The sequence below is a fragment of the Lynx canadensis genome, chromosome C1 (assembly GCF_007474595.2).
Source record: "Lynx canadensis isolate LIC74 chromosome C1, mLynCan4.pri.v2, whole genome shotgun sequence".
NCBI classification, from domain to species: domain Eukaryota; kingdom Metazoa; phylum Chordata; class Mammalia; order Carnivora; family Felidae; genus Lynx; species Lynx canadensis.
Genome location: NC_044310.1, coordinates 30,863,231 through 30,933,978, shown reverse-complemented (window position 1 = coordinate 30,933,978; position 70,748 = coordinate 30,863,231). Strand labels below are relative to the sequence as shown.

General features: G+C 45.5%; 2 protein-coding genes and 1 pseudogene across 2 annotated transcripts; 1 reads left to right on the top strand and 2 right to left on the bottom strand.

The window, feature by feature from the left end:
• The first annotated feature begins 8,828 nt into the window (after positions 1-8,828).
• COL9A2 (collagen type IX alpha 2 chain) lies at positions 8,829-24,165 on the top strand. Its single transcript, XM_030327569.2, has 32 exons — positions 8,829-8,900; positions 10,100-10,174; positions 11,411-11,446; positions 11,533-11,595; positions 12,623-12,676; positions 12,789-12,824; positions 12,927-12,950; positions 13,272-13,325; positions 13,676-13,729; positions 13,836-13,883; positions 14,069-14,125; positions 14,208-14,261; positions 14,565-14,618; positions 14,965-15,018; positions 15,116-15,169; positions 15,289-15,342; positions 16,933-16,986; positions 17,401-17,454; positions 17,688-17,741; positions 18,708-18,752; positions 19,111-19,164; positions 19,771-19,824; positions 20,094-20,147; positions 20,237-20,308; positions 20,567-20,602; positions 20,705-20,749; positions 20,851-20,883; positions 21,099-21,245; positions 21,479-21,533; positions 21,857-22,045; positions 22,849-22,926; positions 23,379-24,165. Exons 1-32 carry the CDS (start codon positions 8,829-8,831, stop codon positions 23,576-23,578), a joined length of 2,067 nt encoding a protein of 688 aa, XP_030183429.1. The 3' UTR covers positions 23,579-24,165.
• A 5,090-nt stretch (positions 24,166-29,255) lies between these two features.
• On the bottom strand, positions 29,256-70,260 carry ZMPSTE24 (zinc metallopeptidase STE24). Its single transcript, XM_030327570.1, has 10 exons — positions 69,929-70,260; positions 67,131-67,277; positions 60,349-60,435; positions 58,593-58,709; positions 57,628-57,780; positions 55,960-56,101; positions 49,492-49,676; positions 38,017-38,121; positions 34,991-35,134; positions 29,256-31,023 (listed from the first exon to the last, which is right to left on the bottom strand). The coding sequence occupies exons 1-10, from the start codon at positions 70,049-70,051 to the stop codon at positions 30,799-30,801; spliced, it is 1,428 nt and encodes a 475-aa protein (XP_030183430.1). The 5' UTR covers positions 70,052-70,260; the 3' UTR covers positions 29,256-30,798.
• LOC115522007 lies at positions 54,126-55,951 on the bottom strand (annotated as a pseudogene).
• Positions 70,261-70,748: the final 488 nt, after the last annotated feature.

The window sequence follows — 70,748 nt, the reverse complement described above, 5'->3', positions numbered from 1 at the left end:
TGTTCAACATAGTATTGCAAGTTCTGGCCAGTGCAATAAGGTGAGAAATGAGAATGAAAGCCATATGGATAGGAAAGAAAATATAAAACTGTCTCTATTTGCAGATGGCTGTTCACATGGAAAAATGTTTAAATCTACCCCCAAACAAAACCTGCTAGAATTGAGTTCAACAAGGTATTGGGATATAAATATACAAAGATCAATTGTATTTACATATGATAGCAGTGAACGCGTGGAGGAGAAATTTAAAATACAATAAGAGGGTGCCTGGGTGGCTCAGTTGGTTAGGCATCAGACTTCATCTCAGGTCATGGTCCCGCAGTTTGTGGGTTCAAGCCCTGCATCAGGCTCCCCACTGATGGTGGGGAGCCTCCTTGGGATTCTCTCTCTCTCTCTGCTCCACCCCCACTTGCATGTGTGCTCTCTCTCTCTCTCTCTCACTCAAAATAAATAATAAACTTTAAAAATAAAATAAAATACCGTTCACAATCACTTAGAAATTATATATTTATAACATATAACTAACAAAACTACTACCAAAACCCATCCAGTACATGTTTGCTGAAAATTACAATGTGCTTGAATTATACTGCAAATTTCCTGGTTTTGTTATTGTTCTATAGCTACGTAAGACACTATGATTGAGATAAATTGGATACAGGGAACATGGGACTTTTCTATACTATTTTTGAAGCTCCTTGTGAATTTATGATTATTTCAAAATTAAAAAAAGATTTTAAAATCTTTTTTAAAAAACTCACAACTGTAATTGAGGCTTAGCTGGGCAATTCTTCTGTTCCATGTGGAGTTTCCTCAGGCCCTCAGTGGCATTTAGCAGGTGATCAGGCAGGTCTGGAAGGTTCAAAATGCCTGGTGCTTTGGTGTGGACAGCTGGAAGGCTGGGCTCGGCTGGGCATCTCTCTCCGTGTAGTCTCCCCAGCAGGATGGTCAGACTTCCTGCACGGTGGCTCAGGGATCCCAGGGTTGATTGGTTTTAATATTTCAGAGCTGAGGCACTCTGAATGAAGCCAACGCCCCAGGTATGGCCTTGAGAATATGGCTGAAGTGGAGTTGAGGAGATGATCACTAGAAATGAGGTGGTTAAGGCAATGGGATCTGGGATGTTGAAAGGGTCATCCAAGAAGATGGTGAGGCGCCCCAGATGGCGGGACCCTGAGAGGAGGGGAAGATGTGACCCAGGGGCCCAAATCATTAGTGAGTGAGGGAAAGGACCCAGAGAAAAGAGGAGGGGTGATAGAACCAGTTGGCACCTGAGGGAGTAGAGTCTTCTACAAGCACATTTCTGGAGGAGCACTCAAAGAAATAATGTAGATGCTGATCCCACATTCTGACCCTGAGGGATGTGACGCCTCCATCTGTGACAGCTGCAGGACAGCAGGTTGTCAGGGAGCATCATGTGGAGGTCCAGGCTTGGAGGTGGACAATGTGCCCTGAGAAATTGAGAACAGTCAGATAATCTGCTAATCATCGGACCAACGTTCCAGAAGACACAGTGGAAAGGTTGGGATGGGAGATTGGCTGAGGACTTGATGTGGGGTTGGCGGAGGGGAAACGGAGAACCAAGGAGGTAAGTATTTCGGAAGATGCCTGAAGAAACAAAGTGGGTTTGGTCAGGTGTAAGAGAATTTAGTCATTTACTCCAAATTGAGTCCTGAGAACCTGCCCCTGAGAGAGAAGGGCATGGTTAGGGAAGGTCCTGAGGAAAACTTCAGTCCATGGATCCAACTTGGGGGTGATTCAGTGATCAGTCACTTTCTCCAAAAATCTGTGGACACCTGCCGCTTGATAACAGAGGATGAATCAGACTCAGTCTCTGATCAAATATAAAATATCTCTATGATGAAAACAATATTTTATTGAAAAAAGGAAAAGAGGGGCGCCTGAGTGGCTCAGTCGGTTGAGCGTCCGACTTCAGCTCAGGTCACGATCTCACGGTCCGTGAGTTCGAGCCCCGCGTCAGGCTCTGGGCTGATGGCTCAGAGCCTGGAGCCTGCTTCCGATTCTGTGTCTCCCTCTCTCTCTGCCCCTCCCCCATTCATGCTCTGTCTCTCTCTGTCTCAAAAATAAATAAACATTAAAAAAAAATTTTTTAAAAATAAAAAAAAAATAAAAATAAATAAAAAAAATTAAAAAATAATAAAAAAGTAAAAAAAAATAAAAAAAATAAAAATAAATAAAAATAAAAAAATAAAAAAAATAAATAAAAATTAAAAAAATAAATAAAAAAAATAAAAAAAATAAAAAAAATTAAAAAAAAAATAAAAAAAAAAAAAAGAAAAAAGGAAAAGAAATCTTGAGCTCCTTCAGATGAAAAGGCACTCTTTGGGAGAGATGAGGTTGATGTGGGGGCTGGGGTGTCAATGCTCCCTCTGGTCCAGGACCTGGGATTCTTGGGCTCCTATTTTCAGGTTTGTTCATGCAGAGTAAATTACTATGGTAGGTGGGAAGACAAAAACAGAGTTTCTTTTTTTTTCCCCTCATCTTTGAGATGATCTTAAACTTTTCTTCTTTAATCTAATAATGTGGTAAATTAAATTAGTAGAGTTTCTATTTAAAAAAATTTTTTGAGCAAGAAAGAGCATGAGGGGGGAGGGGCAGAAACAGAGGGAGACACAGAATCGGAAACAGGTTCGTGGCTCCAAGTTGTCAGCATGCAGCCCAATGCCAGGCTCGAACCCACAGACCAGGAGATCACGACCTGAGCCGAAGTCGGATACCCAAACGACTGAGCCACCCAGGTGCCCTGAGATTTTCTTTTCTTTTCTTTTCTTTTTTTTTTAATTACACTTATTTATTTTTGAGAGACAGAGTGAGACAGAGCATGACCAGGAGGAGCAGAGAGAGAGGGAGACACAGAATCTGAAGCAGGCTCCAGGTTCCCAGCTGTCAGCACAGAGCCCGACACGGGGCTCGAACCCACCAACTGTGAGATCATGACCTGAGCCGAAGTCTGACACTTAACCGACTGAGCCACCCAGGCGTCCCATAGATTTTCCATTTTTTTAAAAAAAAGTTTATTTATTTTGAGAGAGAGAGAGTGTGAGTGAGCAAGGGGGGGAGGGGCAGAGAGAGAGGGAGAGAGAGACCCCCAAGTGGGCTCCATGCTGACTTCGTGGACAGCATCTACTACATTAGTCACCCTGTTTCCACTTTTTTTTTTAATTTTCTTTTTTTTTATATATTTATTTTTAGAGAGAGACAGAGCACAAGCAGGGGAGAGGCAGAGAGAGAGGGAGACACAGAATCCGAAGCAGGCTCCAGGCTCCTAGCTGTCAGCACACATCCCAATGCAGGACTCAAACTCACAAACTGTGAGATCATGACCCGAGCTGAAATCAAGAGTTGGATGCTTAGCTGACTGAGCCACCCAGGCACTTCAAGATTTTCTAACTTTAAATAATCCTTATTTTCCTGCTATGAAACCAACTTGGTCATGATGTATCATTCAATAGTTCACTATATTCAATCTGCTAATACTTTAAACAGGATTTTTCCATCTGTGTTCATAAGACAGATCGGCTGCTAATATTCCTTTCTCGTACTGCCCATCACTGGTTTGAAACTCAAAGTTATTATTAACCCCATAAAATGAGTTTCAGTGTTCTTTGTTTTTCTATCCTTTAAAAGCTTGTAGGAGATTCAAATGAGATATTCCATTAAATGTTTGATAGAGCTTGCCTTATTGATCTGTAAGACCTCTTTGTGTGTTATCCATATTAGTTCTTTGTCTGTTAATATATATTATAAATATTTTTCTGCCTTTCAACTTTCTCCATACATTTTTATTGTAAAGACATGTTAAAGTGTTATGAAGTCAAACTTAGGCATCTTTCCATGGTTTTGTGTATTGCTCAGGAAAGTTTTCCCCACCACAAAATTATTTTTATTTAAAAAAAATTTTTTACCACAAAATTATTTTTAAAAGAAACACTTTCCAGGGGCACCTGGGTGGCTCAGTCTGTTAAGCATCTGGCTCTTGGTTTCAGCTCAGGTCATGATCTCATAGTTTGTGGGTTCAAGCCCCGCATCGGGCTCCGTGCTGACAGTGAGGAGCCTGCTTGGGATTCTCTCTCTCTCGCTCTCTCTCTCTCTCTCCTTCCCTCTCTCTCTGCCCCTTCCTTGCTTGCTTGCTCTCTCTCTCTTAAAATAAACTAAAAAAAAATTTTTGTAGGGACGCCTGGGTGGCTCAGTCCGTTAAGCACCTGACTCTTGATTTTGGCTCAGGACATGGTCTCACGGTCGTGAGTTCGAGCCCCGAATCAGGCTTTGCACTCACAGCATGGACCCTGCTTCTGATCCTCTGTCTCTCTCTTTCTGCCCCTACCCCACTCATGCTCTCTCTTTCCCTCTCTCTCAAAAATAAATAAATGTTAAAAAAGGTTTTTTTTAATTTTTTTAAAGAAACATTTTCCATTTTCCTTTAGGTTTTAATAGTTTGTTGTTATTATTATATTTAGGTCCTCAATTAATTAGTCCAGGAATATATTTTTGTATACTAATATAGAAATCTAACTTGAATTTTTCTCTAAATATGTATCCAGTTGCCTCAATATGTATTGACTAGGCTACTCTTTCCTCAATGACTTTAAATTTAACCTTTATCATAAACTAAATATAAAGACCTTTCCCATAAATTAAACAGATGTGATAAATGTGTGTGTGTGTGTGTGTGTGTGTGTGTGTGTGTGTGTCTTTTGTCTTTCTCTTTTCAAAAAAATCTATTCTTGGGCTAATAGAACACTATTTGAACAACTCCCTTACAGTATGTTTTGATCTGTGGTGGGGAAAGACCTTTCTCATTTGCTTTTTCAAATTTTCTTGGCTATTTTCATGTAATTTCTCTAGTGGAATATCTTTAGAATCAGTTTGTCAACTTTCATGAAACCTACATTCCAATTTTGCCTGAGATTGCATGGAATTCATAAATCAATTTTTAAGATTTATTTTATTTTATTTTTAGAAGTTAGTACTTTTTTTAAAAGTTTATTTATTGGGGCGCCTGGGTGGCTCAGTTGGTTAAGCATCCGACTTCGGCTCAGGTCATGATCTCGCGGTCCGTGAGCTCGAGCCCCGCGTCGGGCTCTGTGCTGACAGTTCAGAGCCTGGAGCCTGTTTCAGATTCTGTGTCTCCCTCTCTCTGACCCTCCCCTGTTCATGCTCTGTCTCTCTCTGTCTCAAAAATAAATAAACGTTAAAAAAAATTTTTTTTTAACGTTTATTTATTTATTTATCTTGAGAAAGAGAGAGAGAGAGAACCAGTAGGGGCGAGGCAGAGAGAGAGGTAGTCGGAGGATCTGAAGCAGGCTCTGTGCTGACAGCAGAAAGCCCAATGTGGGGCTCGAACTCACAAACTGTGAGATCATGACCTGAGCCAAAGTCGGACACTTAACTGACTGAGCCACCCAGGTGCCCCTAAGATTTTATTTTTAAAATAAAAATGTAAAAATCTCTACACCCAACATGGGGCTTGAACTCACAACCCCAAGATCAAGAGTCATGTGCTCCACTGACTGAGCCAGCCAGGTACCCCTAAATTAATTTGACATCTTTGCAACAATGAGTCTTCCTATCCAGGAATGTGGATATACAACTCTCCACTTATTCAGAGTTTCCCTGCTCCTTAAGATTTGTATGTGACTGGCCTGAACCTCTAGTCCATGTCTTGTGGAACAATTTCTCTTGCTCAGCGCCTGCTTTGAGCTTCAGTTTCCACTGAATTGGTTCAGGTTATAAGCCCAACTATGGTAGGTTGCATTTTCCAAAGATGGCCGCACCCGTATAGGTTCCACACCCCCCACACACATACGCTCCATGCTCTTCTTAAAATGTTACATTGACATTCGTTCATCAGGAGGTGGAGTCTCTGTTCCCTCCCCTGAAAATGGGAAAACCTTTGAAATTGCCTGGACCAAGAGACTGCACTGACATTGATGCTGTATGACTTCTGAGGCTAGATCCTGAGAGGCAATTCTGCTTCGGTCTGGTGTTTTCCCTCTCTCTTTGAGCTGCTATGTTTGAAGTTCGGCTACCTTGAAGCTGCTGTGCTGGAGAGACCCTGTGGAAAGCCCGCAAATAGATAAAGGAGAGAGCTTCCTGAGAAATTCCAGCTGTTCCCGCCCCAGCTCTCGGAGGCTTCCTAGTACAGACACCAGAGGCATTGAGTAAAGAAGCGTTCTAGACGAGCCGAGCCCAGGCACATCTGACTGTAACCTCATGACAGACCCGGAGTCAGAGCCAACCAACAGAGCCACTCCTGAATTCCTGATCCAAGAAATTGTTGCTTTAAACCATCACATTTTTAGGTGACTTGCTATACAGCAAAAGACAGCTAATACACTAGTATGTGCTATCCAGATGTGAAGCGCATCCCCTTTCTGTAATTTCCACCCACAAAAGAAAACTTACACGAGGCCCATGTGTATTTAGCTCACAAAGAGATGAAGAAATGAGCAACGTAAAAACCAACAGCTTTGGGGGCGCCTGGCTGGCTCAGTCAGAAGAACATGTGACTCTCGATCTCAGGGTCATGAGTTCGAGCCTCACGTTGGGTGTAGAGATTACTTAAATAGCAAAAAACCATGGTGGCTCATCGGTTGAGCATCTGACTCTTGATTTCATCTCAAGTTATGATCTCACAGTTCGTGGGATCTACGATGACAGTGTGGAGCCTTCCTGGGATTCTCTCTCTCCTTCTCTCTCTCTCTCTCTCTCTCTCTGCCCCTCCCCTTCTTGCTTTCTTTCAAAAATAAATAAACAAATATTAAGAATATCAACAACAGGGGCACCTGGGTGGCTTAGTCGGTTAAGTGTCCGACTTCGGCTCAGGTCATGATCTCGCAGTCTGTGGGTTCGAGCCCCGCGTCTGGCTCCGTACTGACGGCTCAGAGCCTGGAGCCTGTTTCAGATTCTGTGTCTCCCTCTCTCTCTGCCCCTCCCTTGTTCACACTCTGTCTCTGTCTCAAAAATAAATAAACATTAAAAAAATTTAAAAAATATATCCACAACAGGGACAACTGGGTGGCTCAGTCACTTGAGGGTCCTACTTCAGCTCAGGTCATGATCTTGAGGTTTGTGAGTTCCAAAGAGCCTTGCATGGGGCTTGCATCCTGTGTCCCCCCCCCCCCCGCCCCCACCCCACCGCTCCCTCACTCGTCTTCTCTTCAAAAAAAAATTTTTTTTTTTAATTAAACAACAACAACTTTGGCCATCCCATTTCTGAGATGTCTGTTACAAATATTACCCTCCTACCCTGGGCAATGCCATTATCCTTCCCTCACTTCCTCCTCCTCTCTTCTTACCTCCTCTAAACTCCAAATTCCTTCCCACTCTGTTAGGCAGATCAATTAAATTCTCTCAAGCCTTCTCTCCCAAACTAAGCTCCAGGAACACGTCTCAAAGCTCAGGGCCCTTTGCCCACGTGCCCCATGAGGTTGGACTTTCCTAAGTTCCAGAGAGTTGACTATTTTAGCTGATCTCGTGGTCCTCTCCCTCATACTGGGTACAGGATGGTAAAGAAAGTGTCCTCCATAAATCACAATAAAAGCGAAAATGTATCAAGCACCTAGTATGTGTGTCTGCTAGGTTAAGTGCTTCATATACATCATCTCATCCAATCTTCACAAAAACCCTGTAAGACAGGGACTATCATCATCCCCTTTTACAGATGAGGCAACTGAGACATCATATAGTGTCAGGTGTCTGTGGTCATGGCTAGTGACAGTCTGATTCCAAATCACCCTACCAATATTACTTAAGTGAATGGAAAGGAAGCTAAGACTGGAAGAGAGGTGATGCTGGGTAGGTAGGCTTTGGAAACTAGTAAATAAGGTGGTGGCTGTTTCCATGAAGGTGGAGGAGATCACCCCGAATGAGAAAGAAGGCCCAGAGCTAGAGACTGTGGTGCTTAAAGATAAAGCTGCAGTGAAGAAAAGGCAATAGAAGAAGGCAATAGAAGGAGGAGGGCTGGACGGTGGAAGCTTCAAGGAGAGAATGGCCAAGGGCAGCTCCAGGAGCCAACAGCCTCCTGGGCGGTGGGGGGTGGGGGGAGCGGAGAGAGGGTTACTAAAGAGGGGCTGGGCCCCACTGGTGACCTCCAAGAGACGTATCTCCCTGCTGGGGCGGAAGCAGGGAGATGAGAGGGAAATGAAGGAGTTTGGAGGTGATGCACAGTCAACTCCATTATAGAGTTGGGGGGGGGGGAGGGAAGCAAGAAGGAAAAGGTGGACAGGGGTATTCACGGGATGGCTGATCCAGGAAGGGCTTTGGTAGGTTCTCATAGAGAAGAGGCCTGACTGTGTGTGAAGTTGAACAAAGTGGTGCCTATGTTACAGACAGGGTCTGCAGAACCTAAAAACTCGCTCTGGGCCCGGGCCCTGGAGGAGAGAGGAAGGACCCAGGCCAGGGCTCGCAGGCAGAAGTGGCTGACCACCCGGCCAGCGATGGGGCGCGGGCTGCGGGTCCGGGGGAAGGTGCCGGGCCTTGAAGGTCAGGCTGGAGGGGGACCTCCGACGGCCTCCGGGAGAAATGGGACGACGGTCTCAGTCCTGCACCCCGGCCGCTCCTCGGAGGGCAGAGGGTGGGCACTGGCTGCCGGACGGAGCGGGGCGGAGCTGGGCACAGGGCGCCGGCCTCCCTCCCCCGGCCCTCTCAGGTGACAGACCCCGCGGGTCCCCGCCCCGCCCCGCCGCATATCCAGGCGGCCCGGCCCGGCCCGGCCGAGAGCAGCCAGCGCCGCCGTGCCCGGAGCCTCTGCGGGCCGGTGCGAGCGTGGACCCGGGCACCCGTCCTCCGCGACCCCGCCGCCCGCCATGGCCGCCGCGGCCGCCCCCCGCAGCCTCCTGGTGCTCCTCCAGGTGCTCGTGCTCGCCCTGGCGCAGATCGTAAGTCCCGCGGCCGCCGCCACGCCGGGGCCAGGGTGCGGAGTGGGGGGGTCCGGGGTGCGGGACCCAGGAGGCTAGTGAAGGGCTCGGCCTGTCTGCCCGCTACCCTGGCGCACCCCCCTGACGCCCCCCTCGGGTTCGTACGGCCCCGTGGCGCGCGTCCCCTCGGTGGGTGCGCTCGGGGGCGCGTCCAGGCGCGGCGAAGGGAGGCGGACGAGCCGGGGAGCCAGAGGGACCCTGCCGGGGGACGCTCGGCCCAGCCTGGGACCGGCAGCGTGGCCAGGAGCTGGCGCCCGGTCCTGGCAGCCCCGAGAGCCCAGGTGGCGGGGGAGACAATGGTGCCCATTCACAGGGCTCCGGAGCCTCCGCCCCGCCTCCTCCCCGGGGGCCCCGGCTCCAGCCAGACGCCGCTCGGGCCGGCCGCTGCCCCTCGGCCCGGCTCCCACTCCCGCGCCCCCGTCGCGCCGCGGAGGGCCGCCGGGGGTGGGGGTGCTGGGGGCCTAACGGGACAGGCGCGCGATGGGGCCGGGCCCGGGCACCAGCCTGGCACTTCTCGGCCAGGGGAGGGCGCGGGCACCAGGCAGGCGCGCGACCCCTGCCTGGGTCGGGGCTGGCCCCCAAACGAGGGCAACCCGAGGGAGGAACGGCGCTGGGAGAGGGTTGCTCTGAGGGGAAGGGAGAACGGGCCTCCCTTCCCTACGCCCCCTCTCCTTGCGCCTCCCCCACTTTCCTTTCGAGCGAGAGGGAGGGGTACCTACTCACCATGTATACCTGTTGTTCATCTAAAAAGAATAATACGAGCAACCGTTCACTGGAGCCAGCAGTCTGCTGGGCACCGCCTCGCCTACCATCTGTGATTCACTTGCGCCGTCGGCATCTCCATCTCTTCCCCACCGCGACAGCCCAAGGGCAGCGCGGTCCGGTGGAAGGAGACCGGCGGCCCCAGCTCCACCACTTACTCTCTGTGATCATTCATAATCCTTCTGAGCCTGCTTCCTCAACTGCAAACTGGGGCTCGTAATAGTATCCGCCTGACAGTTCTGAGCGTTCCAAAAGACGGTACATGTAGTGGTACACAGTGCGGTGCACACTAGGTTCTCAATAAACGCAAGGGCGCTTGCGTTTCCCGGGGAGGCTCGCCGCTGGGACGCCCGGCTCCCTGCACAGTCTGAGGGCTGCACGCCTCTGTGTGTTTTCAGAGAGGTCCGCCCGGAGAACCTGGGCCCCCGGGCCCCCCAGGGCCGCCGGGAGTGCCTGGATCTGACGGCATCGACGTAAGTCTCCAACCTGGGCGGCGGGTGGGGGGGGTGCGGAGTGGGGGGGAGGCCGCGGACAAAGGCGAACTTTGTGAGCGGCGGCGGCGGTGGGGTGGGTGCCTGGAGATGCAGCGCCCCCTGTTGTCAGTAAGCGGCGCCGGCCTGCGCCACAAGGAGCCCGTTTGTTCTGGGAAACCTCAAAACTAGCGCTGAGATGCAAAGCCCGTTATAGCCGCCGGCGGACAAGGAGCTGCTGTTCCGTCTGCCGGCCGCAGCTCAAAGCGATTCCTTATCCCCCACCCCTACTCTCCCTTTTTTTTTGGGGGGGGGGGGTGGGAGACGCCTTGCCCTGCCCCCTGGCACGTCTGCATTCTTCTTCAGGGTGGCTTGGGAGCCTTGGTCAGACCGCTGACCAGCTGAACCAGACTCCTGTCTCTTCCTTTGCATTTTCCTCCCGATTTAGAATCAGCAGGGTTTGTTCCCTGCTCTCCCTAGCATGGTGAGGGTTAAATGCCTCATTCAGGAGGCTCCCCCAGGAGGTCAGCTCCATGTTTACCCATCTGGACAGACTTCTATTCAACCTGGCGCCCCCACCCTCCAAACACTGGGCGCTGGGTCCCTGCCAGACTCTCTGGCGGCTGCAGGCCCTGAACTGCCTGAAGTCCTCTCGGCCTGCATATAACTCCACAGGCCCTGGCTGTCCTCCACCATGGATCCTTTGTCACCGGGGAAGGAGATCCTTTCTGCCTTAGGAACAGATTGAATCGACCCTCTTCATAGGCTGTCTTGGTCCTTGCTCTTGCCCCAGTCTCTTCTTTTCCTGACCCCAATCCAGAAAAGAGCTGCTCCCCACCCAGTTCACCTCCCTTTCATGTTTTTCTGAAAGTCCCAGTTTCTCCCACACTTGCCCAAATCCAAGAGACACCCACTCTCTGAGGTAACTTGGAGCCCACAACCTTATCTGCGGGTCTTCTAACTGGCACCTTACCAACATCTATGTGTCTATAACCCGCTTGCACGTTAACAGCACCTCTCCAACCTGGCTGGGGTTGGTCTCAATCCATCTATGATTTTTTTTTTTTTTTGAGGGAAAGGGAGCTATTTTCAAAAAGAAAAAAAAAAAAGCAAGGCTGAGGGGATGCAGGACAGAAGAGAAGAAAGTGAGGAGAGGGGATGTGGGGCCAGCCAGCCAGGGCTGCCCATTTGGGGTAGCATGAGCCACAGGGTGCTGTCTAACCAACTCCTATCTTACAGGGTGACAAGGGGCCCCCTGGGAAAGCTGGGCCTCCGGTGAGTGCTTTTTTTCCTCTTTGACCTTTGACCTTTCTAGTTCTTGCCCTCCCCTGGCTAATATTTGCCCCACCTCTGTTGTTAAGGGACCTAAGGGAGAACCTGGCAAAGCGGGGCCAGATGGGCCAGACGGGAAGCCTGGGATTGATGTGAGTACCTGAGTGTCTGGTAAAGCCAGTTGGGGCTCCACTCACTGACTTCCAGAGTCCAATTCTGGCATCTTCTCTCCCTTCTGTTCAGAGCAGGGCAGCAAGGTGGAGACTATAGCTATGAGTTCCTTTCACCTCCATATGACTTGTGACCCCACAGCCACCCCAGGAGCATGAATCACAGGCACATGGGGGTCCAAACAGGGGTTCTGTTCATCTGTAGCAGCCAGGATTTAGTCTCACATTTCCAGCCTCCAAGTAGCAGACTGAACACTGTGCATGGAGCTGTCCTTTCCTTCCCCATTCCCTTCCCTACTACCCCCTCGCAGCCCCAGGAGCAATGCAGGAGAGGAACATTATTCGTTGATACCACAGAATTCCCAGGAGCCCCAAGGTCACAGGCTCCTGGACACAGCTAGAACCATTGAGACAGTCATCTGATTGAGGAATACACCTGGGTCAGTCACTAAAAGATGGGAGGAGAAAGAGGTCCCATGAGTTGCCTTTGCCCTGTTGGCTCAAGAGGGTCATCATGGCTATGAACAGCCACCAGGACCCCTCCAAATTTTCCACAACCTGCGAAGATTAAGAAGCACACTGCCTTCCACTGGCATATTGGTTCTCACATCCATCCAGAGAGGTAAACATGATTAACCCATTTTGGAGATGTGAACACTAAGGCTTGGAAAAAGTTGCCAAGGGCAGACAGACGTCAAGAAAATGGCCAATCCAGACCTACATGTAGGTCTTCTAGGCTCCTCAGCTGGGAGGTGTGAGGCCTGTGCAGACAAATCTTGGGGCCTTGGTTTCTCATCTTTCATAAAAGAGTAATCCTTCTGCCTTCCTGTCTCCCAGGGTTGCTGTGAGCACTGGGGGAGGGGAAAGCAGTGTTGCAGTCACTTGACCTTCATGGAGTGGGGTGGGAAGCAGCTGGGGCCTGCCCAGGAGAGACTTCAGGCCCTGCCCTCTCCTGTGGTTCAGGGAACAAGTTTGCCCTTCACTGATCTACCTTCTGTTTCTTCCCCAGGGTCTGACTGGAGCCAAGGGGGAGCCTGGCCCCATGGGGATCCCTGGAGTCAAGGTAAGTGGCCTGCTGGGGACTCAGCTTGGGCCATCCAAGGACGGGGCTGTGGTAGAGAGGAGCAGAGACCTAGGAGACCCCAGCCTCTGAACCTCTCCCCTTGCTCTTGCAGGGCCAGCCCGGCCTCCCAGGTCCCCCTGGCCTGCCAGTGAGTATAATAACCTGCAAGGGCTTCAAGGGACCCTTTGTGGGTAGAGGGGGGGACTTGCAGAAGGAGCCATGAACCCAATTTCCTTTCCTTCTGTTCCAGGGCCCTGGCTTTGCTGGACCTCCTGTAAGTCCTTCTGATGGGACAGGGTCCCTGGGACTCTTGGGGAAGGAGGATACAGAAGGACGGGCCATCAAGGGGAGGGGCCAGCATCCTGTGATGGTGTCCAGAACAGGCAGACTTCCCGGAGAACTCTGGGCCAGCTCACTCTGGGCCTACCTGCTGCCTCTGGGATTCTATGGCCCTTAAAGCCCTAAGTTGTCAGTCTCTCTGGGCTTGGTTCCAAAGTAAAAGTGGAGAAGGGGCTTCTAGGTGCCTATCCCTACCTTGGTATCAGGGTGGGCTAAACCTCCAAGGCATCCTAGCCAGTGACAGCTTTCCTCCTAGGGACCACCTGGACCTGTTGGCCTCCCTGGTGAGATTGGAATCACAGGCCCCAAGGTGAGCCCCAGCCACCCCTCTGCTCACTCTGCCTCCTGCCCTCTAACCTCCAAGCTGGCAAGCTGGAGTCTCTCCAGCAGCTCCTGGGCCTGCTTCTGGCCAGCAGGGAGCTCCTTCAGGTCTGGGGCAGAAGCCTCTCCCGCTGAGCCCACCTTGCTGTAGGTGGTTCAGGAAAGCCAAGGGCTGGGGCCACTCCCTGCAATTAGGCCTCTTATCTCCCCAAGATCTCAGATCTCAGAAGGTGACCTGGAGGACAGGGTGGACAGGACAGTATCGGGGACTGGAGGAGGGGGCAGAGTGACCCTGGAAGAGCCGGACAGGAGTGTGATCTTGGCCCATCTTGTTTCCAGGGGGATCCTGGACCAGAGGGGCCACCAGGGCCCCCGGGGCCACCTGGCAAACCGGTAAGTGTCCCCAGACTTCCCGCATGGGGAAGGATGAGGGTCTTTGGCACAAGCCTGAGGTGGGAAAGGTTCAGGTCAGGCTTCATCTCCATATATCTCCTCTCAGGGCCGCCCAGGAACCATCCAGGGTCTGGAAGGCAGTGCGGATTTCTTGGTGAGAGGAGGCCCTGGGGCAGGTCTAACGTGGGGAAGGGGTGGGTCGGCTTTGGAGGTAGAGTCAGTGGGATGGCGAGGGGCTGCCCCACGGAGGTTCAGCCAAGTGGGGTGAGAGGAGGGTCTGGGAGTTGGCAAGACAGGGCAGGACGGTGACCACAGAACCTGGCGGGATTTTCTTTCCAGTGTCCAACCAACTGTCCGGCGGGTGTGAAAGGCCCCCCAGGGCTGCAGGGAGTGAAGGTGAGCTACTGGCCCAAGTCCTTGGAGGGCAGAGCAGGTGGTTGGGAGGCGACCTCACACTGAGTTCCCTCCTTCCCTTCAGGGGCATCCTGGCAAACGCGGGGTTCTGGGAGATTCTGGCCGCCAGGGGAGGCCCGTGAGTATGAGGAACAGAGGGCTACAGAGGTGTGTGTGAAGAGGGTCTTACAGGGACCGCCCCTTCTTCATCCCTTCTCCTTCCCCTGTGGGTCTCTGGGTACTGAGCTGAGAAGCAAGAGGCCTATATTCCAGGTCAGCGTGTCTCTGGACAAGTACCTTCTCTTTGCTGGGCCTCCCTTTTCCCACGGGTTCTAGGGTCCTTCCTGTCTGCTTTTTCTGGGAAAGGGACGGTATCTTTGGATGTCTGTATGTTTTTCTCTCCATCTGCCTGCCTGTCTGATCACTCATTCCTGCCCCACAGGGTCCCAAGGGAGACGTGGGTGCCTCTGGAGAGCAAGGCATCCCTGGACCACCGGTAAGGAATGCTCCTCCCGGGACCCCCCTCTCCTCATCCTAAGGGATCTTAGTGGTGCCATTCCCTTGCTCTGGCCTTTAACCTGTAAAAGAAACACCTGTGTCCAGTTGGCACGTCTCTGGGTGGAGAGAGGGAGGCTGACTGTCAGAAATTGGGGGACAGGCACCAAAGCTGTCAGCCAGAAGACTCAGCTGAGGCCCAGGTTTTGCCTCTGTCCCCTTGAGTGACCCTGGTGAGTCCCTCCCCATCTCTGAGCCTCAGTGTCCCCTCTCTGAGATAGGGACTATGCTGCCCGCCTCAGAGGAGCCTTGAAATCGCCATTGCTGTCATTCTTGTGTCTTGACAGGGTCCCCAGGGCATCAGGGGCTACCCAGGCATGGAGGGACCCAAAGGAGAGACGGTAAGTAAGTCGGGGGTGTCCTGCAAGAGCTGTCATGAACAGCCCCCCGGCCTCTGGGGTCCAGCCAGAACTGACTGTAACTCTTTTCTCTCCCCAGGGTCCTCGTGGGTACAAAGGCATGGTGGGCTCCATTGGTGCTGCTGGGTCACCAGTAAGTGCCCTCTTGCTCCTGCACACATACTTCCTCCAGGCTGGAGCTCCTGGGGCTGCAAAGGGAGTGGAGCCCCCTGAGCCCATGTGATCTGGATGCCTGTTTGTCCTTCTTGCCAGGGTGAGGAAGGTCCACGGGGGCCGCCAGGCCGAGCCGGGGAGAAGGGCGATGTGGTGAGTCCTCAGCCACCCTTTGTCCAGCCAGGGTCCCTGGAGAGTACTGGGGGGGCCACCCACGGCTCGTGTGCAAGTGTGTGTGTGTGTGTGTGTGTGTGTGTGTGTGCATTACTCTGTGTGTCTATACGAGTGTGTGTGTGTGTGTGTTACTCTTTCCATGCGGATGCATGGTTGTGTGTGCGTGCGTCACTCTGTGTTCGTATGGGTGCGCACGAATGTGTTGCTTTGTGTGTGTCTTTGCAGGTGCGTGTGTGTGTGTTACTCTGAGTGTCTGTGCGAATGCATGGGGGTGTGTGCGTGAGTTACTCTGCTTCTGTACTTTGTATGTCTGCAAGTGTGTGCATGTGTGTGTGCGTTACCCTGTGTGTCTGTGCAGGTGAGTGATCCGTGCGGGGCAGGAGCCTCTGTGCTGGGAGCCCAGGCACCCCACCAGCCCCCACTCCTGCAAGCCCAGCCTGTGCTGATCACATTCAATTTGGGAGAAGGCATAGGATCCAGTCCCACGCTCGCTGTGGCCAGACAATGAAATTCCAGCAAATCAGCCATGGGGCTAATGGGATTTGGTCTATATCCCAGTTCTCTTAACTTTTTAAAAAAATTAATAGACTATTTCTTTTGAGCAGTTCTGAGTTTATAGAAAAACTGAGCAGTAACTAAACTTTCTTAAAAGTTTTTTATGTTAAGTTTTTAAACACATGTAAAAGTAGAGAGAATTATACACTGAATTTCTATATACCTGTCTCCCCAAATTGACACTTTGCCCTATTCAATCCACCACTTTGTTGCTGATATTTTACATCCTTCCTTTTTTTAAAAAAATATTATTTACTTTGAGAGAGAGAGAGAGGGAGAGAGAGATAGCTCTAGTGGGGGAGGGGCAGAGAGAGACGGAGAGAGAGAATCCCAAGCAGGCTTCATGCTCAGAGCAGAGCCTGACACGGGGCTCAATCCCACGAACTGTGAAATCATGACCTAAGCCAAAACCAAGAACCGGGCACCCAACTGACTGAGCCACCCATGTGCCCCTGTTGTTGATATTTTCAAGCAAATCTTTGCCTCAACATCATGTCATTTCACTCCTAAATACTTTTGTCTGTATATCTTAAAAATAAGGGCTTTTTCTCACACATATCATTCACTTTCATACCAACAAGATTATCAATTATTCCTTAATATCAGCAAATATCAGTTATTCCTTAATATCAGTCTATGTTCAGTGTTTCCCAATTGTCTCAAAAATGTCTCTTCAGGGTTCTTGTTCAAATCAAGACCCAAAGTCCACACATTGTATTTGGTTGTGTTCCTTCATATAAGTGGAGCTCAGAGCCCAGGTGAGGTCTCAGTGAGTGCTGGTTCCTATCCCTGCACTTGCCCAGCCCAGCCCAGCCCAGTCCCATCAGCTTGGCGCTGACCTCTACTCCCTCCCCTCTGGGCCTCAGGCCCCTCTTCTCCAGCCCCTGCACAATGTGGCCTGTGCCAAGAGGGACCCTGAGAGCTGGAGGTCCCTGTTCTCAGTGCTCCCCTTTTTGATCAGCCCGACAGGGGTTCAGCATCTCGAAGGTGACCTCATTTCTATCTACTTTGCAGGGCAGCCAAGGTGTTCGAGGACCCCAGGGAATAACAGGCCCGAAGGGAGCAACCGTAAGTGGCCCAGGCTTACCCAGACAGAGAGCGGGGTCAACTCTGTCCAAGCTTCAGAGGACGAGGAGCCTGAGATTCTGGATTGAGCTCTGTTGCTGACGGGTTGGCTCTGTGACCTTGGGAGAGGCCCTCTTTCTGTGCCTTAGTTCTTTCACCTGTAAATGGGGTGGTGATGTAGCAGAGGTTTGGGGAAGCTTGCAGCAATCTGGGACACTTGTCATCCACTGAGGAAGGACTGTGGCCCATCCCCCCAAATCCTCTTCCCATTTCTGCCCCCCCCCCCACTCAGTTGGCTGGTGGGGGTTCCTGAGATAACCAGACCCACTTCCTACCTACACACTGACTGCAGCTGTCACAGAGGGACATGGGTGGGTGGCCTGACCCCAGGCATCTCCCTACTTTCCTTCTGAGCAGGGCCCCCCAGGCATCGACGGCAAGGATGGGACCCCAGGCACACCTGGCATGAAGGTATGAGTGGGGATTGCCGGTAGAGTTGGGGAGTGGTCAGGGTTCCTCCCAGCTCAGGCCCTGAGTCTCATCACACTGATCCTGGAGGCGTAGGAGCCTGGGATCCTCAAGTGTGCCACTGATGCATCCCTGCTTGCCTCTGGGCCTCAGTTTCCTTACTTGCACGGGGGCAGAAGCCATGGACCCTCTAGCTGGAGCTTTCACTTGTGCCTCTGGCTCTCTGTCTCTCCCAGGGCAGCGCAGGACAGGCGGGGCGGCCAGGAAACCAAGGCCACCAGGGCCTAGCGGTGAGTATGGGGTGAAGTCCCAGGGGCGGCCCCAGGGGCAAATTGCTTCTCCTGCTCAGTGTTGCCCACTTCCCCACGGTGGCATGAGTGGTTGATGAGGTGGAAATCCACACACCCAGGGATCTTGCTCTAGTCCTTGTTCCCAATCAGCCCAGACCTCATCACCACCTCTGTGGCCCCTGGCCTGGCTTAGGCCTCATCATTTGGACAGTTGCTCTAGCCTTCTCTTTGATCATTCTAATTCTCCATGTTGGTTATTTCCCACTAAGGCACTTTTCATGGCCCTCACTGCCTCCAGGAAAGTCACTCCATCCAGTCATTCAAGACATGGTTACTGAGTCCCCAGGGTGCACTGAGAGGCAGAGAAAGTTGTGAACAGGGCAGCTACAAGGCTTGTCCTCACAGCTCACTTTAGCATTCAAGGCCACCATAATCTGACCCCACCATACCCTTCCATCCTCACCAGCCATGGCCCCTCCGTGTCCTCTCCTTTCTCAGGGAACCCTGCCTTGCCTCTTCTACCCCTACACCTTCAGGCCTTTGCAGGTGCTTCTACTTGGAATGCCCTTCCCTACCTCTCTGTGCCTTCTCACCATTCAGGGCCACCTCCATCGCACACCTTCTGGAAGCCCAGTCCATGGGACGCCCCCTGCGTCCCTGCTGGAGGTGCTGAGGCCAAAGCCTGATAACATGCCTGTGTGCAGATTGTGTTCCTGTAGGCATTTACACGTGCCTGAGAACACAGGGTGCTTCTCTTCTCCCCATAGACTATAGGCCCCTCTGTACCCCCGTCCTCTCCCACCAGGGCTCAGGGTACAGTCAACTCTGTGATGCCATGGCTGGGCCTTCTGTTGTTCAGCTCCCACAAGCCAGGGCTGAGGAAGGGAGGGGATCTGGAATGGGGATGGGAGGTGCCTGGGGCTCCCCAGTGCCAGGATAGAAACTGATGTCATCTTCTTTCTCCAGGGTGTGCCGGGCCAGCCTGGGACAAAAGGAGGTCCTGGAGACAAGGTAAGGTGACCTCAAGCTGGGGACAGGATTGGCTTCATCTGAGCAAGGGAGCCTGGGGGGCAGGGTCCAGGGGCATGGCTAAAAGACCCTAAGGCCCAGGCCTCACCCCCGGCTCAACAATAGTGCCTAAGCACCTCCTTCATGCCGCTCCCCTCAGCCCTCTGTGGAAACAGGATGGCATGGCTCCCAACCAGAGGAGAAACAAACAGGAAAATAAATGGACTCCAAAAGACCTGACCAAGAACACCTTTTCCCCAACTCATTTGGTTCTAGATTCTGTTTAGGGTTCATCAGGCTTCTGCAAGATCAAGAGCTTGACTAGACCCCCCAGACTGACCTGAAAACTGTTTTCCTGCAGGGGGAGCCAGGCCAGCAGGGCCTCCCTGGATTCTCTGGTCCTCCTGGGAAGGAGGTAAGTGTCCCTTCCCTGACACAGGGCTCTTGCATTAGTCCCCCTCCCAGGTCTGAAGACCCTGCACTCAGCATATGCAGCCTGGGTGAGAGTGTGGGGTGAAGCCCTAGTTTAGGGGGGCCTGAATGCCAGTCTGGGCTATGTCACTGACCCACTGACCCAGGGAGATACCCCTTTTCCATTCTGGGTCCTTGTTTCTCTATGTACAGTGTGGTGATGGCGGGATTGGTTCTGTTCTATATGGGTATGACATCCTCAGATGGCCAAGTTGACTGGGGCTAAGAATCCAGCAGAGTCATTCATTCATTCATTCATTCATTCATTCCATAAACATTCACCAAATACCTGCAACTGTGTTAGATGCTGAGATAGTCTCGTACTCGGAGTTTACAGTTTAGTGGAAAAGGCAGCTATTAAATAAATGATCACATGATGACTGACTACAACTATGTGGGGTCCTATTGAAGGAAAAGGACAGGGACCCAAAGAACAGGGGATAAATGATGAAGTGAATTAGCTGAGACCCAGGGAGGGTAGGGGTTAGCCAGCCGTGGAAGGGAGGGATGCACCAGGCCCATTGCCTCACTCCCAGTTTCTGTCCCCCAGGGAGAGCCAGGACCTCAAGGAGAAATCGGACCCCGCGGCATCATAGGGCAGAAGGTAAGTGCCTGGCACAGTGGTCCCTCCCTGGGGGCCTTTGCAGCAGCTGGCACCACTGGACCCAGGATCTGGGTCCTATCCACGGCTCCAGCACCTGCCTAGTCCTGCCCCAGGGCCCCAGTTTGCTGGTCTGTAAAGTGGAGCAAAGGACCTCAGTGCTGGTGTGGAGGAATGGAGGGCATCCTGACCAGCAGGGTCTGGGGTCTGGAGGGGGCGCCCGAGGAGGGGGGTGCCCCTGCTGACAGCCTGTGTGTCATCCTCTCTTTCAGGGTGACCAGGGTGAGAGGGGGCCGGTGGGGCAGCCAGGCCCTCAAGGACGGCAGGTTAGTGGAGGCGGCCAGCTGTGATGGGCAGTGGGGAGCATGTCTGGACACCTCATTTGATACACTACTCTGGGTTCTTTTCTCCTCAGGGACCCAAGGGGGAGCAGGGGCCTCCCGGAATTCCAGGGCCCCAAGGCTTGCCAGGCATCAAGGGAGACAAGGTACCAAATGGGGCTGGAAAACACCTGGGCAAGAGGCTTCAGGACCTGGGGGGGCTGGAGCTCAGTTAGGTCCTTCCTCAGCCCTCCAGATCTTCGCGGAAAAATATGTCCTGCGGGTCCCAGGCGGCCCTGGGGGACAGGGAGGAGCTGCAGAGGGGTGTGGCCAGGACCGGGGATTGCGGGGGGGGGGGGGGGGGGGGGAACCAGACGTCCCGGGAGAGGGGAACTCACCAAGTCCTGACTGCCCGCTTGCTGCAGGGCTCCCCAGGGAAGACCGGACCCCGCGGCGGCGTGGTGAGTACCAGCGTCTCCCCTCCCCCCGCGTTCCGGGCGGCGGCGGCGGCGGCGGCGGGTGGGGGTCCGTCGCCGCTCTGACTCGCTGTGCTCAATTTGCAGGGCGACCGGGGGGTGGCCGGTCTCCCGGGAGAGAAAGGCGAGAAGGTGAGCTGGCCGCGCGGGGGCGGCCGGGGCGGGTGGGGGGGAGGGAGGGGGGCGGGCTCTGGGGCTTCAGCGCCCGTGACCCGGCTTCCCTGTGCCTGCAGGGCGAGTCTGGCGAGCCGGGGCCCAAGGGACAGGTGAGTCCAGCCCCCGCGATGCCGCGCCCCGCTGCCCGGCGACGGCTGCTGTCCCGGCCTCCTCCCTCTCCTCCCGCACCTTCCCCTCCCCTTCTCCTCCCTGTCCACCCCCTCCTCCTCCCACCCCCCACTCTCCCCTCCCCTCCCCCTCTCCCTCCCCGGCGTGTGCGAACTCTCACCGCCGCTCCGCACCACCCCCACCCCCGCCCCGGCAGCAAGGAGTCCGCGGAGAACCCGGCTACCCGGGCCCCAGCGGGGATGCGGGCGCCCCGGGGGTGCAGGGCTACCCCGGGCCCCCCGGCCCTCGAGGACTAGCTGGAGACCGAGGCGTGCCGGGACTGCCGGGGAGACAGGGCGTGGCGGTGAGTCGGCCCCCAGGAGCGGGGAGTCTCCCGGTAGGAAATCCCTTTGCGGGCGCGGCTGACCCCTCAAAGGCTGGGAGTCCCCGGAGCCAGCTGGCTTCCCTGAGGCCCCACCTCGGACGGCTTGGGGGTGGGTGCGGCGGGGGGGATTTCTGTCCGATGCCGCACAGACTTCCGTGGGAGAATGGGAGCCGGCCAGGGGCTTCTTCCTGGAAGGCCTTCTCTGCTCGCAGGGCCGAGATGCCAGTGACCAGCACATCGTGGCGGTGATGATGAAGATGATGCAAGGTGAGGGCGGGGGCAGCACCCCCTCCTCCTCCCAGTCCAAGCCGGCGCGGCGCCACCCCTCAGGAGCTGCTCCACTTGGCCCTGCCCGAGGGTCTGCAGGCCTGGGTGCTCATTCCAGCTCTGCTTCCAAGAGGCCGGGGACCTATGTACATCTGTCCACGCTGGATCTGTGACTTCCGCAAACCGGGGGGAATGGGACATTAAACACCGGGCTTTCTCCTCTGCACCCCTAGGGGCCCGGCTCGTGGGGGACGCTCTGCCTTCCCATTTCACCGAGCCCACCCCCATCTCACAGACCTCTCCTCTCCCTCCCTCCCTTCCAGAGCAACTGGCAGAGGTCGCTGTGAGTGCCAAGAGGGAGGCCCTGGGTGCGGTCGGGATGATGGGTCCCCCAGGACCCCCTGGGCCTCCTGGGTACCCAGGCAAGCAGGGACCCCACGGGCACCCTGGCCCTCGGGGTGTTCCTGGCATCGTGGGAGCCGTGGGTCAGATTGGCAATACAGGGCCCAAGGGTGAGTGCTGTTCTATGGTGGGGATGGGGACTGGGCAGGTATGGACTTGGCCAAGGCCAGACCCCAATTGGGTTATGGGTTGTGTGGTCTGATGGCTCAGCCTCCTGTTTTCTCTTTCATCATTCCCCCTCTCCGGATGAGGTACACTTTCCCCCACTCCCTCAGCAAAGTTTTCCAGAAGTCATATGTGACTCCTGGGCTTGCTTTCTCAGTAGAAAATTGATGGAGATGAATGTACTATTTTATAACTTGGGTATTTGGGGGGAGGGGGTGTTGTTATAAATTTGCTTAGTGGTACTCCATAGACATCCTTCCATGTCTCTAGAAGCGGGGAGGTAAGTTAGCAAAGTAGTAAAGCATGGAAGCTTGAGAGTCACAAGACAGGTGTCTGTCCAGACTCTGCCACTTTCTCCTTATAGACCTTGGACAAGTTACCTGATAATCTCCCTGGGCCTTAGATTTATCATCTGTAAAATGGGGGATGTTAATAACAACCACCTCATAGCATTGTCCTGAGGATTACATGTGGAGGTAATTTACGTAGAGTTGGCACATAGTAAATATTAGCTATCATTATTATTATTAGATGCTTTCCTGTAATGAACTTGATTTGCTGTAGCCTTCCATCCTGTCTGGACCTTCCCTTACTTAACCAGTTCTGCAGACATTTCCAACTTTCCCCTATTATAAACTAGCATAAAACAGGAATAATTGCTGTGTGTGAAATAGAAATGAAATAGCAACCAAAGTAGAAAAAACATCCTCCAATTGTGAAAAGTGAAGGCTTCTTTCTTTCTCCGCAGGAAAACGCGGCGAGAAGGGTGACCGGGGAGAGATGGGACGTGGGCATCCCGGGATGCCTGGGCCCCCGGGGATCCCAGGTAAGACCTTGGCCCTGCCAAGCGGCAGTTCTGTCCCTCAGCTCTGGGATTCAGGACCTGCAGACACTTGGGTCTCTGCCCTGGCGGCCTCTTGCTCAGCCAGCTCATTCTCATACATCCAGCTTTTGCATCCCTTTGGAGCACCCGGGAGCTGCTGGGTGGGGTCTGGCTGGGAACCAGACAGCTGAGATTCTGAGGACATCCTGGCTTGTACCAAAATCTGCTTCATGTAGGAAAATGAAAAGGCATTTGCTCCCAAGATTCACTAATTGGGAGGTGGGAGTAATGGATAATGCGACTCTCTCAGAACCCGTCTGGGGCAGTCCCTTTTACCTGGCCTCATCCTTGACCTCATCCCACCCCCACCACTTCCCTGAAAAACGGGACTGAGAATCCTACAGCCAGCCGAGACAGGAGGTGGCCCTGATGTCCCGGTCTTCTCCCTTTCACAGGACTCCCTGGCCGGCCCGGCCAAGCAATCAACGGCAAAGATGGAGCTCGGGGATCCCCAGGGGCCCCGGGAGAAGCAGGCCGACCAGGCCTGCCAGGCCCCATGGGGCTGCCAGGCTTCTGTGAGCCTGCGGCCTGCCTTGGAGCCTCGGCCTATGCCTCTGCACGCCTCACAGAACCTGGATCCATCAAAGGGCCATGAGCATGAGGCTGGGACAGAGCCCGGTGGGCACCCTGGGGGGAAAGGACTGGGTTCCCTCTGGATGGACACATACCCCATCCCTCAGCCCAGGAAGCCAGTTTTCCCAGGACCTTCCATCTGGGACCCAGGAGTCCTGAGAAAAAGGAAATTCTAAAATATGGGGGAAGGAAAGGGAGGGCATTGGAATGAAAAGGTGAGACCGACAGGGCGAGCGTCACCCGAAAGTCCCAGCTCCAAAGCAGATGGGTGGCTTTCCTTCCTGGAGCACGACTCAGAAGTTACCAAAACAAATGTCTCCTTAATCTGTGCCATCTTCCAGGGGCCATCTTCTTTGGGGCAGGTGGACTGAGGTCTCTGCCCGTCCCTGATCCCATCTTCCTCCCCTGTACTTGCTGGGTGATGGCTGGTGGGTGACTCCCCAGAGGTGGCCATCCTTAAGCCAGCCCCACTATTTCCTCCCTGCCTCCCTCCCATCTGAGTATTTAAACACCCATCTCCCCTCTCTTCCTGGCATTATCCCCTCCCATCCTCACCCCTTCCCCGAGATCCATCCAGGCCTTTCTGTAAATAAAAGCCCCCGACTTGGATACGAACTAGGATGGGAGTTTCCCTGCTGCCACTGTCAGGGCAGGGTGGGCAGGGGCTCCTGAAGGGGAGGCACATTTGAGGAACATCTGTGGGAAGAACCGGATGGTGGCCTGCTGTGTAACTGGGCAGATCCCTTCAGCCATGTCCCAGCTGGGGACATCCAGTGTCTTGCCAAGGCCCAGAGCACAGAAGGTTCTCTGTGAGACCTGCTACCCACGGTGAGCTGGCCTGGGACAGGAACTGGTAATGAAAGATTGAAAGACTTGGTTCTTGCCTTCAGGGGTTCCCAGGTCTGTGGGACCTGGATCACTAGAGCAGAAGTGACATTCACTCATGCCACTTTCACTCGGGACGTCTAGGGAAGACTGGCTCAGATCTGATCTGATCTGAGTACCCCTGGGCACTCCCAGCCTCACAGCTTTGTAGGCCAGCAAGGCCACCCAAGAAGCAGGAAAGGGCATGGCGGGTACCTCGGACCCGTGCAAGGATGGGAGCCTTTGATTTTCAGGGAGTGACCGATCCCAGTGCTCCATTATTGATTTGGGTATTTGTTCCCCCAAATGAAGCATTCTACTGGCCTCAGCCCCTCCTGAAGGCACAGGACTCCAGCCTGAAGTCCAAGCATTTGCTGAAGCCTGGACCCTCCTACACCTCACCCTAAACTTGGCACTAGGTCCCCACACAAGCTGGGGCACCCTTTTCCTCCGAAGAGCAGGGCAGAGAACTCCTCTCACTAGTCCACCCCCGGTCCTCCCTCCCCTGCCTCCACACACACACACACACACACACACACACACACCCCAGTGACATCTCAGCCCCCTTATCCCAAATGACAAATAGGACAGACAAGGTGAGGTAGCCCCAAGGACCACAGGGGTGACCTCGCCCTCAATACTTTAGCAAATCCTGTATCCCAGCCTCCCAGCTCCCCTGTCCCTCCCCCAGGAGCCCCCACTGCTGCTGTGGCTGCTGGAACAGGCTCAGGGGGTGAGGGGAAGAGAGTGGGAGTAGGAGGGGGTGCCCCCTTCCCTAAGCCAAGTCACTGTACTTGTCCTAGTGCCTGAAGCCTTGGGCTTAGCCAGTGTATGCCTCCTGGAGGTTTCCTCATGTGCCGGCTGGGGCTCCTTCCATGTCCCTCTCTGCAACTTTCCAGAGACCGGGTCCACTGGAGGATTTCAAATCTTATGCAAGTGTTACACCTCCTTCCTTAGGACTCAGGCATCTGAAGGGGCTGAAAGGGGGGCTGATTCCTAGGCACCAGCCTGGAGGGTGAATTTCACTAAGGAAAAACCCATGTTCTTATGATCCATATGACTCTCCTAAGCCTCTCTGACCTCATGTTGACGCTGGGACCCCAGTATATTCCACTCCAGTCATGCCAGCCCCCACGCTGCTCCTTGAACATGCTGTGTCACACGAGTGTTGTGCCCCCTGCTCTTCCCCAAAAGATTGCTTTTTCCCAAAATACCATCACAACCAGTGCCCTTGTTTCTAGTCTTTACTCAAAATGACCTTCTCACCGCCCCCACCAATATTCCAGATACCCCTTTATTATCTCTCCTTTGCATTTATTGCTATTCAACAATATCATATAAGCTCCATAGGGCAGCAACTTTGGTCTTTCATTTGCTGCTCCATTCTCCAGCGCATAAAACAGTGCCGGATGTGAGCATCTAGTAACATGGTGACTACAGCTGATAACACTGCCGTATATAATTAAAACTAAGAATAGAACTTAAATGTTCTCTCTCTCTCTCTCTCTCTCTCTCTCTCTCTCTCTCACACACACACACACACACACACACCCCATTTGAAAAGAAAAAAGTTTGAAAAACAAAACCAAAAACCAAACAAGAAACATTCCTGGCACATGGTAAGTACTCGATAAATAGTTATTAAATAAATGACTAGTATGTTCAGGATGCTGAAAGGAAGGCACCACCAATCATCAAGCCAGGAAGGACTTGGTCTCAGCTTGTGTGTGATTGAGGCACGTTCCCAGATGGCCCAGAGCATCCAGGTTCCTCCCTTCCCGTCAAGAATGAACCTCCAGGTACGCCTGGGTGGCTCAGTCCGTTGAACATCTGACTCTTGTTTTCAGCTCAGGTCACGATCTCGATCTCACCATTTTCTGAGTTTGAGCCTCACATCGGGCTCCGCACTGATGGCAGGGAGCCTGCTTGGGATTCCCTGTCTCCTCTCTCTCTGCCCCTCCTCCACTCGTGCTGTCTCTCTCAAAACAAATAAACTTTAAAAAACAAAAAAAAGAATGAATAGCCACTACTGGACCTTGAGAGACAAAAGTCTAGTGCAACAAAAACGCAGTAGGAATTCAGCCCCCACCCCTCCCCGTTTGCAGTCAGGAAAAGGGGGATTCAGGAAGCCCGAACTGCATCAAGCCAGTATTGCATCAAGAGAGCCCAGCTCCTTCTCAGAGGCCGAGCAGTCTCTCCTCCATGGCCTGCAAAGACTCAGGTCCCAAACCTGCCCCTGGCAGAACTCCAGGAGTCCGGATGATGGGATTTTTGTTTCAAGTAATTTAGTAAGTCACTAATCTTTCAACCCAGATGGCCAGTGTCCAACCCACGCTGCTAAAATCAACAGTGACAAGGGCTTTCAGCCAGAGCTCTGGTGTTTTACCGACAAACAGGGTCTCCAGTTGTCTGCTGGGTACTCTGGCACTTTCCAAAGGGGGTGTTGAGACCGGGGCACTGGGCGGGCTTAGAAGCTGATGAGGCCCTCTGCCAGGTAAGCATGCACAGGAACGGTGTAGCAGCAACCCAGAGCCTGCTCTAAAAGATCCGGTAGGAGCAGAAATATTCCCAGGATAAATGGTGGGCTTGTTTCTTAGCCACAGAACAAGGCTTCTGTTGGTGATAGGACCCACAGCCAGTTGCCTTAGTTACTGGGCCTGTGTCATGCTGCTCACGAGGTCACCTTGAACCAAAGCTAGTGGATCTAGCTCCAGGTGGATGAGGAGAAATGTGTCCTCTGCCCCTTCGCCTACCCTATGTGATAAGCACCTCAAACTCAACCTGTCCAAAACTGAAGTCATTCCCCTCCCCCAACTGCTTCTTCAGCATACCCTACCTCAGTGACTAGTTCTACCATCTACCAGGTGCCCAGGCCTGAAACCCACATCATCTTTAACTCCTGCCTTCACCTCCAGCGCTAATTCATTTCCAACCCTGTCGATCTCTCCTTTTCACTCATTCAGCAAATATTCATTCATTCCATAAACACCGTTGTCTCCCCAGTTAGAATGTAAGCTCTATGAAGGCAGTTTTTTTTTGTTGTTGCTGTTCTCTTCACTGCTGTATTCTCAGCCTCCAACAATATACAGTATTTAACAGGAACTTTATATTAGCTAAATGAGTATTATTTGGGATAATATCCATAAGCTTCATTATGGCACACAAGCCCCTTGGGCCTGGCCCATCTTCCTCTTCAGGCTCATTTCTCACTCCTAACTTCTTGCAGTTCCTAAAATGTCCCAGTTCTCTTGTTTTTATACCTGCTGTTCCCTGGAATACCACCCCCACCCTTCTTCAGCTGATTCCTACTCCTATTTCAAAACTTGCTCAGGTCCTCTAGCAATCCTCTCCTCTCCAACTACCAACTGCAAGCTTCAACCTGCTTACTGGGTGTGGGCAGTCCTGGTTTCACAGATTTTTAGAAAATATGTATCTCCCTATCTGTCTCTGGTCAAACTGGGAAATCCTCCTCCCTGGAACCCATCCTGGATAAGAAGACCCAGAGGCTTTCCTATCTGTGTTGTCTGAACAGGATGGTACCGTTCCACTACGGGCCGTACCTGCCTTCCCACCAAACTATATACAGCCTGCTACACAAGTTACTTGCTCACATCATTGTGGTCTTGAAATGTACGTTTTGAGATAGAAGTTCCTTGTAATTTTCTTTGTATAGCACCTAGGACAGAACTTAAAAACCCTCAGGTAGTACTCATTAAGCTTTCTGCTAATAATGATAAAACACTCAAAACAGTCAAAGCTACATAAAACATATGTGCAGAAGAATCCAAAGGATTGATGAAGACCAAATGGAAGAAGGCTTCCTCAGGGAGGGGAATGCTACCTACAGGATTAAGGATGATGGGGAGAACATAAAGGCCACAGGCAAGCTGGCACCATCACTGGAACTAACATTATTGAATTAATCCTAGGAATTCTGCTCCCATCCTCAACAGAGGGAAAATTTACTAGTAGCTCTCAGACTTCTGCAAAGGGCCAAGTTTGATACAAAGACAATATACACTTGGGGAGCCTGAGTGGCTCAGTTGGTTAAGCATCTGACTTCAGCTCAGGTCATGATCTCGTGTCGCGGTTTGTGGGTTTGAGCCCCACATCGGGCTCTGCGCTGAAGCTCGAGCCTGGAGCTTGCTTCAGATTCTGTATATCCCTCACTCTCTCTGCCCCTCTCCCGCTCACACACTCTCTCTCTGAAATAAACATTAAAAAATAAAAAAAATTAAAAAGACAGTACATACTCTACCTCAGCAGACTCTACCTTATTCAGAGATCAACACTGCCGAGGCCCTGCCATTTTACCTGAGGCCTTAATCTGCTTTATTCTGTCCCCTGTATATTAGGGGGAGAATTAGGGTACAGAGTGCCACCTCCTTCCTTAGCTGGCCTCTCTACTCTTGCCCCTGACAGGTCAGAATCCAGGGAACCCATCAGTACTAGCCAGCCATCCCTATGCCTCTGCCATCCATAAACTGGAGGTGACTAGGTCAAACAATCACATATCAAAAAGCTAGCTATTGCTGTCACAGGTAAGGGAGCCCAAAGAGGCAGCTGGAGCAGACCAGACAGACCGAAGACAACCTGAGCTGATGGAAGTGGAGCAGTGGTTCCGAAGGAAGCTTCTGAGGAAACCTCAAGAAGCGGTGGCCCTCCGGAGGGGAGCAGGAGGAAGGCACAGAGACGGCTGTGCGCATCAGGCACAGGGTGGCAGTGGCGTCGCTCAGCAGTAGGGCCGCTTCTTCCCACTCGTCACGACCAGCCCTCGGTCCCTCTGGGATAACAAACATACGTCTAGGTAACAAATGACACACAATTTTGTCAAATTAAGGACAAAGTCCATCAATCCGCATTGGCAATTTTTAATGTTTCACTTGTGCAGAACTGAAATTTGTATTCAAAGGCACAGAAGGAAGGAAAGGCAGTTATCACAGCGTGAATTCACAGATAAAGGGTGCTGGATAAAATCATCAGACTGCTCCTCTTTAGCCTTAGGAAAATAAATAATGCAGTACTAAACTAGCTTTATTTTTATTATATTTCCATGTAAAGGCAGTACCCAAATATCAGCTGAGTAAAAGACTTTCTGGCCAGATACCAAAGGTGCACAGCTGATCCGCTTTGGGATGAATGCCCAGAAAGGAAACATTACCAGAGGGTGCGAGCTCCAGGCACAAAGTAAGCTCTCATTCAGAAAATGGACAGAGATTCGAAGCAGTCAAACACACAGCTTTGAAAACTGGAAAAGTAATCTTTCGTGACATTTGTTTTGAAAATAAAAATTAGCTGCACATCAAGAACTGTAATTTTCAAAAATGGAATCAGGCCTGATTAGTACTTACGACTTCCCGATAAAAATTACAAAAATAAAAACTGAAACTCTTCTGTTCTTGAAAGAGATATAAAACTATATTTTTTTCCTGAAATACCATAAGAGAACCATCACTATTTCACCCTATGTCTCTTAAAATGTCCTTTTGTTCTTCTTTCCACATTCTGCCACTTTAAAAATAGCAAAACCTTTTCAATATGGCGATTGCTGCTAAGTGAAAGGATGTACTGTTTATTGAATCAGAGTATAAATGAGGAAAAAGCTGAAATGTTCTGAAAAATACTAGTTTACGCCGTAATGAGATCATATACACCAGGTAGAAAGAAAGATAAAGACGGAGATTTTCCTAAAAACAAAAACAAAACCCAGTGATTTAAAACCTTCTAAACATAATTTCTAATTTCAAAGCACTATTTAGAAGCTCCTGATCGGTGTGATGCAAGAGAGGGAACAGAGACATTTGGTAGAACAGAACATATTTCTAATTGGTTTCATTTAAATCACATCAGCCTTACCAATTATTACCTTTCTTCCTTATGTAAAACACTGATTCACCAGGTTAGATCACAAGAACATGGAAGTAAAAACAAATCTCAACTCAGGTCCGAGCACAGTGATTTGGGACCACTGTCTCACTCCCTCACAGACAAAACTCTGGGTGGTGTTCCTCTTTTAAACACAGGCCCCCAAACACCTTATATGCAGGTTCCATATAAGTGTGTAAATAAAACAAGTTCTGTATTTTCTCAAATAATTTTAAAAGTTGATGGTAAAATTAGATGCTAGAGATAAAACCATGCTTTTAAAAACATTAAGCCTCAAAATTTCATCCAGTGTTTTAAGAAATGGATTATTAAAATCATTTTTGAAATGAGATATTAAATGTATTTAAATCTGGGTTTTTCTGTACTTAATAATTTTTCTTAAAAAAAAAAAAAAAAAAAAAAAAAAAAAAAGGTTTAAAAACATCAAGAGCTGGAACATGCTGCCAGGACAGAAATAATCAGAAATGTCTTCAGTCGCAGACCCTGGGCACCTCAGTCTTGTTTTGAACTTTCCAAAGCTTGAAGCCTCTCCAGTAGTGGAGGGTGAGAATAATGCCACATTGAAAACAGCCAGTCCGAAACAGGGAATCCCAAGTTATCTTTGTTTAGTTTGATTAAAGCAGAATATAAGTCTTTAGCTTTTCCAAGTTTCTTGGCAAACGCATCGGCTTGAAACTCAAATCTGCGGCTTAGGACGGTTAGGCAGAAAGAAAGAACCTGAAAAAGTAAACAGAAGGGGTTTGACCACTGCCCGCCTCTGCGGCCACTGGCAGGCGCATGAGCAAGGCGTGCGGGCAAAGTCCAGCTCAGGATAAGAGAAACAACAGGTCCAAAGGAAGATCACTAGTATTTAGGGAACTAAGGTGGGGAATTGTTATAAATTGAGACTTTTCCCCCAAGCAAACAGACCAGAAACAGATATATACCCAAATCAATGTTCTTCTTACCAAAAAAATACTAATTTTTAAGCATCTGCCAGGTGCCAGCCACTGCTGTAGGCACTTTATGTATTCCCCAACAATCCTACATGGTCATTAGTCTTACTGTTGTTTCACAGATGAGGAAGGTCATGTTCAGAGAGGTGAAATAACTTGGTGGAAGTCACACAGCTAGAAGGTTGTGGCGCTGAGATTCTTGGTACCTCCATAGCCCACACACACCACCTTCCTCTGGGTCAGAGTTAAGTCGTGGTGATTTCTATTCAGACCTTTTCTTTCTCTATTAAAATATATTCTTGGAGTGCCTGGGTGGCTCAGTCAGTTGAGCGTCCAACTTTGGCTCAGGTCATGATCTCATGGCTCGTGAGTTCGAGCCCCACGTCAGGCTCTGTGCTGACAGTTCGGAGCCTGGAGCCTGTTTCGGATTCTGTGCCTCCCTCTCTCTCTGCCCCAACCCACTCACATTCTGTCTCTGTCTCTCACAAAAATAAATAAACATTAAAATAAATAAATAAATAAATAAATAAATAAGTGTGTGTGTGTGTGTGTGTGTGTGTGTGTGTGTGTGTGTGTGTGTGTGTATTCATTCTTGGGAGGCACCTGGGTGGCTCAGTCGGTTAAAGTGTCCAACTTCAGCTCAGGTCATGATCTCACAGTTTGTGAGTTCGAGCCCCACGTCCAGCTCTGTGCTGACAGCTCAGAGCCTGGCGCCTGCTTCAGATTCTGTGTCTCCTTCTCTCTCTGCCCCTCCTCCACTCGTGCTCTGTCTCTCTGTCTCTGTCTCTCTCTCTCTCTGTCTCTCTCAAAAATTAAAAAATATATATATATATTCTTGGGGCACCTGGGTGGCTCAGTCGGCTAAGTGTCCAACTTCAGCTCAGGTCATGATCTCACAGTTTGCGAGTTTGAGCCCCACTATCGGGCTGCTCGCTGTCAGCACAGAGCCCGCTTCAGATCCTCTCTCTCTCTGTCTCTCTCAAAAGTAAATAAACATTTTAAAAAACTTAAAAAAAATTTCTTGCTCACTAATTCCATATAAGAGGCTATAGTCTACAACCTCAAAACAGAATTTTCTAAAATGTTCTGAGCTATGACAACATTGCCAGAATAAATATCCAGTCTCTGAACGGACCATTACAAAGGGGACAAACTTCATTTGAAAATACACATTTCGGGCGCCTGGGTGGTTCAGTCGGTTGGGCGTCCGACTTCGGCTCAGGTCACGATCTCACTGTCCGTGGGTTCGAGCCCCGTGTCGGGCTCTGTGCTGACTGCTCAGAGCCTGGAGCCTGTTTCGGATTCTGTGTCTCCCTCTCTCTCTGACCCTCCCCCGTTCATGCTCTGTCTCTCTCTGTCTCAAAAATAAATAAATGTTAAAAAAAAAATTAAAAAAAAAAAGAAAATACACATTTCTGAGGGAAAAATAATTTATTTGTATATTGGAGTACTTCAGGTTGAATGACATGAGTTCTAGTTCTTACCTTAAAATACTTCAGCATTAAGACAATAAATAAGTTTTAAAAAGTCTCTCATTTGTACCTCTCACTGCTACTAGCAAATAGAGAGTTTCAAAATGAAGTCTGGGAGTTCCTAATCCCTTCTTAGACATATTCAAAACTAATATCTGAATTCTGCCTGAAATTTCTCTCCAAATCTTGAATAGACTTTTTGGGACAGAATCATTAAGTGGTCCTCGTCAAGCTATCGATGGATCAATTTTTCTCCTGATTGTAAGTGTCCCAAGCAAAGCATTCTTTACTAACCTGCACCTGCTGGCTCTGCTGTACACGGCCAAACTTTTCTTAATATTAAGGGCAATTTCCCCATCTTTCCCAGGAAAATAGCTCTTTCTTATCATGCCCTCTTTTTAAATTTTATTAAAAAATTTTTTTTAATGTTTATTTATCTTTGAGAGAAAGAGACAGAGCACAAGTGGGGGAGGGGGAGGGGCAGAGAGAGAGAGAGAGAGAGAGAGAGAGAGAGAGAGACACAGAATCTAAAGCAGGCTCCAGGCTGTGAGCTGTCAGCACAGAACCCGATGTGGGGCTTGAACCCACGAACTGTGAGATCATGATCTGAGCCAAAGTCGGACGCTTAACGACTAAGCCACCCAGGCAGGCGCCCCATCCTATCATGCCCTCTTAAACGCTGACAATTAAACATAAGTCTTTTTGTTTAAATACCTAGTTCTTTTGAAACAAATCTCGTGGGCTCTTCAAGATTTTTTAAACAGTTGCTAATATCTCTGCGGATTAATCACATTTCAAATTACTCTAATACCCCACATTTATTTGGGTGGTTTTTGAAGTGAACTCAACCACTCAATATAAGAGAGCAAACAAGCAAAACAAAAATCTCTGAGCAGTCAAATTAGCTGCGGCAAAGAATAACCACTAACACCGTGCATGCCTGTACTTAGAATAGGACCCTTCAAATCAGTCAATCTAGTGACCGCGACCCAATGAGTCTGATGATCTGATTTTCTCGTCTAGTGTAGGTTAAGGATACCAACTAGAAAGGGATAATGACATACAAGAAAGTCACACTGACAGGATCATCAGCCTGACAGTGAGGGAAGAAACAAAAAAATTTGTTAAATAAATAGCACAACTGCTTCAAAAGCAGAGCAGCGGGAGTCACTCAGTATACATAGCTCAGTGTCCTTAAGGCACTCCTGGACTGTGAAGTTCTCTAGAGGTGCCTGGCTGGCTCAGTCAGTGGAGCATGGGACTCTTGATCTCGGAGTTGTTAGTTCAAGCCCCACACTGGGTGTGGAGATTACTTAAAATCTTAAAAAAAAAAAAGTCTTCTTTAACCTCTTTAAGCAGTAACAAACTGCATAAAGGCATTTTATAAATATTCTCAGTTAAAATAAAAAAGAATTTAAAGGTAATAAATCTCAGTGTTCTGGAAAACTTTGTTGGTTTATGTGGACAATGCTATGCAAATATGATCTATTCCTATTTCTCTTCCAAACCTCCTCCCCCTTTTTTAATGGAGAAATAGGATTCATTTAGTTTATCTAAAAATCTTAACTCTACAACCTGTCTCAGAGAATTTTTGTCAATGGAGATCACTCAAGATCCCCAATATTATTTCCTGGCTTAATTTATCAAATATCATGACATGTTGCCATCATCAGATTTGTTAATATACAGTCTCAATCCATGCCGTATCACCTGTATGCAGTCTCCCTACTGGGCAATCCGAGCAGTGATTCTTAAGCCTCACTTAACATAACACCCCGCCCAGTTCTGACTTAGAGGGCCTGTGGTGGGTGGGACCCTAAGGCCATTCTGAAGGGGATGGGCGGAGGACGCGATCAGGGGAACGCTGTCACACTGCCTCCCTTATCCAGCCATACAGGCACTCAACTATCACTGTTTCGTCCCCTCACACACAGAAGATTTTCAGCCAAACACTGGCGAATACGTCATCTAGGACTTAGCATTCTCCTAGTTAATCTCCACCTACCATGCCTCTGAGGTACGTTAGGATCTAAGTTTTCACCACCAAAGTCTAGTAGTCCTCCACTATTCCCCCATTAACAGCATGCAAGCATTTGTTCATTTGGGCTTGGGTTTTTCTTCTACTTTCTTCTACTGGCCAGTAAATCAAGGGACTAAAAGGTTTTGTTTCATCTACTTGTTAAAACTACAGTTTTGTTTATTTTGTTTCTTTTCCTAAAGGTTCTAGGTTTGAAATACAAGGGCATATGTAAGATAATTATAAAGATTATACATTACCTCATTGTAAGGTGAAAAAATAAATTGGAAGATGATCAATAATCCAATTAGAGTGGGTTGGCTGTTATAGAAACCAAATGCAGAAAAAAGCTCCTTTCGACCAATTAATACAGCAAACAAGAAGAAACACAGGAAGGAATTCATCTGGAAAGAAAGATACAAAATCTCTCTAAGTTATTACTAAGGTGATTTATTTCACTGTGGAATCAGAAGTACCAAAAAAACCTAGAATTAGACATCATGGCGTGATTTTAACAATAGTGTTAGTGTAATCAGAGAAACAAGTTATTTAGGTAATTTTATAGTTTTATTCTAGAAGGAAAAATAAAATTTCCCCAAATGTATAAGCTGTAGAGTTTTTTAGAAGGACAGGCTTAAATGGAGGCTCTAATAACTGAGGGTTTGAAGTGGCCAACAGCAGGGGCGCCTGGGTGGCTCAGTCGGTTGGGCTTCCGACTTCAGCTCAGGTCATGATCTCGTGGTTCACGGTTTGAGCCCCACATCAGGCTCTGTGCTGACAGCTCGGAACCTGGAGCCTGCTTCGGATTCAGTGTCTCCCTCTCTCCCTGCCCCTCCCCTGCTCACGCTCAGTCTCACCCTCCCCCCCGCTCAAAAAAATAAATAAAACCATTTAAAAAAATAATGATAATAATAAAGTGGCCAACAGCAATGAGATATTTTCTTTCTGTAAAAAGTTAAATGGCTAGAATGGATTCTGGCTTTGTTTGCATTAAATCATAATCAGATACAAGGCCTTCCACCTGACTTTGATGTGGAAGCTCCAAGAAACAAGCTTCCCTTGAATACTTTTTAGGACCACTGGAGCTGTACTGAGCAGTTAGGTCCAAGAGAAAAATGATGTGTCTTTAACAATAAATGAGAGAAAAAGAGTCAAAAGTCTGTACCAAAATATGAGTAAAGGGGTACTGGAGTAAGGTAGAGAACAAATACCATTCTTTCCCTTGGCAGGTCAGGATCTTGGGAGACCATAGGTACCATAATTGAGGGTGCTGCTCCAAACCATTTGCCAGAGAACTCAAACACTACCAGCCTAGAGCGGGGCTCAGCATAAGGTTCACCAGCCCCAGGATGAAGTGCAAGCAGCTCGCCAGTCAGCCCTTGTAACCCCGTGGATCCACATGACAAGCTCCTAGAATTATGAAGGTCCTAGAATTATGAGCTATGCATATCATTTTTGTCAAGTAACTACTGTCTTTCTGAAAAACAACTCTGGGTTTGCTACTGTGCCCTACTAGAGACTGATTCCTGACTGGGACGGGAGGACCCTGCAAACCGAGCTGCCTCTCCTACACTGGATGCTATGCTGGCTCACCTAGCCAGGAAACTGGAATGTCCTGAAGCGCCCCAACATCACGCCTAAGTGGCATATATGCGAGCGGGAATGAAGGATGTCATGAAGGCAGAAGTTAAAAGAGCAGGTAGCTCATACACCTAGTATGCCAACTCCTGACCCTCTGCCATCCCTCAGCCAACCCTATTCATGGGGAGCTCCCTATAATCATTTGACTGAGGAGGAAAAATCCGAGCCCATTTTACAAATAACTTAATACAATTTGCTGGCACCAGCTGAAATGAACTGCTATGGCATTACAGAACCACTCAGGGCTGTTCCTGGCAAACAGTGGTGAAGGAAATACTCTCAGTGAAGGAAACTTTAGTAGTATACCTCATTGCCCACTCAGTCTGGAAGAAGAGAAGGCCTGAGCTGAGGATGAAATCATTGGCAGTGGGTAAATATTGGTTTGGCTGGATGATCAGGGCCTCGGAACAAACTCAAGGATGGCTAACAAGAAGATCTGGAAAAGAGGTATGTGGAAAAACTTCCAAAATTAGCCCAGAGTACGATGATATATTGGCCCAATGTGAATGTTCACCAAAGGAGTCCATGGTAAAGGAGGCTGTGGAGAAGGTGGAGAAGATACCTGCTCTGTGGATGTCAGTCAGCCTCTTTCCCTAGACACTCTAGGACTTGGTCAAGGGACTCTTGAACAAAGTGGTCAAGGTGCCAGAAATGGAGTCAGTGCATTGGTCAACAACCCAGACATTCCCCCCACTGGCTTTTGATGAGTGCCCAATCTATTAGAAGGGGCAGTCAACCCCACCCACATCAGGTACGACACCTCAGGGACCAGCCGACCACCTCAGGGTAGCCTAATTCCATTGGACCCCTTTCTTCATGAAGGCGGCTGAGACTTTCCTCTTTAGACTGAATACTCTGAACTTGGATTTGGACTTATCTTCTTATCTACTGCCATGTATCCATACAACTAGCCTCAAGCCAAGGAACTCATTTTCTGCTGAAAGATGCAAGGCAACAGGAAGGGCCCATGGGGGCTTACAAATCCTCACACACACCGTCCTCCAGAACCAGCGGCCCTTTAGAAAGGTACAAAGACCTACTTTAGACTCAGTGAAGGCCACCCCTGCTCCAAACCAGTCAACAAAGTATAGTGCTATTTCACCTGGATCCTGACAACTATGGTAACAGTTGGTTTAGAGAGGTGATTTAGGTCCCAGAGGAGGAATGTTATAGGAATAGTTATTTTCTTCTTTATCTTTACTACATTTTTCCAACTTCTTTTCAATAGATGTATAATGACTTTTAAAGGAGAAAAAAGTTTACAAAAAAATCCAGCTTATCAAGCCTCACGCTTCTTGATCTTCATAGCTGAGTGACTCTGCAGGCAGTGATGGTGGTGGTAACGATCAACACTGACACAGTCCTAACCACATTCCACGTACTACTCCACAGTCTTTACATGTATTAACTCAGTGAATTCTTACATCAATCCTAGGAAGTATTATCATTCAATAAGGGATGGAGGCAGAGAGAGGTTAAGGAACTTGATGAGGGCACAGGGATGAAGTCAAGGAGCCGTGATATGAAGTCAGGTATCCTGGCTACAGAGTCCGTCTTAACCTCTCTACTAGACCACCTCTCCTGCCTGCCATACTTCTCCTCTGACTACCTTGCCATAAAAAGGGAACTGTCACTCCCAACTTACCTGGCTGATAATGATATTTTTGACTGTGTGTCCCAACTTCCAGTGTCCCAGTTCATGGCCCAGTACAGCAAGCACTTCCTCATTTTTACATCCTTGTTTCTTATTCTAAATCAAAGAACAAGTTGCAAATAAATTATTAACAACCTTCACAAAGTTTGTACCTTTTAACCCAGTAAGAGCCCTTCTTAGATTCTCACTTAAAAAAAAACAATCAGACTTTTGTGCAAAACTGTTCATTCATTTAACAAAACATTCTCTGAATCACTCCGTGGTAGACATTGGGTTAACCACTGGAGAGAGAATCATGAACAAGATAGACATTCCCTGACTTCATGAGACTTATAGTCTAACTTGGATTTGAAAACAAAAACAAAAACAAATGTTAAAAATATAAATCTTGAGGGTGGGTGATGGGTATTGAGGAGGGCACCTTTTGGGATGAGCATTGGGTGTTGTATGGAAACCATTTTGACAATAAATTTCATATATTAAAAAAAAAACAAAACAAACAAACAAACAAAAAATATAAATCTTTATCAGTAGGACAACATTTAAATAAATCATGACAAATTTATATGACAGCTATATTATAAACCCATTAGAAATGTTTCAAAAATTATGTTCTGACATGGGAAAACAGTTTACTAGGTGAAGAAAGCATGATACAAAGCTAAAAATAGTGATCCCAATGATGAAAAAATGTGAATGTGCACATAAAAATGAACAACACAGAAACAAATGATGTACATCAAATGTCAACAGTAGTTTTTTCTATGTGATAGAAATTATAGTGATGTGTAACTAGCTTATATCTTTCCTATTTTCCAAATTATCCACAAATAAGCACATATCACTTATGATCACAAATACACCATGAATTGCCATTTAAAAAATCAAAACTTCCAAGTCAAGGTAGCAGAAAGAACAAAATCCCCCATAAAACTATGACCAAGAGATTTTTAAGATATTAAACCCACAAGGAAGGGGAAAACAGGAGAGGTGACAACAGCAACATTTTGGAAGCAGGAAAGCAGATGGACAAGTGATATGGACTTAACAGACTAAAGAAAGCTGACTCACAAGCCAGCAGTGCAGCAAGCAGAAGCAGCCTGATTTATCCCACACAGTCTTCACAGGGCTTGGGAACTAACAGCACTAGGTACTTCTGGAACTGGGGGAAGGGGGAAGGCAGCTAAAATAAGAATTGAGTGAGAGTGGTTTCAGCAGTGGTTAAAGCTATAGATTCCTTCTCCAACTCTATACAAAAAAGCAACTGCCCCTGTCCCTGGAAGGAGCCTAAACATTCATTCTCTGTGGGTAAAAGAAGAGGACCTTTCAACTAGCAAGTGGGCCTAGTGGAGGGCTAGGGCACACGAGCATGGTCTGCGTACACAGACTATGCGTCTGTGTTAGGTTAGCTATTGTAAGGGTATGCTGAACACTGAGGACTCTCCCCCCACCAAGCCCTCTCCCCACACTGGGCTCCCAGAACACTACCCCCCAGGCAGAGGATCAGATGAGTACTCCCTGGGAACTCTGACCACTCTACCAGGAAACACCTGAGGATACTAACACCCAGGTGTTCTCCAGCAAGAAGCCCACCCAGGTCACCTTACAGTGAAGCTCAAAGTGGACAAGCCTTAGCTACAGGCTCAGAGATTCCAATCAAGTTTTTAGCCCCCACTCTCTTACTAAGGAGTAGACAACCAAGAATTACCAGATATATGAAGGAAGCTGTTAAGATAGAACACTAGAACCTGAAAAAAAAGCAGTATGGATGACATAGAAATTATATAAGGAAAATATCTGAATTTTTTTCCCTTCAACACATATGAAGACCGGGCTGGGAAAGATTAAAAAAAAATAACTACAAAAATTGCTAACATTTATTAAACAGTGACTACATACATAGGCCCTCTGTGCTAAATACTTAATTATCTCATTTATACATCAAAATCACCATGACAAAAGTATTCTTACCATACCACTTTATAGATGAGAAAATTTAGGCACAGAGAAGTTAACTAATTTTCCTCTAACCACAAAGCCAAAATCTAGAATTTGAAGCCAAGTGGTCTGATGCCAGAGACCTGTACTTTCAACTTTTACAAACTATGAATGTAAAAGTATTCAATATTCATCAATCAAATAAGATAAATAACTTTAGTTGACACATATGTAATCATTTGCGTATTATTACAATATTACAAAATTAAACATAAATGGCAGGTGGTCATATGGATGATGATATATAATGTTTACTAAGCCAAATAAAATTCTGTTCATAAATTTCCCAGATTCAATGTAAACAGTGCCAAGACACAATGAACAATTTAATCTTATACACACTCACACATGTACACACACATATTCACTCACGAACACACACACACACACACCCCTAGACACCGGAGTCTGGCAATGTTACTAACTAGATAGTCTGAAAAACCCTCAGACATCTAAAAATACTAAGTTATAAATATCCTTTTAGATATATAGTTTATTTAGTACATCAGAAAAAAAAGGAAAAGCCAAAGGTGAGGAGGTGAAATTGAGATCCCTCGCACAAATCCATGAAGGGCTACACTCTGAGTCAAAGAGTGAGCTAGGAAAAACTACAGTGGCAAAATAAACCAAATTTGTCAAGTCTCACCTAAAGTGAAAAAAAAAATATTTCTTACTAAAATTCAAAATCATTATCTGTATAATATGGTCCAGAAAAATCCCAAGCTGACCGATTAAAATACTTCTGGTTTGGTGGCACTGGGGACAGATGACCCAAGCAAATGCAAATCCTCTATTGAGGATTGTACCCTAAACCCAGACCCCTCAGGATTCCTAAAGATTAAAATCAGTGATGCATTATGAGGTCACAATAAAAATTACCAAAGACTTCAGAAGACAATGGAACAATGAGTAAGTTAGCAGAAACAATAAAGAGCACCATTAGCTCCATAAGACTTCAGATAATGGAACTATTAGCTACAAAAAAAACAAAAAACAAAAAAAACAGCATGCTTTACACAAAGAGATCTAAAAACACTGAGGAAGGAACTAGAGAATTCCAGAAGCAACCAAACTGGTTTGAAAAAGAAACAAACAGAGCTTTAAAACTGAAACACAACAGGCTGGCTAAAGAATAAATAGATTAAATATACCTAGAGAAAAGAATAAAGAGAGGGAAAATATGAAATAGTGTTTACCACTTGTGGAAGACAGAATGAGACAGTGTGACATTCATCTAACTGGAATTCTAGAAAGGCAGACTGGAGAGAATGGGAGAGAAGCAACACTCACAGATACAACTGGCCAAGAATTTTCAAAACTTCAGTAAAGATCTAAGTTGTTAGATTTAGGAATCACAATATATCCCAAGTAGGACTGAGATAAAGAAGTCCATACCTGCAGAACATGAAAATCAAAGAGAAATCTTAAGAACCACCAAAGAGAACTATAAAGAAATGACAAAAGCTCAGAGTAGACTTTTTCAACAGGAACAAAAGCCACAACACAATGGAATGGCATCTTTAAAGTGCTAATATAAATAGCTCAATGAGACAGTCAGTCCTGGGTCGCCTGGCTGGCTCAGTGGGTTGAGCATCCAACTCTTGATTTTGGCTGTGGTCATGATCTCATGGGTTGCTTAGGATTCTCTCTCTCTCCCTCTCTCTCTGCCCCTCCCCTGCTTATGTTTTCTCTGTTTCTCTCAAAAAAAAAACAAACAAAAAAAAAGATAGTCTTAAATTGACATCTAGGCATGAGAATGAAATAAAAACAAAATCCAAAAATTTCTTAAGAAGTTGCTAAGACATATACTTCTGGAAAAAGGAAAGTTATTTCTGAAAGGAAGGTATAAGACGAATAAGGAATGGTAAGCAAAGAAACAGGTAAGCATATGAGTAAATCTAAAAAATGACTGTATGAAATAATAATTATAATGCTAATTTGGGAGATAAAAATAAAATAAAATAAAAATAAAACACAAGATGAAAGGAGGAATTGGATCAAAGTGTATATGGTCCCTGGATTGTTCAGGAAGCAATGAAGATACTATATATTTTAAGATTTTAAGTTATATGGGCAATCCTAATTTTTTTTTAATGTTTATTTATTTGTGAGTGACAGAGAGACAGACAGAGTGTGAGAGGGGCAGAAAGAGAGGGAGACACAGAATCTGAAGCAGGCTCCAGGCTCTGAGTTGTCAGCACAGAGCCCAACGTGGGGCTCGAACTCACAGACTGTGAGATCATGACTCGAGCTGAAGTCAGACACTTAACCGACTGAGCCATCCAGGCGCCCCTGGGCAATCCTAATTTTTAACAGCAGTCACTGAAAGCACAATCATACAAGAACCTTCCAACCTGAATTACAACTCAAATAGAATTTTTTAAAACCCTCAGTCAGTTGTTTAAAAAAAAGGCATGAAGATGTACATGTGTATGTTCAGGGGTGGGGTGGGGATACGGGAAGGACAGAAGAAAAAGGCATAAAGTAATATGGCAGAAACAATTCCAAGTATCAGTAATCACAACATATATAAATAAACTAAGCTGGTCAAAAAAAAAAAATAGTGACTCTCAATCATAAATCTACCTACATGCTATGTATAAGGCATCTAAGACAGGATGGTAAGTTGAGAAGTAAAAGGATGATTGAGTTAGTGGTGGCTCACTGCACAACGTGATAAAAATAAATAAAAACCAGTGAATTATACACTCAAAAATGGTAGAAATGGTGAATTTTAGCTCAAGAAATTTTTAAACAAATGGATGACATCTAGCAAACATTAACCAAAAGAAAACTGGTGTAGCTGTATTAACATCAGACAAAATCAACTTAAACGGCAACTTAATGGGCGCCCAGATGGCTCAATAGGTGGAACATAGGACTCTTGACCTCAGAACGGTGAGTTCGAGACCCAACCCATGTTGGGTGTAGAGATTACTTAAAAATTAAAAAAAAAAAAAAAAAAGAAAAGAAAAGAAAAGAAAAGAAAAGAAAAGAAAAGAAAAGAAAAGAAACTTAAAGGCATTACTAAAGAAGGTCACCACAGAATTCGCCAAAGGTTCAATTTACCTTTGGATGCATTAATTCTAAATTTACATGTATCTAATACTATTTCCTCAGAATACATTTATTCTGACAAATCTATCATAATAGAGGATGTTAACATACTTCTCTCAATAACTGAAACACCAAGCAAATAAAATATCAAAAAGATATAAAGATGTGAGCCAAATACTAAATAAGCTTGACCTACTGACACACACAATATCCTGCAACAATTAGAGAACTTATATCCTAGAAAGTAAAGGCCAAGAAAGTTTTGAAATATACTCCAGATACTTAAAAGGGTGAGGTACAAAAAAACCCAGATGAATTGTGGAATTGATTTTGTTTTATGCAGTTTAGAAAAATGCAACCTAATGGGAACACAAGCAGTAAGATTTATTGGAATCTAGATATTCTACCACCTTTCCCCTCCTTCCCCAATTCCTCCTTTTTAAGGAGATGTCCATTTAAAGTGAGGCTGGGTAGATACATGAGAAAGAGGATAAAGAGATTTGCAAGATAGTATTGACATTTATTATCTCTTTTCCTTTCAAGTATTAGAATTTAGGCCAGAGCAAGAACCGATAAGAAAACTGGCCTAGTTGTTTAAAAGACAGAGAGACATTCGTACACCTGCACCTTCAGGGCCATTAAGAAAGAATCACAATTTAAAGCACCAATTAGTAGACATCTATTCTAAGGGGGAAATTAAGACTGAAGATCCACATATGAAGATATTTACTGCAAGAATATTTTTAACAACAAAACACTGGCAATAATCCATATATCCAATAGGAGGAGAAAGATGGAAAAAATGAGTTTATAAAGACTAGAAATACATATAGTAAGATGTTTATGGTCAGGCGGATTAGTCATGTTTTCTAAGTTTTCTATTGCTTTCATAAGCAAAAATATGGCTGTTTTGTTTAATAATAAAAATAATAGCTCCCACCCATTAATGGCCTATGTGTGGATCAGACATTTTACATGCAGCTCATTAATCTCCACTGCTAGAAGGCAGCTATCATTTGCCTCATTTTATATAAAGTAACTTGGTCCTCAGGCTTCTGTTTTCACTAGTTCCCAGCTTCCCAGTATGAACTATGAATTCTTTCATTAAACAACCAGCTCTCTACTAGATGGTGCAGGTTCCTGTGTCTAGGTTTAGGAAGCTATATATATATATATATACACATACATATATATATGTATATATATGTATATATATATATATACATACATATACATATATATGTACATATATACATACATATATATACATACATATATATGTATGTATATATGTATATATGTATGTATATATGCATATATACATACACATATATACATACATATATACGTATATATGTATGTATATATATGTATATATGTATGTATATACATATACATATACATATACATATACATATATATATATATATATATATTTTAAGTTTATTCATTTGAGAGAGACAGAGACAGCGCAAGTGCCAGAGGGACAGCAAGGGAGGGAGACAGGGAATCCCAAGCCGGCTCCTCCACTGCTAGCATGGAGCCCAACAGAGGGCTCGAACTCACGTAAGGTGAGATCATGACCTGAGCCGAAATCAAGAGTAGGACGCTTAACCAGCCGAGTCACTCACGTACTACTAGGAAGCTACTTAGAAGTGCACAGAGTCACATTCAAAGATACGGAATGAAAAGAGCTTAAACAGGGTCCACTAACGGACTCTTGTTTTTTTGTGACAGATTCTTAGACAAAACTGAATTTTCTTTTCTTCCCACACTAATTTCACAGAACAGAACAGAAAGAAGCACCACTTTCTATAGCACTTGCTTTTTCACAGGATTCATACACTGACTCGTTTGATCCCAACACCACCAAACTGGGCAGGAGAGGAATATTATCTTCATTTTAGAGATAAAGAAGAGGTAGCTGAGAAATTAAAAATGTCTTAAGATCAGGGTGCCTGGGTGGCTCAGTCGGTTGAGCATCTGACTTCGGCTCAGAGCCTGGAGCCTGCTGTGGATTCTGTGTCTCCCTCTCTTTTGGCCCCTCCCCTACTCATGCTCTATCTCTCTCTGCGTCCAAAGTAAACATTAAAAAAAAAAATTTTTTTTTTAAATGTCTTAAGATCATCTCGCTAGTATGTCGTGGGTAAAACCCGAACCCATATCTCTATAGCCTGTGCGCTTTCCATTTACTCTTACTAACTGGGAAGACTGAACATAACCCTACCATTGCTGGGAAATACTTTCTTCTACAAAGGGGCAGCTTTTCTATAGTTTTACTTTTCCTTTTAAACTACTTTTGAGACAGGTTGTTCCAAATATTCTCTTTGTCTCCTGAAGGGTAAAATCCTAGAGTCAAGTTTCCTAGACATCTTTTTAAATGTTAATAACCATTATGGAAACATTCATCAAAATGTACTAGCTCTCCCTGAGAGGAGGGATTTCAGATAACTTAGTTTTCTCCTTTAAACTTCTGTTGAAAATGAAATGCTTCATTTTCTCCACCTCATCCAGATTGAACGCCCCCCCCCCCCCCCCCCCGCCCATGTGTTGTACATAGTAGGTGTTCAGTAGCAGGTCCTGACTAAACCACTGTTTCCTAAACTTCTGCTACATCTGTGTACTCTCTATGTGATTATTTACTCAATAGCTTTCTCTAAACCAATTCACTTTTTAAAACTTAGCCTTGTCCTAAATGACAATATTTATGAAATCACTATATGCTAGTTTTATCATTGTCCTAATATACATTAATAAAGATATAGCTATTCAAATTTAAAATACTAATATACTCCCTAAAATAGTATGGCACATACACTGGAAAGCACTGCAGTTAATGAGTGTTGAGTCAATCTTTGTTTTTTTCTTTACTGAGTTTTTTATTTTAATTCCAGTATAGTTAACACAGAGTGTTATATTAGTTGCAGGTGCACAATACGGTGATTCAACAATTCTATACACTACTCAGTGCTCATCATGATGAGTGTGCTCTTAATTCCCTTAACCTATTTCTCCCATCCCCACGCCACCTCCCCTCTGGGAACCATCAGTTTGTTCTCTATACTTAAGAGTCTGTTTGTCGGTCTTTTTTCCCCTTTGCTTGTTTGTTTGTTAAATTCCACATATGAGTGAAATCATAAGGTATTTGTCTTTCTGTGTTGAGTCAATCTTTGACTTCCTTCACTCCCCACAAGCACTATCACCAGGTACTTTAAATCCATCTTTTGTTGTGACTCTTGAACTTATTCTGACCTCTCACTCTATGCAGACTCTCTTTATTTCATGCTTACCTTGATGCACTAGGCCCCAGAAGTCTCTCTGCCTCCAATCTGTTCTATCCTATATGCTGCCACCAAATTGTAATCTTCCTAAAGCAAGCTTTGGCTTCTACCCAAATCAACCTTCCTGGCCATTGGAGACAACCACTCAACATCTTCAGGAAGAATTTTACAAACTGGTCCCAGTGTACCTTTCCATCCCCATCTATAAGAATACATTTAATCATTAGTCTTAGAAGAGCCAGTGTGTAGTTTTTATGTCTGTATCATTTTATTCATTTCATAACTTTGACCTGAAAAGCCCCATTCCCAAGTCAAAATTCTGCTTAGTTCAAATATCTTCTCGGTTAAGAAAACGGTCTACTAGGGGGCGCCTGGTTGGCTCAGTTGGTTGAGCGTCTGACTTTGGCTCAGGTGATGATCTCATGGTTCCTGAGTTCAAGCCTCATGTCAGGCTCTGTGCTGACAGCTCAAAGCCTGAGCCGGCTTCAGATTCTGTGTCTCCCTCTCTCTCTCTGCCCATCCCCACTAATGTTCTTTCTTTCTCAAAAATAAATAAACGTTAAAAAATTTTTTAAAAAAGAAGAAAACTATTAGAATCCTCATTAACCTCTTAATTTCTAAAAGCCACACTATTCCAGCCATTCATGATGTTTACCACACTCTGCTTTAATTTATGGGCTATTTGTGTACAGGGCTAGTCTCTTCCATTAAAGGTTCTTCAGGACTATGTCTAAAGTATTTTAATCATGTAACTTATACACAGATACTAAAATATTTGTAGTTATCAATGAAATAAAGCAAAAAAGCCAGCAAAATAACTCAGAGACTCCACTCAACACATTTCAAAAGACTATCTAATCTTTTTTAAGATTTACTGAAAGAATCTGTTCTCCTAGAAAAAGGAGAAATACTAGAAAGAGGAGAAAGAAAGAATACTGTTCTCCTAGATACTAAAGATCAGTAATTTCATCACACTGTTTGAAATCAGTGGGCCACTATCTAACATCATGGTTTGGCTATAATGTTACCCCTGTTCCTCATCCCTGGATGTGGGTACCTCTTAAGCAGAGTGACCTGCTGACCTTGCATGATTCCCTTGTGCTGTCCCCGAGTTACCCTTTCTGGACTGCAGTGTTCCTACTGATGACATAACCTTAAGATCTCTTCTTAGCTTAAAATCCTGACTCTTAGTCAAACCAAAGTGACTTTTATTCCAACATCCTAACCGGCAGGATAACCCTACTTCAAAAATAAGCTAAATTACAGGAGTTAACCCTCTCCCAATGCTATTTAATCCCTTCACAGAATCTTGCCCCGTGTACATATTTATAACAGGCAAGGCCACTTTATTAGACTATCTTTTTAGGATCAAAATGTATGTTCAAATGATAATATTTCCTAGTAGTTAGAATGTATAATATGGAGTACAAAGTATCTCACCTATATCATTTCATTTAATCCTCAGAGCCCTAAAGGCAGGCAGCTTCAGCCCAGTGTTTCTCAACTAGTTTCCTAGTTCTGCTAGGAACTAGTTTCGCAACTAGTTTCCTAGTTCTTGCCCCCCAAGCCCTGCCCCCAAGGGCTATCTGGCAACGTCTGGAGAGATTTTCAGTTGTAACAGGTGTTGGTGGTAGGGAAGGTTGATACTGGCATGTAGTGGGGAAAGGCCAGGGATGCTGCTAAATATCCTATGATGCACAAGATACCCTCCCACAATAAAAATCACCTGGCCCAAAATGTCAATAGTGCCAAGGTGAGAAACCCTGCAGCAGCATCTTTTAATTAAGAAATCAATGATTCAGGGGTGCCTGGGTGGCTCAGTCGGTTAAGCATCTGACTCCTGATGCTGTTCAAACCCCGCACCAGGCTCTGTACTGATGGCTCAAAGCCTGCTTGGGATTCTGTTTCTCCTTCTCTCTGCCCCTCACCATCTTGTGCACATGACACACGTGCATGCTCACTCTCTCAAAATATATCAACTTAAAAAAAAAGAAATTAATGATCTAGGGTCGCCTGCATGGCTCAGTTGGTTAAGGGTCCAACTCTTGATTTTGGTTCAGGTCATGATCTCATGGTTTGTGAGTTTGAACCCCATGTCAGAGCCTGCTGGAGATTCTCTCCCTCTCTCTCTGCCCCTCCTCCCAACTCTTTCTCTCAAAATAAATAAATAAACTTAAAAAAAAAAGAGAGACAGATCAATGATCAATGATTTAGAGAACTTAACATATTGCCTAGAGTTATACAGAACCAAAATCATCTCTGAATGACACCAAGGCCAATAGCATATTCCAATACATATAGAAATACTGCTGGCTGTTCCTGATTAAAACTGTGCTGTTTCTTATCATTGTCCCTTCTTCCCCCAGTTAGTCTTGGTACTTTAGATCAAGAGTCATATGCTCTACTGACTGAGCCAGTCAGGAGCCCCCCGAAAAAGCTTTCTGAGACTCAAGTCAGATTTAAGACATGTCTTCTCCTGTGCTCCCCTTGCATTCAGTATACATAGCTTCACTGTTATATTTCTTCACTGTTATATTTCTCCCCTTCAGATCACAAGCTTCTCGAGATCTTCCCTCTTTATTTTTGCATTTCTAGTGCCAGGCAAAGTATCTCAGCACAGAATACAGGTTTCATAAATATTTGTCAAACAAACAAAAGAAAGCCAACCACATTATATAGTGTACCCAAGGACACACAGCTACTAAATGACAGAACCAGGATTCAAATCCAAGTCTCTCCATTGCCAAGCCTATCATTTCTGCATCTCAATGAGGTAAAAATCAAATGTTTATCTCCTCTTTGGCCTACCTGTGGGAAGTCTTTGATCATAAACATATCAAGAATATATATGAAGTCCTGTTTTAAAGACAGCTTATAATCATAAGAATTTTCCTGTCTTACACTTCCGATTTCCATGTGTACATTCTATAAAAGCTTGAGAGGTAGTTAGCATGTAATAATAGTGATAGTCTCTCCCAAATACCAGAATTATAAAGGTGCCACGGTGTTCTTATTTGGTAGTCTCCTTTAATTCACCACTCACTGCACAGAAACTGATATTATTCTGAGCTGTCATAGTAACTGTTTATAAAAACTGAGCCCAGGGCCTCTTAGGAAAAGAAAAACTCACTTTAACGTTAGCTTTTATTTCTTCACTGTCCCCTTCTCCATCTTTGCGGGCTTCCATGCCAGACTCCTCCAGGATGGCTTTGTTTAGTACAGAATACTCTTCTAGTAGAGTGTCAAACAAAACTATGCGCTTGTTCTTGAAGAAGCCATAAAAATAAGCATTGCTGTGGGAAGAGCGTTTAGATCCTAAGGAAAAGACAGTTCAAAGCATGGAAAAGAATTAAAAAGTCTGGGGTCCTCTGGTGAGACTCCTAGAAATTGCATTACTGCAAAGGACATTAACATTTTCAAACTGTTTAATACCTGAAGAAAAATGTATCAACATAAATCACCACCAGCAGTGGAGACTGTCTGTTTTCCTGCCATATTGCCAACAAATATTTGTGCTCAGCGCAGCTTTACAGCAATAAGGAAAGTCTAAATATCCAACAGTAGTGGAATGACTGAATTACGGTAAAGCTGCGAAATGGAATTTAAACAGCCAGAAAAAAGCAATACTTTTGAAAGAATCTTAACAAGATGGAAAAAAAGTTCACCAATATACTGTGAAGGATACAAAACTTCATGTATATAAGGTTCCATTATTGTCATGAAAAAATACATGTAAATAGAAAAGCATAAACACAAGCCTATGAAGACATATATCAATATATTGAAGTGTTTACCATTGGCTGCTAGAACTATAGACTTTTGTTCCATCCTTTATACTTTTCAAGGCTTTTTAAAATAAGTATACTTACTTCTAGAATCAGAAGAAAATTAAAGCTATTTTTAAAAAGACTGGAAAAAAAAAGAACATACTTAACAGTATGTGGCTAACAGGAGCTGAACTATGGTTGATTTTTTTATTTGATTCTTTATATTTTTCTTTATTTTCTAAATGTTCTACACTGTATAGAGACATTAGTGGTTAAAAGCAGACTTTGGGTTCAAATCTTGGCTCTGCCATGTACTAGTTGTGTAAATGTAAGAAACTTCCTTAATCTCTTTAAGCTTCATTTACCTGTTCATGGTAAAGGCTAATCTCTAGCTCATTGAACTGGATTAAAGATTACATGAGAAATTCTAAGTAAATCAATTGTATACCACCTGATCCATAAACTACTACTATTACTTATATACATTTCTTAAAAAGAAGAAATGATAAAACATTTGTTTCTCCTGAGAATTTGAGATGTCTCACAGAAAATGTGTATTTTGTATCTATTCACACTTCTAGTGTAAAATATGCTTAACTATATATATATATATATATATATATATATATGTTTATTTATTTGTATTTTTATTTTTTTGAATGTTTATTTTTGAGAGAGACAGAGACAGAGTGTGAGTGGGGCAGGGGCAGAGAGAAAGGGAGACAGAGTCTGGAGCAGGCTCCAGGCTCTGAGCAAGCTGTCAGCACAGAGCCTGACACAGGCTCAAACTCACAAACGGTGAGATCATGACCTGAGCAGGAGTTGGATGCTTAACCAACTGAGTCACCCAGGCGCCCCAACAATATATTTAGAATACAGTATATTTACATATATAGAAGTATATATGTTTAGAATATAGTAAGACTTTGATAAATATTAACCTATTTATGTGTTTATTTTTTCATCTTTTGGTTTTGTTGCCTAGAAATTAACAAACACGTGGTCCAATTTTGTCAGTAGTTCAGGACCTCAGCATCTGGAAAGTTATGTGTAATTCAGAGGTCTTACACTTCTATCTCATTTATGTCTCCTTTGATTCTAATTTTTAAACTAAAAATACTTCTTAGAAGCTGCCTTATTTATGGAAGTAAGCAAATTGTACGCTTATGAATAAAATAAAATTAATATCTTAAAGTGTAGCTCAAGGAATACCTATACCAAAATCACCTAGGGGAGCTTGTTAAAAGTAGATACTAAAACACCTGGGAATGGAGCCCAAGAATCTGTCTTTTAGCAAAACTTCCAGAATATTCTTATAGTCACTAAAGTTTAAGAGTCCCTGCTCTAGACCATAAGCTTTTTGTATCACTGTAGTGGCATGTAGTATATTCAGTAATGCTTGTTTACTGAATGGGTTAATGATACCACTTGAGATATGAAGTAATATACTTGAGAATTCTGAAAAACCAATGTAAGGCACTGCCATTTGTGTCTTCATGTCTTATGATGTCTTACCTTCACCTACCAGCAGCATTTTTTGTTTATTTATGTAATCTCCACACCCCATGGGAGCTCAAATTCACAGCCCTGAGATCAATGGTTACTTACTCTTCCAACTCAGCCGGCCAGGCACCCCCTCAGCAGCATTTGACACAGCTGACCACTCCTTCCCTGAAAGACTTTCTTCTCCTGTCTTAAAAGAAACACCACTTTCTCCTGGCTTTATTGCTACCTCAATGGTCTCTCCTCCTCAGCCTCCATTGCTGGCTCTTCCTCTCCTACTGACTTCAACCTGAGCCCCTTTCTCTTCTCTAAGTGCCCTCTTCATGGCATTAAACACCATCTATGTGCCAGATACTTCCCTATTAATATTCTGGCCCTGACCTCTCCCTAGAACTCCAGACTCATATATCCAGCTGCCTATCTGACATCTGTACATCTCCACAAGGAGGTCTTTAATGTAGATTTGTTATTTATATTCGTGTGTGTGTGTGTGTGTGTGTGTGTGTGTGTGTGTGTGTGTGTTTTCCTGCTCCATGTTGAATTCTCCTTTCAGAGTTTAGGAAATTTCTCACCATGTAAGTCTTGTGGGAGACTGCTTCTCATTTGAGAAATCTAAAAGGCCAGATATTCGCATTCCCAGCACTTCTGGCAGTTAGCCCGTGCCCTGGTTCAATCAGATGCACCTACTGGGGACTCTCAAGATTTAGCTAATTATGCAAAGAACCAGGGCAGTGAGGAATTAATGCTATGGATACAAGTGGTAGGGACGATATAAGGGAGCAAACTACTGAATTCAACAGCAGGAGGCAAGAGCAGGGTCCACACCAGACTGGTTCTACAATGTGATTCTAACCTCCTCATCTCCCTGGGAACAGTCCATTTTCCAAGCTTGTAAACTTAACTTTCCCAGTGACTTTGTGAGTTATCAAACATTGATTCAATAAGGAATTTTCCTGCTTCAGTTAGCCACAGTTGGTTCTACTACTCACTCAGAGCTAATCACTGCTTGAGGAACTCTAATACAGTGTTCAATAGGTACCTCAAAATGTAGAACTTAATCCAGTAGAACTTAATCCCCCACAAACCTGCTCTTTGCTCAGTTTTCCCATCTCAGTAAACTATCATTTTTCAGCTGCTCAGGCCAAAAATCTAGGTCATTACCCTAAGTGTCTCCCTTTCCCCAATTCCTTCACAGGTAATCTCTGAATAAATTCCATCAACTCTACCTCTGAAACAATCTCCAATGCATCCACTTCACTCTAGAAATTACTGTCCTAGTCTAAGCTGCCCTACCTCCTCGCTGACCCCTACCACAGTCTCCTAACTGCTCGTCCTGCTGCTACTCTTGCCCTCCCACTACAACCTTTTCTCCACACAGCAACCCACAATATTTAAAAAGTACAAACCAGACCATGTCACTAAAACCTCTAATGGATTTTCCCCCCTTGAACTTAACATAAAACCCAAGGTCCGGGGCGCCTGGGTGGCGCGGTCGGTTAAGCGTCCGACTTCAGCCAGGTCACGATCTCGCGGTCCGTGAGTTCGAGCCCCGCGTCGGGCTCTGGGCTGATGGCTCAGAGCCTGGAGCCTGTTTCCGATTCTGTGTCTCCCTCTCTCTCTGCCCCTCCCGCGTTCATGCTCTGTCTCTCTCTGTCCCAAAAATAAATAAACGTTGAAAAAAAAAATTAAAAAAAAAAAAAAAAAAAAACCCAAGGTCCTACCGTGATTTACAAAGGCCTGTGTGGACTGACTCCTGTGTATATCTCACACTGTTCATGTCACAACACCCTTCTGCTGTGCTGAGTCACACTGGACTTTCTTCTGTTTCTTGAAGACACAAAGCTCTAGAAGGTCTTCCTACTAATCTCAGCATGGATGGCTCCTTCCTTCAGGTGTCAGCTAACACTCATCTGCTCAGAGAGGTCCTGCCTGATGACCCAATCTAAAGCATCTACTCAGTCATCCTGCATCACATCACACTAGATTCTCTGCCCGGCACCTGCTATCTGGTACTTTCTGAGAACAGAATGTTGTGGACTTTTCACTACAATATCCCTGTCAATTTACAAATCCATAATGTGTATTGTTATTAGTAGTAAAAACACTTAGTCATTCAAAGTATTTCCGAGGACTGTGATCATTATTAAGAACAAAAACATACATTACAGATCAGTAAACTTCCATTTAGCAAAGGTAAGTCGCCAAAGTCACAGGTAATTTGTGATAAAAACAGGATTCAGGGGGGATGGGCTAAATGGGGAAGAGGCATTAAGGAATCTACTCCTGAAATCATTGTTGCACTATATGCTAACTGACCTGGATGTAAATTAAAAAATAAACTATAAAAAACAAAACAAAACAGGATTCAAACCCAAGCCTATTGATGTCACAACCTGACCTCTCATATGCTACCCTCCACCTACTCAAATCTTTTTTTTTTTTTTTTTAAACACGCTCTGGCCAGTTATATTAAAAAAAAAAAAAGTTGCATGATTTACTTTTCACTGGTCTGTTCTGGAATGGTTTGATTACATCAGAATCACCTGGATCAATGATAGCCAGTGTGCATACTCCACAGTATTTTCCATGTTCTATGCCCAATTCAATACTATTGCCACCATAGGGACAGACACCAGTTTTGGCCAGGATGGCATAATACCCTAGTTCAGATTTCCTCAAGGCTAGGCAGTTGTTGGTCAGGATGACCATTTTCAGAGTCTGCCTGTATCCCAGCACATACTTTCCACTTTTCATATTGATTTGCAGCCCAGAGTTAATCAACTCCAGTGGCTTTTTCATCTTTGCGGCCACTGTCTTCCTGCCTTAGGTGTGGGCTGGCCCCACAAGATGGCCAGGGAGTGAGAAAAAAAAAAAAAAAAAGGCCAAATCCTTATTTTCCATAAAGTCCCAGCTCATGTTGTAATTCTCCATAAAGCCGTCCTTATTTCATCTAAAACCATATGGCACTGACAGTATATATTTACACATCAATTACCTCTATTCTGATACCATTAGCTGTCATTTCATATTCTCTGATTATAACTTAAGTGATAAGCAACTCAGGCCGCCCCCTTCAATAAAAACCCCTCAGAGACCATGCTTCTGCACTGATTACTGCACTTCCAGTTTACTATTCACTAAAAGAGTAGTGATCCCAGAGGCTAAAGAAGTAGTGTGAATTGTCATTCTTCTACCATTTCCCCCATGGAAATGTCCCAATTGTGCAGTCAGCCAGGCTGTATAACCTCAGAAGCCACTACAAGTCTGAGATGTCTATGCTCTTCTAGTTGCTGTCAATTCATTCTTTCCCATAGCAGTCATCTCTTCTCCCTGGCCCTGCAGTTACTTCTCAGGTTCTAGTCCTTCATTCAGTACAGCTGTTTCTCACTGATTTTTTTTTTCTTTTTTTATTTAAAGGAGTGATGGGCAAAGTATGGTTTGCAGGACAAATTTAATTTCCCACCTGGTTTTATAAATAAAATTTTATTAGAACATAGCCATGCTCATTTGCTTATGCATTATCTGTGACTGCTTCTGTACTAATTAATGGCAGGGTTCAAGAGCTGCAACAGAGACCATGTGGCCCACAAAGCCTCAAATATTTATTGACTAGCCCTTTACAGAAAACGTTTGCCAAACTATGGTTTAGAGAAGCAAAAGCGAAACCGAGAGGCGTGAAGGGATTCGTCCAAGATCCCACTGGCAGAGGCAGAACCAGTGCCTCACACATTTACATGGCTTTTAATTATAGATTCTGAAAGTCATGGTATCATACAACAGTTTTACTCTACGTCTTTTTGGGCTTGAGACTTTAGTAGTCTTATGTAAGCTAATACATAGCTTAACTCTCAAAAGCAATCATCAAAAAAGCAGAGAACAACTAATCTGAAGTATGCAATGGTACTACAGTTTCTGGTGTATGTACAAGTGAAATCGGACTCCTCCAGAACACTGGAAGTTTTGTTGGATGAGACAAAGCCAGCATCACTGGTTTTATTTTATAAGCCCCCAACTGGAGTTAAGTGGAACTGGACTATGCGAAAGTCCAACTCCATTCCCTGAGGGAGCCAGGAAGGTAACAGGAGTATCTAAACCAGTGTCATATACATGATACAACTAGCAGTGAAAAAGGCCTTGGCCAAAACTTAAAACCAACACGGTAAAGCCAACCCAACACAGCTGCAGGTAAGAGCAGGCTTGGTATCAGGCTACCAGTTTCTATCCCTGGACTCTGCCACCAAGTCCTAGAAATCTTCAGAAGCCAAATTGTAAAATCCTAACAAATCAAAACACTTGAGTAAAACCTCCTTACCCCCGGATAGCCTTACCTTCAACAACATACACCTTAGTCAAAGGAAAGTCAATACTCTTTGCCATTACTTCAATTTCTTGTTTAAGCTTTCCCTCAGGCAGAGGTGTGAACTTGTCAAATAAAGGGGCAATATAATCAGCATAGATTGTGACAAGCACCTGAAAAATAAATGTCAGAACAACCTATGAGTATGCTTTTTTTTTTTTAGAAATCTGATTTTCCATCATTTTTTTAAATGTTTATTTATTCCTGAGAGAGAGACAGAGAGAAAGAGAATGCACAGAGGAGGATGGAGAGAGAGACAAAGAGAGAAGGGGAGACAGAGAATCCTAAGCAGGCTCCGAGCTGTCAGCAGAGCCCCACCGGGGTAAGCCACCTAGGCGGCCCTATGAATATGTTCTTAAAGAAACACTGCCATTTATACAGATTCAATCATATTAAAACAACTACATGATCTAGCCTTGAGAACATGGATCTTTTCATTTGTTCTGGCATTCCCAACCCCAAATACTACCAGATAATAAGTGCTCAGTATCTGTTAAATTAAATCAAAGTGACTAGTCTCTATGTGGTAATAATTGAAAAGTCAAATGGTCCATTCAAAAACTATCTTGGGACTTTCTGCTACTTCATAAGCCCATCATAACTTGGAATTCTGCCTTTCAGAGTAATCACGAGAGACCTGCATTCTTTGCTAAAAATTAATTACTAGAGCTTGATTGTGTGCTATTATTTGGGTGGTCTACTAAAATTAATTACCTGTAGTGTACAAAATTAATTACCCACAGTGTACACTGAGGTTGAAATGGCACTTCCTTAAGCATTTCTGGAACATTCCGTCTGCTCTTTCCTCTCACTTCATTGGCCATACACAGATATGTGCAAATCCAACTAGCACCTGTTCTTGGAGCTTGATCCCACCAGTGGAAAGTGAAGCAGTGAGCACCATGGCAATTCAGACTAAAATACACCTCATCATCACAGGAGTTGAAGAGCTGATAGATGCTATTTTCTGGGAGCTGTGAACAGACTGTTTTCATTGTGTTGTAGTGTGTGTGTTGTGAAGTGGTTTTAGAATATGGTAGAGAGAAGAAGCAAAGATGTGAGGAAGGGAAGATGCGGGGTGAGAGGGAAGGGAGGGAGAAGGAAGAGAGGGGAGGGGAGAAAAGGGAGAAGAGAAGTGAGGAGCAAGGGGGAAGGGAACAGAGAAGAAGGGATAAAAAAGCACGAATGGAGGAGGGAAAAAGCAGGGGAAAGAGGGCAGAAAAAAATCAGGCAGGTTTAGGGTTTCTTTTTCTTATCGCTCTTAAATCTAGTCTCCCTTCAAAACATCCATGATGTTTAGGCACTGGAGCTCAGTAAAGAGTGACTGAATGATCAAACCTAGTCACCCATTCTGGTGACAACTCACAAATGCACAGCCTAAAACTGCCTGACAACTATTAACGGTAACTAATAACCAGCTTCTAGGATCCAAGTCAGCATAAGGAGAAAAAAATCTACGGTCAGGGTCAGTTCTCCTATTTCTATACCCAAAAGCAGAAACCAAGGGGGAAATTTAGATGACCACTTATTTATATTTCATTTGCTTCTCAAGAACTGTTTACATGCTAATGAAGATTAAATCATAGTTATCTTGCCAAGAAAATTTTGTAAAAGAAAATGAAACAAAGATTTTACTCACCAGAGAAACAACTAATGTGAACAGCCAGGCATATATAAAAAAATAGTCTCCCCCAATTTTAATAATATAAAGTAGAAGTGAAGACACAGGCAATAAAATGCACTGAGTCACGATAAATTTCTTGACTGCATCTTTCATGAAGAAGCCCAAAGTCTGAAAAAAGAAAAGATCATCACAAGAAAATGAGAAACTGCTTTTAAAGTAAATAATAAGTGAATATAAAGGATACATAATTTTATTTTTAATTTTTTTTAATGTTTATTTATTTTTGAGAAAGAGAGAGTGAGACAGAGCACAAGTCGCGGAGGGGCAGGGAGAGGGAGACACAGAACCTGAAGCAGGCTCCAGGCTCTGAGCTGTCAGTACAGAGCCCAACACGGGGCTCGAACTCACGAGCCATGAGATCATGACCTGAGCCGAAGTCGGATGCTTAACCAACTAAGCCACCCAGGCGTCCCTATTAAAGAAATTTCAACAGTTAAAAGGCAGTGAGTCTATATTATATGACACTAGGTAGTCTAAGACGACAAGTAAATGTCTGGCATTTTACAGTTCAAAATCAACCCATTTAAATGTTAGCAAAAGGATACTAGACTTTAGTACTAGAAGAGTTTATGGCAAGACTTTAACCTATGATCTGCAGTTCCTTTTCCTTCACTGAATTCATGCTCTAAAATAGCAAATTATGCTTCAATTATTACCAGCAGAGGGGAAAAAAAGCACAAAGAAGTCTTTATATTTACAGGAGAATATTTGAGGGGCGCCTGGGTGGCTCAGTCAGTTGGTCGTCCGACTTCGGCTCAGGTCATGTGTCTCCTTTCTCTCTCCTTTCCCTTTCTCTCCCTTTCTCTCCTCCCCTCCCCTGCTCTCACTCTCTCTCCCTCTCTCTCAAAAATAAATAAACATTAAAAACAATTTTTAATAAAAAAATAAATAAAAGAGAATATTTGCATTCTCTAGTTTACCTGTTGATTGAAACCATGTTTTTCTTCTATCACAAAAGTATTATAAAGACTCCATGGCAAACCAGTCAATGCACTGAAAAGTGTAGCCAACAGGAGAAACACCAAGGACTGAGTGATCTAAACACAAGAAGAAAACAGCGGCGGTTTTTATAGTGTAATATTAATTCCTTCTTCAAATGAATGATTAGTGAACAAATCAATAGGTAGTTGCTGAGTACTTACAGGATTTCAAGCAATGTGCTTGATTCTATGGGGTTACAAAGTCTGAAACAACATCTGTATCTCAGAGTTTACTTGCCAGAGGAGGCAATAAAACAATGTTTCTTTTATTACACAGGCACTATGTGAAAGTCACCTGAAGCCATATAGACAAAATGGTTAAAAGAACCAAAAAATGAGAGACAGCTACATATGCTGGTAAATTCAAGCAAGGCTTGCAAGGCTTACAAGGCTGAGGAGACTCAGGATGCCACTCTGAAGAGGTAAACTAAAGGGACAGGAGAGACAAGGAAAGGAAGAATTCCTTGCAATTTACAAAAGCACGGAGAGAGAAAAGAGCACCCTGTAAGTGGAAGAGGACAAGATGGCAAGCCTGGTTGGGACAAGGCAGAGAAACTTATACTAGATCATGTCTTTAAGGAGTTTGGCTGAGGGGCGCCTGGGTGGCTCAGTCGGTTGAGCGTCCGACTTCGGCTCAGGTCATGATCTCACAGTTTGTGAGTTTGAGTCCGCGTCGGGCTCTGTGTTGACAGCTCAGAGCCTGGAGCCTGCTTCGGATTCTGTGTCTCCCTCTCTCTGCCCCTTCCCCGCTCATGCTGTCTCTCTCTGTCATCTCAAAGATGAATAAATGTTAAAAAAAAAAAAAAATTAAAGAGTTTGGCTGATTTAGAAAAAGGTATACAGAAAAGGGACATAGGATGAGCTGAATTAAAACCCAAGGTACCCATACATGTAGAAGAGAGCCATCATTTCAAATAAACAATCAGGAAAGAGGGAAGAGAGTTGGCAATTTCCAACAAGAAGTCAGGAGGCAGTGTCCTAGCATCCACCACAGGTCAGGGAGTCTCAGGCTTAGGGCTTTGCCCAGGGAATGGAACTTCTGTAAGAATGGGTAGTCGACTCAAGGAGCTCCAAGGAGACTCTCAAAGATACATTCCCTGTCCTTGTTTGAAGTATCTGCTAACTGCGTATGGTACAGAGCATCTGTTGAGTGGGTTCAACGAAATTGTTTCCCCTTTCACTGGAAGGAAGGGGTTGTCCCTGAGAAATAGCTTGCCTAACTGGAGCGCACATTCCCCAGTTCTCTTACATCTGAGACTAAATGACTGGTTCACCAGCAAGATGTGAATGCAAAGGATACTACAGAGCCAAGGGAATTAAGAAGAGGATGTACTTTCTCCACCCCCTCATTCCACCTGCCTGTTGGACGCAGAGAACTCTGGGGCACTCAGGAGACGGCACAGCCATAAGATGAAAAGAGACTGGGTCCCTGGCTCCCCATGTGGAAGAATGTCACCTGTTGGCCAAAAATACTCACGCGAGGCTATTCTGTGATTGAGAAATAAAGTATTGTGATAAGCTATTGAAATTCTGGAGTGTGCTACAAAAACTAGCATTATCCTAACATAGCATGTGTGGACAAGGATTGTACAAACGGAGAAGCAAGCCTAAGACAGAGCCAAAAAATTAACTTCCATGTATGGCTAGCCAAGCAAAAAGTAAGATTCTAAAATATATATGCTAATGAATCACATACCTCATATTCTGGTCCAAAGCCAGCATAGCCACAGAACCGTCCAGAAAGTCTCCAGAGATAAGGAATTCCTCCAAAAAGAAGAATAAGCTATAAAACAAGACATACTTTGGTTAAATTTGAAGACTAGAAATTATCAGATGAGAACATTTCATAAAGAAAAAGGGACAGGGGGCGCCTGTGTAGCTCAGTTGGTTGATCATCCTGCTTCGGCTCAGGTCATGATCTTGTGGTCCGTGACTTCAAGCCCTGCATTGGGTTCTCTGTTGTCAGCCTATCAGTGCAGAACCCGCTTCAGATCCTCTGTCCCCCTCTCTTCTGCCCCTCCCCCACTCGTACTCTCTCAAAATATAAATAAAACATAAAAAAGAAAAGAAAAAAGGACAAAATAATTCTCTCTGAAGAAAAAAGAGACCTATCTTATTTAGGCTAAAATATGCATTTACGTGGATACAAACCAATTGAGATACTAAGTTTAGCCTGGTAAAGTATTTATGCCTGTACATTTTATATGGATAAATTAGGGTGGTATGTGAATTATGTCTCTATAAAGTGAAGCTGTAAAATAAATAAATGAATGAATGAATGAATGAATGAATGAATGAATGAATAAATAAATAAATAAATAAATAAATAAATAAATAAATAAATAAATAAATTTGCCAAAAGACCACAACAAAAGTTTTATGGATCAGGGACTAAACTTAGAAAAGGTAAGCAATTTATCCAGAATCTCACGGCTAATGAGTCACATAAATGGGATCTGACCAAGGCTATGTGGCTCCCTAAGTGGCTTTCGCCTAAAAGGAAACAGCCCCCATCCGTCAGGACAAAGTATTAGTATCAGTGTAAGTGGAGAGTCAGGTCCACTTACCAAACTGAGGGACGGAACGGGATAGCTGTGCTTTCCCCAGGTAAGGAAAAGGTGAATCTTGAGGTAGGAGTCAGGGTTTCATAGGAGGAGGCCCCCTTCTCAGCACCACCCTTTGTCTTGGGCAGATACAGTGAACAAAGATATTCACCAAATCACCATGACATTCGAATGAGCAAGCTGCTCTTAAAATCTGAAAAGAATGCATGCTTACAAAACACAACCTGCCACAACAGATACTAAGCTTATGGAACTAAAGAGGAATCGGTTTAGTTTTCCTTTCCCTGGAGTCTCAGGAACACAACGATCAATCACACTCCTTGGTTAGAAGCACAATATTCTCATTGGTTCACACACGGTTCATTGTGGTTTTGACAGGTTTTGGCACTATCGTATATTTCATGGGAAGCCTTCCAATCTACTTTCCATTTTTACATATGTATCCATAAATAATATAGTGATTTATATATGCTTTTTGAGACTATATATAAACAACATCACATTGTACTTATTCTACAACTTGCTTTTTGCACTCTACATATTTTTAGATCCATCCACAATGATTGGTAAATGTATTTGGTATTATGATCAGCTTGTTCTCTGCAGTGTTTACGCCAAATTACACCCTCATCGGCAGTACTGGAGGGCTGCTGTTCCCTACAATCTCACCCACACTTGGTGCCATCCATCTTTTAGATGTTTCCCTGTATGCTGGGTTGGTTTAATACCATGGACCTCAAATATAGTTTCTGTACAGCAGCAGCAGCAGCAGCAGCATCACCTGGGAATGTGTTAGAAATGCAAATACTCAGGCTCCACCCCAGAACCACTGAATCAGGAACTGGAAGCGGAGCCTGGCAGTCTCCAGGCACAGTCACCAAAGTCTGAACATCTTGGGTTTAATAAATTGCTGTCTTAAAGGCTCCCTTAACTCTTCGTCCAGCTATCTCACCTAACCCAATCTTGGATGTAAACCCCGTCTTCCCAAAAGATATGCTTTGGCACCACTGTCTGGTATATGCACCGCCTGTTGAACTAATCGACTTGAGACGGCACTTCTTTCATCCTGTTCTTAATCCTAATAAATAATGCAAAATTAAGGATTTATAAGCCTTCTGGTGAAACGTTAAAACACCTATTATTAAAAGTCCAGCTTTTAAGTACGTATCAAGGGTAGTTTTTGTTTTTGTTTTTTTTTAATTTTTTTTTTCAACGTTTATTTATTTTTGGGACAGAGAGAGACAGAGCATGAACGGGGGAGGGGCAGAGAGAGAGAGGGAGACACAGAATCGGAAACAGGCTCCAGGCTCCGAGCCATCAGCCCAGAGCCTGACGCGGGGCTCGAACTCACGGACCGCGAGATTGTGACCTGGCTGAAGGCGGACGCTCAACCGACTGCGCCACCCAGGCGCCCCAAGGGTAGTTTTAATATGAACTTCAAATGCATCTCGGAATGCTTTTAGAAACTGCTGTCGCAAACCTTGTTTAGTATACTTTGGGAAATGAAATATAAAACACAGTGAATAGTAAAGTTTCCCTCTTGATAATCTCACTGAGCAGGCTGCAGGGATGTCTTATAACAAGAACCAATGAGCCCCAACAAAAACAACTCCAGCACTTTTTTTTTTTATAATATTTTTTTAACGTTTATTTATTTTTGAAACAGAGAGAGACAGAGCATGAACGGGGGAGGGTCAGAGAGAGAGGGAGACACAGAATCTGAAACAGGCTCCAGGCTCTGAGCTATCAGCCCAGAGCCCGACGCGGGGCTTGAACTCACGGACCGTGAGATCGTGACCTGAGCCGAAGTCGGACACTTAACCGACTGAGCCACCCAGGCGCCCCACAACTCCATCACTCTTAAACATAAGATCCCACTAGACTCTTGCAAAGCAGGCAAGACATATAGTCATTACCACATTATAGATGAGACACCTAAAATCAGAGGTTAAAGTTACTTGCCCAAAGAAACCCAGTGACGAAGTGACTGCTATGTATTGAGCAGTGTACTAATGGCTTCATCGACATTATCTCACTCATTCAGTCCTTGCTACAAACCATGTGAGATATGGTATAATATGTATCGGCTTCTCATCACAAAGAGGGGAAAAAACGAGGCTCAAGAAGGCCAAGGTGCTCACTCAGAAACCCACAGAAATTGGAAAAGCAACAATTTCAATGTTGCTACACTGCCCTCCTCGACTGTCCAGCCCTTCCACTTCCTGATCAGGCTCTTCACTGACATTTGTGAGACACCAGGAAAGTCTGTCTCAGAAAGGCTGGACACCTTCTCTCTGGGTGCTCTGTCACATTTGTGTGAACAGTGGCACCTGTAATTGGTCACACAAGGCCTCTGCTTATGTTCCTTCGGATAGAAAAAAAGAGGCAACAAAAAGTTTAAATCAATCTTTGCGCTTGTTCTTTGTGACCAAAATATAAAAACTTATTAATTTTAATCAACACAAAATAGGAATTAATGAACCTGTCTTCAAACAGAACAGGATTTCAAAGTAACACAAAATGCTTCCCATCGAACGGTAAATAGAGCTACTAATTCCTCAAGGATAAATTCAGCACATTTATGATGTGGTCCCTAGAGTTTTAAGAATGGTTTCTTCAATGCAATTTTAAAGACTCAGAAGAGCAGAGTTTGAAACCCACTTCTCCCACTTATTATCGTCACTTGGCCGTTAAATGGACAAGCCATTTAATTTCTCTGAGCCTCCACCTTCTCATCCATAAAAAGGGAGTAACAATGCCTACCCTTTCTACCTCAAAGCACTGTTGTAACATCAAACAGGCACATTACAAAGCTCTCTTTCTATATGTGTTTTCCCTGTCTCTGTCATCTCCTGGAACAAACTAGACCACCCCCATGCTCACCAACTGTAACAACCAAGCTACTGCCCATCTTTCCTGGAACTGTTTACTAGTGACAACGAAAGAGACTGAAAATGTTTTGCCTGTCTTTTTATAATGGCCTTGTGAGGGGTAAGCCAAAGAACTTCACAGAATCAAACATCAGTGAGGAAAGAGAACGGTGTCTAAATTCACCACCTCTGCTTCCATCTCTCCCTCTGAAGGATGATTTCACAGTTGGACCTTAACAAAAGAAATGCTTCAGATAAACTAATCAAAGCCAAATATAAACCACAATAAAGCCTGGCTTGGTTGGAAAGCATCAAGTTTCGATACTAATCTTCAATATCTCTGTAACTAAACCAGGCTTGGACTTGTAAAAAATATAATTTAAAAAATCAACATTGAGAAGACTAATTACTAGTAATTGCAACATATCCTAAAAGCCAAATGAATTTTGTTTTTCAGATAAGATTTAATTCTTCTCCTTAACTTTTCGCTACTTTGCATCATCCTGAGGAAATAGGAAAGACTTGTAATAATTTGGTTCTAATCACACTAGTCCGTAACTGTCAAGGAAAATTTTGTGACCAGCTGGAAATGTTTTCATCATTTAACAAAGCTCTGAACAGCTGGTTTCTTCTCTTTAACTGAAGAAACAATTATGGTAGCTGACCTCATTTATTTTCAATTTAGGAATCTTTCTCTTAGTGGTACTGGAGATTTAAAAGAGGTCTAGAGGAATAGTGATGATAATCACGATCATGATGATAAAAATAATAATGGCCAACACTTACAGAGCATTGATAATGGATCAGGAACTTTTCTAATCTTCTCACACATATTAACTCATTTAATCCTCTCAACAACACTACAAATGAGGAAATATCACTACACAATTTTAACAGACGAGAAAACTGAGGCACAGAAGTGGTGACTTGCTTGAGGCCCCAGAGCTGTTATGGTAGAACTGAGATTCAGACTCAAGCCACCTGGGTTCTTAACCTCCGCACCATGTACCTTCAATTGTTCTTGGAGGTGGAAAACCAACAACTGGTGTTTGGGAATGAAGAGAAACCTTACTCATTTTATTTATAAAGCACAGATATACATACATACAGTACAGAAACAGATATACAGTATATCTGTGGTATTAAAATTTCATGGAGGGGTGATTAAGAAAAAAATGTCTAGGGGCACCTGGGTGGCTCAGTCGGTTAAGCATCCAACTTTGGCTTAGGTCATGATCTCACCGTCTGTGAGTTCGAGCCCCGCATTGGGCTCTGTGCTGACAGCTCAGAGCCTGGAGCCTGCTTCGGATTCTGTGTCTCCCTCTCTCTCTGCCCCTCCCCCACTCATGCTCTGTCTCTCTCTCTCTCTCTCTCAAAAATAGATACCTTTTAAAAAAATTTTTTTTAATAAAAGAAAAAAATGTCTAAAAAGATACAGGGCCAGGGGTGATCATGAAGAAAAGACTGAGAAACACTGCTCTACACTACACAGCCTCTCTTCTTTTAGCATGGGGGGGAAGACTGGGTCTGTTTTACTAAGTAAAAATGACCCATCACTTGTTTCATTTAAGAAATATGGATTATATGCTTATTTTATGCCAGTCACTAGATGCCAAATGATTACAAGACCTTAAAGCATCCTTTCTTTAAGGAATTATCAGTCTGGAGTGCCTGGGTGGCTCAGTTGGTTGAGCATCTGACTCTTGGTTTCAGCTCAGGTCATGATCTCACAGTTTGTGAGTTTAAGCCCCATGTCAGGCTCCATGCTCCTGATGCGGAGCCTGCTTGGGATCCTCTCCCTTCCTCTCTCTCTCTCAAGATAAAGAAATAAACTTTAAAAAAAATAAATAAATAAAGAACTATCAGTCTCACCATGTGATAAGTACTGACAGGAATAATGAAAGAATGCTGCCTTAACCAGTCTCGAGGGACAGGGGAAGATTCAAATGGTTTCTTTTCTTTTTTTTTAATAATTTTTCTAAATGTTTATTTTTGAGAGAGCACGTTGCACACACGTGAGCTGGGGAGGGGCAGAGAGAGAGAGGATCCAAAGTGGGCTCCGTGCTGATAGCAGAGAGCCTGATTTGGGGCTCAAACTCATGAAACGTGAGATCATGACATGAGTGAAGTCAGAGGCTTAACTGACTAAGCCACCCAGGCGCCCCTCAAACTGTTTCTTAGAAGAGATGATGTCTCAGCTGGAACCTAATGGAAGAGTGGGGATTAATCAGCCTCCAGCAAGAGAGTGGACTTGTAGAGGTGAGCACCCCTGATAGATACTAGCATGTGAAAAAAATCTCAAAGTTACAAGAAACCAAGCTGGACAAAAAAGGAGAAAGAATTTGGGGGAACGAATAAAAAGATGAAGCTGAAGTAAGCAACGGCCAGGTCAAAAGTACCCCCAAAACTCATGCCAAAAAATCTGGACTGCACCCAGAAGGAAACAGTGAGCCAGTGATAGGTTTTATGTAGGAGAACAGCATGATCAGAATTATCCTTCAGGGTTCCTTTGGTTGCAGCGTGAAGGGCAGTAGAAAAGTTAAGACGGAGGCAGGAAGGCCTGTAAAGACTGCTGAATATCTCAGAGGGGCGCCTGGGTGCTTCAGTTGGTTTAACATCCAACTCTTGAATTTTGGCTCAGGTCACGATCTCATGGTTTCGTGGGTTCGAGCCCTGTGTCAGGCCCTGCGCACTGACCTCATGTGCAGAGCCTGCTTGGGATTCTCTCTCTCTCAAAATAAATAAATAAACTAAAAAAAAAAAAAAAAAAAAAAAAGAAGATCTTAATATCTTATAATAGAAGGCTCTTTTTCACACCCGACCTACGATAGTTATCATATGCCACAGTTTCCAACTCACTAACAATTATGTATGAGCCTCTTTTGCTCCACACCCATTATTACTGGTAACAAAGGTTAAAAAAGCATTCTAGGATGTGTAGATATGGTACCCTCTTTTGTGTCACAAGAATACAAAATGAAAACCAACATTACAGAGTACTAAACATTTCGATAAGTTGTCTCTCCAGAAAGTAATTTACTCACAGTGCCTTCAATCTCTGAATAGAGTCCTGACCAGAAGCTGAAAGTACTTTTATCCAGCTGATACAGTCGGGATTTCTCAAAGGTTTCTGAATCCATGATCTGTCCTAACTCCAGTGGTACATGAGTTGTTGTTTTATATATCCGTCTCTGAAATATTTTGAAGAAAACACTTTGAGACAGTCAAGCCAACGCCTTATTTATTACAATAGTCATTTATGATCAAACACTGAGTAGTTACAGCCTTAACCTGTCACTTAAGCCTACTGAATTTACTTTACATATACACAAATATTACGTTTGATCAAGTGCATTGACCGCGAAGACAAATGACGCAGCAAAGTAAAAGCAGAACAAGAGACTCGGAGGCTAGCTGACAAGGGAAAATTAAAATCAGGGCTGTCATCACACTTCAGTCTGCACATGTAAACCAAAACTGTACATCACAAATGGTGATGTACAGGGGCGCCTGGGTGGCGCAGTCGGTTAAGCGTCCGACTTCAGCCAGGTCACGATCTCGCGGTCCGTGAGTTTGAGCCCCGCGTCGGGCTCTGGGCTGATGGCTCAGAGCCTGGAGCCTGTTTCCGATTCTGTGTCTCCCTCTCTCTCTGCTCCTCCCCCGTTCATGCTCTGTCTCTCTCTGTCCCAAAAATAAATAAACGTTGAAAAAAAAAAATTAAAAAAAAAACAAATGGTGATGTACAAAGGGTGATGTACCACTCACTCCAAGAAAAACATACATCCTATATAATATAGAAAACAAATTCATGGAAAGGAGAAGGAAGCCATGCTAGCCATAAGTATTAACAGATATTGTAGCTAATTACTAAACTTGGTCCTGGAAACTAAATTCAGAGAAATCTGAGGAATGACAAATGGAAACAGATCAGGTCTTCAAGAGAGACAGACTTGGGGCACCTGGGTGGCTCAGTCAGTTGAACATCCAACTCTAGATTTTGGCTCAGATCATGATTCCAGGGAAGTGGGATCAAGCCCAGGGTGGAGCTCGGCACTGAGCATGGAGCCTGCTTAAGGTTCTCTACCTCTCCCCTTTACCCCTCCCCCCGCCTACACACTCTTATCTCTAAAAATAAAAGACAAACTTTATCATTATGCCAAATTCGAAATGGTAAATTTCAGACCACGGGACATAATACAGGGCACAGAAACTAAGCAATATAATGGACAATATCTCCTACAATGGTTTTATGACACATGGCTTCCCTATACGTTGTTGGGCACCTTACCAAACCCTCAATAAAAGGCATTACATTAAAGCATAACTGAGGAGGCACCTGGATGGCTCAGTCGGTTAAGTATCTGACTTCGGCTCAGATCATGACCTCACAGTTTGGGATCAAGCCCCACATCAGGCTCTGTGCTGACAGTTAAGAGCCTGGAGCCTGCTTCAGATTCTCTGTCTTCCTCTCTCTGCCCCACCCCCAGTCATTCTCTGTCGCTCTCTCAAAAATAAAAAACATTTAAAAAATTAAAGCATATTTGAGTAAAGGAGACATTCTCAAAAAGCAGTTACTGTAACTGGGCTTATCGTTAAAGACAGATAGATGTTCAATAAGCCCCTCAATTTAGACACTATATACTGTGTTTACCTTATCCAAAGGATCTTCTTTAGGACCTCAAGATTTTGTACTAATAAAGTTATCCAAAGATATCTATGTCAGAGAACTTAGTGCTATACAGCTTAACACCTCTTTAAAGATCCTGAACTAGGGGGCACCCAGCTGGCTCAGTTGGTAGAGCATGTGACTCTTGATCCTGGGGTCATGAGTTTGAGCCCCACACTGGGCATAGAGATTACTTTTTAAAAAGACCAAAAAAAAAAAAAAAAAAAAGACTCAAAAGACAAAAAAATAAGTAAATAAAAAAAGATCCTGAGCTAAAAGAAGAGATCAAGACACAACTCAGCCACTGATGAAAAACTAAAAATTCCAATTTAAAGATTCATGCAGCAAGTAACCTGAGAGAAGACATGTGTAGTGTAGAGGAAAGTAATGCTCAAGAAAGAGTTCTGACAGTTAAAAAAAGGTTCTCATAGCCATCAGGTTGACACAATGACAACATAGAAGAATGTAGATAAAACAAATCAGCAATCAGAGACAATAAAGCAGACAAACTTAAGATCTATCTCATTTAAAAGTTCGCATCTCCAACAGCAGGCCGTTCATTATGATTACCTCCAGGAAACTGTTATTAAGTAACTTTCAGTTTCTATTTTACAGCTCTAATTGTTTAAACAAAAGAACATATTGTTCTTTGGGCAAAACAACATAGTGTATACATGTTTGTTTGTTTGTTTGTTTTTTAAGGGAAAAAAGTTCAGGTCCTTAGAAGGATTTGTTAAGTCTTTATTTTCAGAAAATGGTGTCCTAATCCCATGGTTGAGCATCACCGGGAAGTTGTGATTGGTAAAAATGTTGCATCTTCCTTTTAAAGGCTCATGGGTCTTTGCCAAAGGTAAAGGAGGTAAGTCTGGGCCTGAGGATCCTAAGAAAGCTGTGGGCCAGGCACGACTCAAGTCAACTCAAGTCGGCCCTGACTTCCCTTTCACCAGGCCCTAACCGGCCTGGGTCCCAGGATCACGTCGCGGAAAACCTCCCAGAGGCACCAGATACCCTCAAGGCCAAGCCCGCCATCGGGCCAAGTTAGGAGGCCCAGTAGGGACCCACAGGGTCGAGGCTGATGCTGGAGCCGTAGCAATCATCCAGGGACTTGCGGGTCGAGACCGACGCTGGCCCGGGCAGGTCAGGTGTCGGGGTCAGGTGGGCCCCGTCTAGGCTCACCTGTCGCTGCGCTAGGAAGGTCTCCCAAAGATACACTGTCCAGGAGAAGAGCAGCACGGCCCCGAAAATACGCTTCTCGGCCGGCATCTCCCACATCGCGTCCAGCGACGCCCACATCCCCATGGCCACCCGGTTTCGCTAGCTCCTTCAGCGTGCACCGGTGCCACACCGACACCAGTCCCCTCAGAGCGTCACCGCAGTGCCACAGCGATATCCGTCCCTTCCGAGCGCCCCTACACCGACACCCGCCTCCATCCTACCCCTCGGCGCAGCCGGCAGTGTTACACCAACACCCTTCCCCACGGAGACGCCCCCGGTTCCTCCTACTTTCTGCCGGAAAAGGACAATCCCGCCTTCCCCACTTCCGGCCCAAGGCGGGCCGAAGTCCACACGCCGAGTTCCGGCTTGCGTCCGCTGCGGCTCGGCCACCCGGTCAGATCACTCGGAGCTGCGTTGCACCAACATTCTTCCCCCTCCCTCCCTCCCACGCCGGCCTCTCGCCGAGGGTTCCGGCCTCCCTCCTGGGCCCGGCAACGCAGCAGAGCTGTCGCTTTCCCCCGAGGGGGAGGTGGCGTCGTTCGGTGCCGGGCTTGCCCTGGCAGGGCTGCGGCCTGCGCGGGACCTTCCCGGCCAGCGCAAGCCCACTGGTGGTCGGGACTGAGCTGGGGCTGACGCAGAGGGGGCCGCCACTCCCGCCGTGAGGAAGCGGGGAAGAGCCGCAGAGGGGCCGACTTCGCCGGCTCTGGAAACCGTGCTTCTGACCTGGCGCAGATCAAACAGTGGCTTGGCGTGCCCGGGACACCTTAGGGCTGAAAGGGAG

What these genes read in the sequence shown, in the direction of transcription:
- COL9A2 (XM_030327569.2), top strand. Translation starts at nt 8,829, where the DNA reads ATGGCCGCCGCGGCCGCCCCCCGCAGCCTCCTGGTGCTCCTCCAGGTG. An exon ending in ACGGGAAGCCTGGGATTGAT is followed by an intron (nt 11,596 to 12,622) that starts GTGAGTACCTGA and finishes TTTCTTCCCCAG; the next exon opens with GGTCTGACTGGAGCCAAGGG. An exon ending in TTGGTGCTGCTGGGTCACCA is followed by an intron (nt 15,170 to 15,288) that starts GTAAGTGCCCTC and finishes CCTTCTTGCCAG; the next exon opens with GGTGAGGAAGGTCCACGGGG.
- ZMPSTE24 (XM_030327570.1), bottom strand. Translation starts at nt 70,051, where the DNA reads ATGGGGATGTGGGCGTCGCTGGACGCGATGTGGGAGATGCCGGCCGAG. An exon ending in CCTTCCTAGCGCAGCGACAG is followed by an intron (nt 67,278 to 69,928) that starts GTGAGCCTAGAC and finishes AAAATATTTCAG; the next exon opens with AGACGGATATATAAAACAAC. An exon ending in TTTTTTCACCTTACAATGAG is followed by an intron (nt 31,024 to 34,990) that starts GTAATGTATAAT and finishes TTACTTTTTCAG; the next exon opens with GTTCTTTCTTTCTGCCTAAC.